The sequence below is a fragment of the Trichosurus vulpecula genome, chromosome 6, assembly GCF_011100635.1.
Source record: "Trichosurus vulpecula isolate mTriVul1 chromosome 6, mTriVul1.pri, whole genome shotgun sequence".
NCBI classification, from domain to species: Eukaryota; Metazoa; Chordata; class Mammalia; order Diprotodontia; family Phalangeridae; genus Trichosurus; species Trichosurus vulpecula.
The window spans coordinates 187,372,265-187,444,353 of NC_050578.1; the positions used below are offsets into that span (position 1 = coordinate 187,372,265).

Sequence of the window (72,089 nt, forward strand, 5' to 3'; positions counted from 1 at the left end):
TGATAATGTGAGGCTTGTGGCCTTAGGGGAAGGCCAGATCCAGTTGGAATATTCAAGGACAGTTCAAGGGGGCTCTCAGAGACTGTATTCCAGATTCAAGGGGGTTCCCAGAGACTGGGCCCTCATCAACTCTACTGCCCCTTTTATCTGATTTTTTTTCCCATTTGAACAAATATATGTCTACCCTTTTATTATTTGATCCCAGCCATGATTTCTATGACACTGGGTGTTGGTGACAACTATGAGGTTATACTTAACTCCTTGCATTAATATGTCAAGTTCACTTAACTTCTGATACATTAAATGGCTGTTCTTTGGGTCATTCAACTAGTTCCAAATCTACTTAAATATTTTTCTGTTTAGTCCACATCTCTCTATCTTGTCCACAAGAATAACCTGAAAAAACCTATCAGATTTCTCTCCTAAAAGTAAGCTCATTCAGGATGGAGACTTTGATTTTTGTCTTTATATTCCCAGCGCTAAGCACAATCCTTGCATATAAAGTTCATGTAATATATATTTGTTGATGACTGCTTTGCTACAATCTAGGTGAACCGCAAACTAGGTAAACATTATTCCCCTGATCTATCCCGTCTACTAACTGCCTCTTGGCTTCTCTGGCTTCCTTCAAGTCCTGGCTAAAATTCCACATTCTATGCAAATCCTTTCTTAATACCCCTCAATTCTAGTGTCTTCCATTTCAAAGTTATCCTGTACAAAGATTTGTTTTGTGCATAGTTGTTTGCATGTTTTCTTCCCCATTTGCCTGTGACTCCTTGAGAACAGGGGCATTTGCATTTCTTCAGGGCACATAGTAGGCACTTAGTAAATGTTTATTTACTGACTGACAGGCAAAAGGGAATGAGGTTAGTCTGGTATGATCTATTCTTTTCTTTTTTAATTAGATCTCCTATTTTTAGTCCACAACACTCAGCTTTACATGTTCCTGAGTTTCAAATTTTCTTCCCTTCCCTCCCCTCCTCCCTCCCCCCCAAGATGTCATGCAGTCTGATATAGATTCTACATAAACCTTCGAACCAAACCCACTCACACAACAGAGAAGTTACAAAGAAGATGCAGTCCATTTTGGCTCTTTGTGTGATTGTTTCCTATTTTAGATATTTAGATATTTATCACCTTTTCCTACTAGCTTAAAATTGCACCATTTTTCTTACTTCATCCCATTAAAACTAGCTTTTATCAATCATGGGTGACATGGGCACAGATAAAATTCATAGCTTCATATATATCTAGAGCTGGAAGGGAACTCAGAGGCAATCTTGCCTAACTCACTCATTTTACAGATGAGGAAACTAAGTCCTATTGATGGGGTACAGGCCCCAAACAGAGACCTTTTTTCCTAACCCAAAAAGGCCCATTTGTCTACAGGCCCTGGAAGAAACCCCTACCTTGAATTCTCCTTGAATCTTCCCTGCTTGATCTGGTCTTGGCCTGAGGCTATAGCCTTACATTATCATTAAGCCCAGATCTCTACCTGAGCCTTGATATCCATGCCTTCAGCTACTTCCCACCCTTAATCCCATTCTCTTGGTTCCTGGACTCTGACCTCATCTTGTCTTTCTTAGACTCCTCCTCAGGACCCTCCCTAAAGCCCTCCTCTAGTCACCCCAGACCACCCCTCAATCTCTCCCACAATCTTTTCTGTATTTAAATCTCATCTGGCTTCCAAAAAGGTGCTCAGATTCCTTAGGAGTCTAGCCTATGGCATGGCTTCTGGAGGATCTGGCCAACATAGCTCATCCCTAATAAACTTTGTCTTTCTTTCTTTGGCTAAGAAGGCTTGAGTTGAATTCTTTCGGCAGGACCCGGCGTGTCCGTATTTTGGGGATGGTTCCCTTACCTATCATCATTTTGCTTTAAACCTCTTCACCATTAAGGTAAATTCATCTGCTCAAATTCATACAACTACAAAGCATCAAAGGTTGGATTTGAACCTAGATCCTGTGATGCCAGAATCAATGCTTTTTCTAACTGAGCTACTGCAGTAGCAGAAGAAATGCTTTAATGGCTCATGGAAACACAACTTTAATTGACCTTCTGTATCTATGGATTTTGTTACACTCCAGTGACCAGTGGAACAACCTGGCATGTATTAATTAGTCACCAGATGGCTCTACATGAGCAAAGGTCCAAGGGAAAAATAGGAATCTAAGCAGCCACAGATAGCATGAGGCTGAAAATAGAGGCTGCCATTACAGACTCAAGAGTAATCTTCATTTGGGGGAAGCAAAGTGAGACTAAAAAAAATAAAGCAGGGGAGGAAATCAAATGTAGATTGGCTTCAGAATGGCTTCACAAATTCAGAAAATATGGGATTAAACTAAAGCCCTCCAAAAAACAGCTAAATAGTGGCTCACCATATTCCATCCCATCTAGAATTCTGTATTTCCATAAATGTGTGGATGTGTGTTTATATGGACATTGATGGGATGTGTACACTATATGTGTTCAATATGCATTATTCTTTACCACTTACAAATAAACAACTATTTGTATGACTTTTAGATAAGTAAAATGCCAAAATCTTTTTCTGTAAGTTTTCAGAATTGATACCAAGATATTTTTCCCCCATTACTTTGGAAACACCCACACAGTTTCTTTAAATGCAATGTTTTTCTGTTTTTTGGTTTTTTCACCTCTGGGTGTTGAGTCCCAATTAGTGTTCTCTGGAATGAGCATCAAGGTAAGTTCTGCTAAACTCCATGTTCTCTGAGTATTGGACTTTTTCCTACATCAACACACTGGGTGACATTAATTACTGGAGAGAAATTTCTCGGCAAAAGAAGTTCCCAGTACGATGGCATTAAACATCTGTGCATTTTGAAGAAGCAAGCTTCCAAAGAGAAAGTGACCTCTCTCCACCTGAGAGGTAGCACCATTTCAGGCCTGAATGTCTTTCCTAAATACGAGAGAAGGCATTGGAGGTTTCTCTCTGGGCATTGTGCAAGCACAAAAAACTTTAGATTTTTGGGTGTGTATTATGTTAGTGGAAAATGTGAGTAGGCCAATCATTTCCCAAGTGCATAGCCCAGCTCTAAAAATTAAGCAGTAGTGTCTTAATGGACAATGGCTCTGGTAGGCATAAGGAGGCAGCAGTGAAACACCAGTGGTGTCTTGTATGTGAAAAGAGGAGCAAAAGACATCATCTAATACACATTTATCTAATACATACTTTTCATTTCTTAATTTCTCACCCTACTGCTCTCTTGGACTTCTGGCTCTCTGGAAGCTCATCATTATGCAAGATGACATCATACCTCTTCAGCATACCCCGCCCCTAGACCTCTTTTCTTTCAATTGGAAAGGGTGAAGGGTAAGCATCTGAGAACTCCTCCCAGATCCTCCACTATTTGTTAATCCTGGATGTTCACCTCATTTCCCACACTGGCTATATTCATCATGCCTTTGCATCCTTATCCACATTTTAGCTTCTTTTTATATGTTATCTTCCCCCATTCAATTGTGAGCTCCTTGAGAGCAGCTTATCTTATGCTTTTTCTTTGTATCCTCAATATTTAGCACAGTACTAGATGTGGCAGGTAGTTAATAAATGTTTATTCACTCTGATGTGTGGCTAAAAAAGGAGGTGAGTTTGTCATACTAAGAGTGAGAAATACCAAGTGGACAAATTCAAGGGCTGTCGTTTTATCCATGAAATATTAAAGACCCAGACAAAATGCTCTAGTGTATTGAATAGATTTTCTATGGAGGATGTATAGAAGGTCATGGACAAGAGGATCATTAACTGAAGAAGTAGAGGGAATACCCATATGAATAAAATCACAGATTCATACAAATAGGTTATTCAATGATGAGTAAAATATTAGCCAGCAGATTGAAGTATGTCATAATCTCAATTTGCTATTAAGACCAATGAAAACCAGGGAGCTGGCCATTTTTGAGTCTGATGTTGTTTCACAAAGAAGAAGACTCTCACAAACATCTTAGTACATTTTAAAAAGGCACCAGTGAAAAAAAGGAAGAAAGAAATAGAGAATTATCTGTAGTCTCCTCCAGCCAGTAGGGTGCTTAGGAGAACTGCTGTAATTTCATAGAAACTGAAGTAGGCAAGCCAGGGTAGGCAGAAAATGGGGTACAAAGAAGATCAGTGGTAAAAGGACAGGGGTTCCAAGAGACATCCTGGACACATTGTTTCTCTAAGAGTAGTCTAAGAATGCATTAGGGGTTTTTTTTTGGCTCCCATATCACATCGTTGATTCACACTGAGCTTACAGATTACTTCGACCTCGAGATCTTCATTTAAACTGCTTTCTAGACCGCTTCTCCTACATGGTTATTTTATGCTTTTTCTCAATCCAAGGTAATCTCTATTATATTTCATCTTATTGGAATCAGACCAATGCTATAACCTTTCTGGATCCTGACTCTGACTCTGTCATACAATATGACAATTATCTTTCCTGTGTCACTTGAAAATATGCTTAGCGTGTCAATTTGAACTAAGCTCAGAGCACAGCTTTTCAGGGGCGGTGGTCACACATCATATCAGGAATCCAGCGGCAGGGGGTAAAGGGATTCAGGGAGAGATGAATTCAGGGGGTAAAGAGTAAAGCTTGGAGCCTTGTGTGTCTTAGGCAGAATCTCCCTCTTAAGTAGCTCCCAAGTCCCTTGAAGGAGGAGCCCGGTTTTGGCTACAATATTTAGGACCAAGCATAGGTATTACCATTGCCATTCAGGAGTACAAGTGAAACCTGAAACAAGAACCACCTCCACACCTCCCCAGTGTAGACACTGAGGCTGCTGAGATGAGCAATCCAAGGAAAGTACTGAGTATTCTGAAGAAATACCTCGAACTGAGAGACATACAAGAGGGTAAATCTCAAGGAAGAGTATGGCCCTATAACAAATCAAAGTAAAGGCCCGGTAGGGGGAAAAAAAACATCCTGTTCACAAGAATTACAAGAATGCCTGGAAGAAATTAAATGAGAGACATAAAATGGAATAAAAGAATGGCAAAGAGAACTGATACCTTAGAACAGATAGTGGAAATCTTCACCCAAGAACGTAATTCCATGAAAGTTAGAATAGACCAAATGGAAAACAGCTCAATGAGACAACAAGAAATAGTAAAAACAAAATGAAATGATTGAAAAACAGAAAAAAATGTGAGAAATGTAATCTAAAAAAGCAACCAACCTAGAAAACAGGTGAAAGAGAATCTAAGAATTATTGGAGTATGAAAATCAGTACCAGAAAAGCCTCAGTATCAGGAAATTGTGAATGAAAACTTCCCAGAGTTCGTAGAACCAAAGGTAAAGTGAAAATAGAAAAATGCACCAGTCACTTCCTGAAAGAAATCCCCAAATAAAAACTTGGAAAAGGATCATAACTAAAGTCCTGGGCTTCCAGGTCAAAGAAAAAATACTAAAAGCAGCCAAAAATAAAGAGTTTGAGGACCACAGTAAGGATTACATAAGACTTGGCAGCTGCCACAATAAAGAAAGGGAGTTGGAATATGATGTTGCAAAATGCAAAAGATAAAGGCTAAGAATAACCTATCTGGAAAACTACAGATAATTCTACCTGGGGAAAAATGAATCTTTAATGAAATAGAGAATTTTCAAGCATTCCTAATGAAAAAAGCCATAACTGAGTAGACATTATGAAATGGATATGAAAGAACTAAGAGAAATGAAGAGAGGCACACACATTTATTTAAATGGAAAGAAATATGTGGAGATGAATTATTTCTATGCTAATAGAAGGTTAAGGAACACATATTTTTTAAGAACTCTAGTAGTTTTTAGGGTCATAGGATATGCCAATCACTGTGGTTGATGCTGGATATTTAAAAAAGAAAAAAACCAATCCATGATCTCATTGAGCATTTTATTGGTGGAATCTCCTCACAGATAAATGTAAATATAAAATATGTAGTAAAATGTAAAGTGAGCAGCTAGGTGACACAGTGGATAGAGTGCTGGGCCTGAAGTCAAGGAGACTTATCTTCCTGAGTTCCATCTGGACTGAGACACTTCCTAGGTATATGACCCTGGGCAAGTCACTTAACTCCATTTGCTTCAGTTTCCTCATCTGTCAAATGAGCTGGAGAAGGAAATGGCAAACCTCTCTAATATCTTTGCCAAGGAAACCCCAAATGGGGCTGTGGAGAGTCAGACACAACTGAAAAATGACAACACCAACAAACGTATTTTTTGTTAGGAGATAGCACTGACAACTTAGGGGAATCGGGAAAGGCCTTCTGTAGAAGGTAGCACCTGAGCTACTCCTCAAATAAAATCTGCAGATTTAATAAGGTGGCTGTGATAAGGAGACTATTACAATTAGGAGGGGCAGCCTGTGCCTTTGCACAAGAGTGACAGGTGAGGTGCTGTGTATAGGGAATCACAAGCAGTTAAGTTTGACTAGAATCTACAATACCTGTGGGCAAGACAAATATCCTGTCAGTCTGGGAAGACAGGTTGGAGATATCAAGAGGACTAGAGGGGTCCCTAGCATATTGAGTGACCTCCTATAGAAGACTTTACAGGAAGACATAGAAAGGAGTTGCCTAGGGGCAGCTAGGTGGGGCTGCAGTGGATAGAGTCAGGAAGACCTGAGTTCAAATCTAGCTTCAGATACTTACTAGCTGTGTGACCCTGGGGGATTGCCTCCTCCAAAAAACAAAACAGAAAAGAAAGGAGTCACCTAAAATGAAAACACAATGATGGGTTATGACATGTATCTTTGGAGTGGAGGATCCACATTGATGATATCAGAGATCCCAAAGTTTGTATCATTAAACAGCCTAAATTTATCTTTCTCTATTTCTGATGGAAAATCAGTAGATTCATTTGTCTTATACCAAAGAATCAAGAACCTCAATTCAAATATGATATCTAATTTTATGTCTGAAAATCACTTTTCTCTGGGGTTTCTCATCACCATTTGTTTATCAGCTGCCCTACAACTGAAGCAGCTGGCCTTGCTTACAAGGGGAAAATTTTTTCTTGATGAAATGCAGTTGACTGCTTTTCCTCCCCAAAGTAACCTGTATCTGCTCTGCTTTGTAGATGGAAGTTCCAAGACAACCCCTTTTTGTAATAATAAAGCTATATTTGATAACAAGCAGGGCATCTATATGAAAAGGTGAAGGTGAATTAAAAGTATACCTATTAAGTCCCAGGGAAGACATAAGAAAAAAATATAGCAGTAAATGATACCTAGTATTTTTTTTGCCATAATATTAATATGTGTGTGTGTGTGTGTGTGTGTGTGTGTGTGTGTGTGTGGAACATCTCATGAGATGGTGATTCAGGATAGGAACTCACTAATTAGAGGAAACTGTGGGAATTCATTTTGGTATTTATTTTCTTATAAAATTATTTTCCCCTTAATATGTAATTTTTTTTAAAGTGTGCTACATTTGTCTGATTTTTGTACTTTCTTACATCTAATGTATTTTTCCCTGTGAGAATGTCTTCTTACTATGAAAATCTGAATCTTTGGGTAATTCTATATAATAACTATCCCTATTATGTTCTAGTATTTTTATACCTTAAAAAAAGTTTCCTTGGGAAAAAAATAGGATAAAGTTTAACTGTTATGGACACCTTCATACTTATTTGATTCTTCAGAAAGATTCCTAAAGTTGCTATAGAAGCCTAAGTAGCATTTTGGGATAGGTTTTTATATGAGCTAATTATCTGCTTTACTGTTAACTTAGTTTCCCTAGCTTTAGAGTGATCATAATTTGCATAGTATATTTTATCTTTAAATCTCAAAATATATTGCAAGAATCATGTCACATATTAGCAATTCCAGCACTCGGAGCTGTCCAGACATACGAGGTGCTGCCTAGAAAGGTAATAGTAGGTTTCCCATAGTTAGGACGACAATTTGTCATTTTAGAGAGACTTAGTAGAAAGCATTCCTGTTTGGAATAGGCGGTAACCTACTTGGCCTCTTAAGTCTCTTTCTACTCTGAGATTCTGTTATACCTTTAATCACCTGTGTAAGCTTCTAGTACATGGACTAAGTGCTTAATAATTACAAGTGCATGTTAATATTAATCTCCCTAAGAGATTAGGGTAGTAGGTTTTCCCCTTGCTATTTTAGAAATGTCCAGACTACATTAGTGACCCAGTGCTCAGTCAGACTTCACACTCAAAACTAGGATTTATCACTTGTACCACTGAATCTATGGATTTAGTCCCTTGGTGTTGTGGTCCTACTACTACAGTGGTGTCTCGCTCCTCGGGCTGATGGAAGAAAGAATTCTACCAGAAGTCCTCTGGGTAGCATTGTGCTGATGTGGATCATTTACAGAGAATAAATCCTATAGAAAAATTCAACTTGGGATGAGCAAGAGTAGCAGGAAACAAGTGATTGGAATTTAACTGCAAGGTGGTTTTGGTTATGACATGTAGAAAGGTAGAATTCAGTTTCTGTGGTATCTGCGCTGGCTTTTTCAAAGATCAAAATAGAGGCCTGTTGTGTGAGTTCCTATTGTTATCATAGAGGCTTATCTATATGGTGAGGAGCAAGACCTCTGGTTGTTACATTTTCAATCATCTTTTTTAAATTTCATTATCCCATTGACACATTCAGAAATTTGAATTGTAAAGGGATGATGAATTTCTCTACTAGGGATTGCTTTTTATAAGACTGTTCATTTTAGAAAGTCATTCATATTCCTGGGACAACTCACTTCCCCTCGCCCCATGAAAAGCATTGTTGGGACTGTATTTAATAAGTTGGCATCAGCTAAGCTCTACTGATCTGACTGCTTGTCAGTCATTTTCTTTGGCAGTCCTAGACATTAACTTGGTGATAGTAAGACTTCAGTTCAACAAGTATTTATCAAGTGTCTACTCTGTGCCAGACACAAAGCTAGGCATTGAATATACAGTCTCTGCCCTCATGGGGAAATCAGAAAAGGCCTCACATGTGTCAGAGGTGACACCTGAGCTGAATTTTGAAGGGACCTAGGGATTTTGGGAAGCAAGAAGGGAGAGCATTTAAGGGATGGCAGAGACCGTGTTCAAAGGCATGGAGATGGGAGATTGCCATATACTGGGAACATCAAGTAGTGAGGCAATATAGGAGAGGGATTAATTCAGTCACAACATCTGAACTCTGGTCTCAGTTCCACCTTTTATTAGCTGTGTGATGTTGGACGACATATTTAAGTTCTCTGATCCTTGGTCTCTTCATCTATACAATCTAAGAAACATATAACAAAATGGGAAGAAAGGCAAGAACAGAAATAATATGTCAGGCTTGTAATCAGGCAATCACTTTATAAACTAGTAAGCGCTATATAAATGAGAGCACTATAAAAATAATTTTTGGTGCTGAGATACTCCTACAATATATAGTCAATACAATACCAAACCATTTATTAAGCACCAAATTTGTGCAAGGCACTGAGCTAGGCCCTGGATATACAAAGATAAAGATGACATAATATCTGTCCCAAAGCAGTTAACATTCTCTTCCAAGGGTGGATGGAAAATGGAGGTTGATGAGGAATCAACTTTCAATAGCCAACATTTTCCCAAATCAAGACTTTCTAAATTGAGAGTTCCACTGCAAAATCTTAGAACCAATCTCTGGAGCTTTGAAATGCTCTGACTTTCTCACTGTGACCTTGTGTGGTGTGCCTAGATTTTCCATCAATGGTTAAGATAAATTTGGTTATAAAAACCATTTTTCTGTTTTGTTTAAACTAGGTCCCTTCCTTTGCTGTGATTCTGTGGTCATATGAGTAAATGCTACTTGAAGCCCTCATAGGGACCATAGATATGCAAACTGGAAGGATCTAGTCCAATCCTTTCTCACTTGTTATGAGTTAAATGACTTGCCCAGTATTACAGTAAGAGTCAAAATTTTCACCTAAGATTTTTAATTCAAAATCCAATGTTCATTGTTGACTCTTGATTTAGCTCCATGAAATCCAGTGTTTTGAGACATTTAGAAGATGAACATGAAAATACTTTTTAAAATGATGAGTTGGAAAAGCTCCATGTAATGCTTTCATTTTTGGCCTGGAAAGCTGGTTTTCCTTCTGTGCAATGCCTCTATCTTTCACATACCAAAATACTGCAGGAGGGCAGGAGGATTTAAGTCGTTTTTCCACTAGTGGGGATGATTCACAGTGCTTTCTTCCCTCTGTGAGCAAGGGCCCAGATTTGCAAAGTTGCCTGGCCCAGGGCTAAGTGTGCAGTCTGTGGGCCATTGAACTCAGTGTGATTAGCTGGCTGAACCTATGAACTTGGCCTCATTAGTATCCTGCTCTAACTGACAAAGCTAACCAGCTACTTCCTTCCCAGAAACAGAATCAAAACCACTCAGAGCTGAAAAGCATGAGGGAGATCATCTAGTCAATTCTTTCATTTTATACATTAAGGGATGATAGCTTGGGAAGGCGAGGAGACTTATCTATGTTTAGGGAGTGAAGGAAAGAGTCGATCAATCAATCAACATTTATTAAGCACCTACTATGCGGCAGTAGTGATTTTGAATGTAGTACTCTGTTTAGGCTACCACCCTGTGTGAATGAGAACAATTTGTTCCAAGGGCCATGAAGGTGGCTGAAGCAGATGCTGTGAGGTGATTAGAGCTTTGTCAGACGTCAAAGACACTGAGGTCATCTGCTGCATTCCAGGCCATAGCCAGTCATCCCAACTTTTGTCTTGCCACTGGACTTTGAGGACTCTGGAAGAGAGAGTGATCCTGATGACCTTGTGCAACTCTGCTCAAACCTAATTCATGTACAAATCAAGACCACCCCATGATGTCATTGATGCACTTTGAAAATGAAGGACAACAAACAATTACAACTACTATTACTACTCAGTTTAGGCATGTGTTTCTAACTAAGCCCTCTCTAGTCCAGCACTCTAGGAGTCAATGTGGAATCTGTTTCTCTGAACTCTAAAACTAGACAACAGACCAGGGCAACTACCCTTTCTGTCTTTGTCCCTGCATTCTGTGATTCCTTTCTGGCCACAGCTGTGTTGATGTTAGACTGAGGTTTGATATTTTGTCATAGTTCTATGGAATAAAAATAAAAGGTAGAATTCATAAGAAGATAATACTAAGGGAGAGGGCCCCTATATTGATGATGCTATGCTGACAATCCAGAATAGGATCTTTTGGGTACAAAAATTCTCATTCCTTACCTGGCGTACCTGACAGCTGGTTTGCTTAGCTGGAAGCAGTTGTCAAAGAGTAACACAGCCTATGAAGAATCCTGACATGGGGCCCTGTATAGAGCCCTGTCAATGCTTTGTGTCAAGTTAATGAAAAATGATTTTGAAATATTCATAGAATCTATATCTGTGAGCATTTTGGTGAAGAATTTCAGATTTGAATCTTTGAATGAGTCTCACATTAGGGTAACTCAGGATAAAACTAGAAAATTGTGTTTTGGTATCCCATATTCTGCTGAATAGCAGATACGTGAAATGCATCACACACAAAGAAGAAGGTTTATTTAGAGATATAAAATACAAACATAGTTCAATTCAGTTCAACAAATAATTGTTAAGCTCCTATCATCTCGCCAGTACTTAGCACAACATCTGGCAAATATTAAGTGCCTAGAAATGTCCATTTATTCATTCATTCACTGTGCTAAGTTCTAGAGATACAATAATCCATCACTTAATCAATCAATACTTATTAAATGCCTACCATGTGTCAGAAACCATGCTAGACTCTAGGAATACAAGTATAAAGAATGACTAATTTAGAATAAATTACAGAAAAGAATATTCTGTCATTGCTTTTAGTCAGATGGTGAGGCCTGGATGGAGGTGACTAGGAGCATGGCAGCAGCTGAGTAAAAAGGTAATTTGGTGTCTTAAATCTATGGAGATGATGATCTGTCTGACCTTGAAGGAAATAAAGACATTTATAAGGAAGAAACTAAAGAAAACAGCAGACAATTGGAATTTTCAGACATGGAATAGAGATATCTTTTGGAGGTGGTGGCCTCTTTCAGGAAGAGAGTCAGGAATATTTCTCCCGATGAGATGAAAATTCCCTTAGAGCCCTCTGGCACATGCTCAGATCATCTCCAAGATCTGGGTTCTAGAAACTGCATGAATGAAAAACAATGGAGAAAATAGATATGCACTATGTTATCCTGAGGAAGAAGGGGTTTTGTAATCCTGGTATCTATCAGAAGCTAATACAGTTCTGTTCAGTTGATGAGCTTGGCAACAGTTATCTTAAGGATATGTTTAACCCACATGGGTGATCTGATGACTCATACTATGTGGCACCAGCGAAAGGAGAGAAGATTGAAAGGGACCAATTGGAAAAGACCAAAAAAGAGCAAACAAAAATTTAGTTTATAACAAAAACCAAGAAGGGCACTACAACCAATGTTGCTGCTGTCAATGCCAACATAACCAGCACAACTGTTATAGATGCTGAAGAAATTGAAAGTAAGGGGTATTTTGCCATCCCATTCACCATGATAGCCCAGCCTACCATCTTCTACCATGGCTCTCCTAGCAGCAGCTGTCCCAGTGATGACTCACTTATATCTAGCTATCTAGCTAGAGCAACATATTTAAGTGTTGAAGAGGTGTAGGAAGTGACCTTAGCCAGGTATTTGATAACTTGGAGAGTCTTACCAAGGTCATAACAAGAGAGGTAGGGCTAGATTGGATTAGGAAAGGGATACAAAGGACATTGTTGATGGAGGACTCAAAAGTCTCACCAGTTCCTCAAGATGCCAGATTGATAGCAGAGACTGTTTTATTGGTGTCTTTGTATCCCTAGCACTTAGTATGATCCCAACAACTGCTTATGGATTGATTAGTTCTGCTTGTGACAAACAACTATACCTAGGCTATCCAGGTTAACCAAGACTTCTGACTGCTTAACTTTGACCCCATACCTTTTCTCTAAGTGTATGAAATTTTTAGTTTTAAAGCAGTTCAATAATCATTCATTGTAAAAGGCACTGTGCTCAGTGGTGGCATAAAGTGGAAAAAAAAATGCTAGTATGCATCAACAAAAAAGATTAGAGGCTAGTGGGAAGAGATAATAGATATACAACATGGGAGAATGTGATGAGAACAAAGCCAAAGTCTAGAGTGTTTTAGGAAAATATGAGGAAGGAGAAATGACTTTCATCTGTCTTTATGGAAGACATGGTATCTGGATTGGATCTTAACAGAAAGTTCAGCCATTAGGGATGAGGAAAGAGGACATTTCAGACCTGTGTAAATGCATGAGGCAGGAGAGTTCTGGTTGAGGAATGGCTGAACAGTTTAGCTCAAGTAAGCTTGCAAAGGTGGCTTGGAGCTCAACTGTAGAGGGCCCTAAATTCCAGGCTAAGGAATTTGGGAACCATCAAAGGTTTTATGTGGGAGATTGGCATGATCCCTTATTTCAGCAGCTGTGTGAAGCATGGGTCAGAGAGAGGAGCATCTGGACGGATCTCTTGTAGTGGAGGACCTACGGGTGTGTGGTGTGTGTGTGTGTGTGTGTGTGTGTGTGTGTGTGTGTGTGTATGATTGATATATACAGGATATGGTGGACCCAAGATTCCGTCCCAGTACTGCCTCACCTGATAAGAAGACATCATACCATCATCACTGCCTTTGTAAAAGGACTGTGGAATATATCTTTACTGGAAAGAAAATGAATAGAATAATGGCAGATGTGGGCCAGACCTACCAGAGATGGCAGCTAGGTATGAACATGGCTGGCATGAATAATTCCACAAATTAGGAATCAGGAAAATCTAGGTTTGAATTCTGTGTGATAAACTTAATAGCTGTGGGACCCTGGGTAAATGCCTAACTTGTCTCAGCTTCAGTTCTGTCATCTGTAAAATTGAGATAATAGCACCTACTTCACAGGGTCGTCGTCAAGAGGGACAAATGAGATAATCGGTGTCAAGTGCTTTACAGATTTTCAATCGAGATAAGTTGTAGTCATTATTATTATTGTTGAAGGTATGTAGATTCCCTGACAATCAAAAAGTGAGGGCAAAGGAATTGTGGGAAGGGTGGAGAATGTTGTGGAAGTGGAGCAAAAGTGGACTAAGTGATGATTTTCCTTTGAGATTCCTAAATCAAGTGAAAGGGAAGCAAGGAGGCTTGGAAAAGGGAAGAGACAGCAAAGCATCAGAGATGAAAGTCAAAATTCCTGCAGTAAAAGTTGTGTATACCCCCCAAAAATATCAAACTTGCAAAAAGTTAAGGAGGAGAAAGCAAAAACTGGAACCCAATGCTTAAGCCTAAGTAACCTTGAGATTTATTAATCTGATTCCATTGTTACCCTAGAAAGCACGCCCAAATGACAATCTTAGTGAGAGGACAGATCTTCAGATAAAACTATTTCCCCTTCCTTTGCTTTCATGAGGGAAGTTCAAGCCACAGTGTGCAGGCTGACAAAGCAATGAGCTCAATTAGAAGGCAGTCGAGACACTTGACAGGCCATTTCTAAAAGAAGAGACAATGTTTGAGCTCCGGTAGCTCCCATCAGCGTTGCATGGCAACCACAGACAAAGATGCTTCTAGGACCAGCAGTCAGTGTTTCTCACCTGCAAAAGTATAGAGTTCAGTGAAGGGCAGGCAGGGAACAAAGAAGCCCGAGCAAACCTTTGCTTCAGCTGCTTCAGCAGCGTTAGAAGTGCCAAGAGCCAAGCGGAACTGGGAACACTTAGAAGCTGGAAGGACTCAAGGCAGTCAAAACTCCTCCTGGAACTTGAGATCTAATCTCTGAACTAATCAGGCATTTAGAATTATTTTTAGTATTTGAGTACCGTTACTATTTAAAGGGCAAGCCAGTATAACATGGAGTAATGAACTCAGAGTTGGGAAGGCTCGGATTCAGATGCCACCCATGACACTTATTTGCTGTATAACCCTCTCCAAGCTTTGGAAAACTCTCCAAGCTTTTAAGCCATAGACTGGATGTAATGTACAAAAATTGTTTCCCACAGCAAGGAAAGTTGCTGCCTCCAATATCTATCTTGTCAGCCCTTATGTATGAAGTTCACCTATTTTCCTAGCCACCTGCCCATTCAACGGTTAATCCTCGCCTATTCCATCCCCTCCCCCACCTCTTTACCCTCAACCTTTCATTTGTGAAATTACTCATACCAGCCATGCTCATTTGTAACCTTATTTCAGACTCAGATCCTCTCTCTCTGGACTACTTTTCCACCTTTGGGAGAGGGAGGGGAACTGGAGTGGAGTCCCGCTCCCTCTCTCTCTCTCCCCTCCTTTCTGCCTCCTTTTATTCCTTTTCTTCCCCCATTGGAATGTAAGCCCCTTGAGGACAGGGACTGTTTCTTTTTGTTTCCATTTGATTCCCAGTGTTTAGCACAGTGCCTGACACATAGTAGGCATGTGCCTTATCTAATCTAAAACATAATTTTAAAATGTATAAACAAATTGAACACTGATAATAATAAAATATATTTATAAAGCACTTTAAGTTTTTACAAAGTGTTTTTCATATACTATTTCACTGGATCCTTAGAACATCCCTGTGGGAAAGTCATGAAAGGGAGAAGAGGACAAACATTTATAAAGCATGTGCCAGGCATTCTGCTGAGCACTTTACAAATATTATCTCATTTGATCCTTCGAACATGACAGGTATTATTACTTTCTCTTTTATGCATTTATTTATTCATTCATTCATTCGTTTCTTTACTTACCTATTTATTTGTTACACATGAGGAAACAGACTCAAAAGGATGAAGTGACTTGCCCATGACCAAATTACTGGAAGTGCTGAAAGTGGGATTCTAACAATCATTTCTTTACTTATTTCAAGTCTAGCAGTGTCCAGTCCAACAGATTAAGGAAGCAATCAAGCCTGAAAAGCCATGTCCTGAAAAGATAATAGACCTATAATTACTGTCAGAATAACAAATGGCTGCCTCAGTACCCCTTAGTAACAGGGAATTACCAAATAGGACCATAGAACCAGAGCTAGGAGGGACCTCGAAGGCCATCCAGTTTAACTCCCACATTTTACAAATGAGGAAACTGAGGCTCAGGGCAGTTTAATGACTTGTCCAAAGTTGCTCAGTTAAGTGCCAGTAAAGGAATCTGAACCCAGTTCTCCTTACTCCAGAGTCAGTACTTTTCCCATTGTACAGCATGCCTCCCTACTTCTCTCTTCTTCTTCTAACCATTCTCAGATGATCCATCTGTCTAACCTAATGGTACCTGTAGATTCACAACCTCATTGATCTTTGGAGGACAAGCAGGCCTTTTTTTTGCCCATCCAGATTTCTCACTTCTGGAAAGAATTTTGTTTTTATTTCTTAGTTCTCATCACTCAGTTATTTTTCTCTTTGTTTTCAGCATCACATTCTTCCACCTTTCAAACTCCTGACATAGGTCAGGATTGTCCTTTGCCTTTAGAGGTGGCAGGAGAAGCAGTGAATAGAGTACTAGGTCTGGGGTCAGGAAGATCTAAGTTTAAATCTGACCTCAGCCACTTACTAGGTATGAGATCCTGGACGAGTCCCTAAACCTGTCTGCCTCGGTTTCCTCAACAGTAAAACTGGGATAATAGCAGCTCCCTTCCAGATCTGTTGTGAGGATTCAATGAGGTAATTTTTGCAAAGCACTTGGCACAGTGTCTGGCACATAGTAGGCACTTAAATGCTTATTCTCTTCCCCTTTCCTTCTGCCTCTTGAGAGCTTTCTCCTTTGTTTATATACAAGGAATAGGGACCAGATCTGTGATTTTGCTGAAACAGTGAACTCCAGATAAGGAAACTCCTTCAGCACCATATTTGCAATTTAAGGAATATGATCTGCATGGACAATATGGTGTTAGAAGTTCCTCTTGAAAAGGAAGTGAGGAAGTGTAGTTCAGGGGATGCTTAATTATCCCTATTATACAACAGTAGTAGATTCAGTGAATATGGGTATGGAGTTGGGAAAGAGGATGGAAAGTGATGATGATGATGGGCTGGGTCAAGGGATCAGGGAGATCAAACCAATAGGGAGAAGGTAACGACAACCTTACAGTCCTTTGGCCTAGAGCAGTAGGAGGTTAGTGACTTTCCCAGGATCACGCAACCCATGTCTCAGAGTCAGGGCATGAGGTCTTTCCTGCTCTGAGGCCAGCTCTCTCTCCACTACACCAGGACTACTTCTGGAATAACACTTTTATATTAAAGTTTTTTTTTCTTTTTACTTTTCAGAACTACTCCATTCTCCCTGATAGCCTAGAAAAGGAAAAAAAAAACATTCTTTTCTCCCTTCTCCCTTCTATTCTGGGAGGGAGGCCTGCCTACACATAGATAACAATTATGTGACCATGTCTGAAAAGCAAACATCTAACACTCTATGCAGGTCACTGCGAAATTCTCCCTGATCTCCATTCTTGCTAGAAGACATCTCCCATCAACCTGTTAATTTACTGTCTGTGGTCCTAGACTAGCCTACAGGATAAAGCAAATGCAGATATTCATCTTCCCCTTTATACTGTTTTCAATCTAAAATAGCACTTTGTCAAAGTGAGTACTTTGAACTTGGACTGTGAAGCTTCTCTCCAACTGACTCTAGGCATTCCTGCTTTTCAATACCCATCCTGCGCTTTTTTTTCCCTGGAGATTGGAAAGTGAAAGATCCTTTAATACACTATCTGGACTAACCAGCTGGGTGTAAGGAAAATCTCCCTAAAAATGAGAGGTTCTCCAAAAGTGGCATGGGCTACCTCCAAAGGCAGTGGATTCTCTGCCACAAAATTTCCTCAAGCCAAGGCTGGATGACCAACTGCTCTTGTATGCTGGGGGACTGGAGTAGATGTTTTCTGAATTCTCTTCCAACTCTGAGCTCCTGAGAAGATGATGACTTTATCAGCCTCCATAACCCATCTCTACCCTGTTCTCAGCAATACCCCATTTTCAGGCCCTCAGCCCTAGGGTCATTCTCTCATGTTTCCTTCATCTCCAGCTCTTATAGTTCATCAGTAGTGATCACATAATAAATTCTTGTTGACTGGGTGAATGACTGACACAGCTACTAACCTTTCATTCTCCTTCTCAAGGGGTCCCCTATAATGCACTAAGATGATTATCACAAAGTACCAGTTCACATCTGGCCTCAGACGCTAGCTGTATCACCTTGGGCGAGCCACTTAGCCCTGTTTGCCTCAGTTTCCTCATCTGTAAAATGAACTGGAGAAGGAAATGGCAAACTACTTTGGCATCTTTCCCAAGAAAATCCCAAATGGGGTCATGAAGAGTTGGATACAACTGAAATGACTCAAGAACAAACAACACCAGTTTCAAATACACTCCCTACCTTACTCCAGTCTGGATATTTTAACCTCAGCTCTGTATACCATGTCTTGTTCTCTTCTCCTCATTGGTTTGATCTTCTTGGTCCCTTGATCCAGCCCATCATCATCATCATAACTTCCTATCCCTAGTGCTAACTTCGCATTCATTTTCCATGAATCTACTACTATTGTATAGTAGAAATAATTAAATATTCTTGAATGACACCTCTTAGCTCACTTTTCAAGAGGAATGTTTATTTTTTTTTCTAATTTATTTATTTACTTTAGTTTTCATTCATTTCCGCAGGATTTTGAGTTCCAAATTTTCTCTCCATCTCTCCACTCCCACTTCCCCATGACAGCATGCATTCTGATTATCCCTTCCTCCAATATACCCTCCCTTCTATCACATCCCCCCTCTCTTATCCCTTTCCCCTTCTATTTTCCTTTAGGGTAAACTAGATTTCTATACCCTGTTGCCCATGTATCTTATTTCCCAGTTGCATGTAAAAACAGTTTTTAACAGTCATTTTTAAAAAAAACTTTGAGTTCCAAATTCTCTCCCTTCCTCTCTCCCCACGTACCCTCATTGAGAGGGCAAGCAATTCGATATAGGTTGTATATGTATAGTCATGCAAAACACTCCCATAATAATCATGTTGTGAAAGACTAACTATATTTTCCCCCATCCTCTCTCACCCTCCCTGTTTATTCTATTCTCTCCTTTGACCCTGTCCCTACTCAAAAGTTTTTGCTTCTGATTTCCCCTTCCCCCAATCTGTCCTCCCTTCTATTACCACCCCCCCATCCCCTTTCCCCCTGTTTTCCTATAGGGTAAGAAAGATTTCCATACCCAATTGAGTGTGTATATTATTCCCTCCTTAAGCCAAATCCAATGAGAGTAAGGTTCATTCATTCCTTCTCACCTCCCCCCTTTTCCCCTCCGTTGTAAAAGCTTTTTCTTAACAAGAGGAACTTTTAATCTAACTAATCCAGGTTATATTTCCTAAATAACCCTGTGACAGGGACTTCTTTGGTGGCCAGGATGCTTCCCTAATTCTCTGCCAGGGAAGAAAGGATTTGATAAACTAATTCTCACTAAGGTATATGACCTTGTACTATCTCTCCCAAAAACCTTTGCATCTTTTTAAAGGGAATTGGGCAATACTTAACACAAAGTCATGGTTCTCAGTTTTCATTTATGATATGAAGGCTTTGGACTGGTGGCCTCTGGGGTCCTTTCCAGCTCCAGAGCTATGATTATAACTAGATAGCCTTTCACATCCTTTTGGTTCCATATCCCAATGATGCTATAGGGTGCCCTACATTTCTACAGCATGTCAAGGCTCCACAGTGATTTTCAGTTATATTAGAAGCTCATTATAGTACAGTTGCTCATTACACAGATTCAGAGAAACCACAGGTCAAAATGGAACCTTTGAAACAGGACTACTTACATTCAATAAAACCTGCTGAAAAATGACTTGTCTTAGGGCAGGTGCCTTTCCTGTCACCCAGCAGGAACCCTTAAAAAAAGAGTTTAATTTTCATTCATTACATACTTCTTAAGTCTCTCTCCCCTCTCCTATTTGACTGGAAAGAGTTCATTTACAACTGAGCAGCAATAATTTACATAAAATCATGATATTATTGTTTATGAACAGGACAAGAGAAGGTCAGCTTTTTGTACTTCTTTCTGAGAAATGTGAGAAGCAGGCTGAACAAAGTCAGATCCTGGAAAGGGAGGTAGTCTTAGGGAGTGGGAGGGGCTGCCTGCTGTGAACAGACTTAACTTATTCAGTGGCCTGAATAATTCCTCAATTATAATATCCCAGGGTTTGAATACCACCTGATTATTACTTGCATCTAATTGAGCACCAGCATCCTGGAGCAGCCCATAGTGAAAAAATATTCTAATAGCACAGCAGCATGGCCAGCCTGTGTGTTTTATACTCCGTGAAGCTGGTGAAGGTTTTTTTCTTTTTTAAATGCTTGTGCTTCATGTTCAGTTCTAGAGTTAAGTCATTATCCTAACAGCATTATCAAATATTTCAGCACCTCAGCCTCTTTTTCCTTCCCTCAGAGAACACTGGACCTGCACAGCAAGTAGAGCACTGTATGGTAGAAATTATAGTAGAAAGACCATGGACTTAAAGACTGGCCTTCAAATCATCGCTCTCACTTGCTAGCCACGTGGCAATGGATGACCTAAAGTCTCTTTGAGAGTAAGTCTCCATATCTGAAAAGTGGGTATAACAATATTTTCAATACCTAGCTTACTAGATTGGTATGAGAAAAGCTCCTTATAAAAGCTTAAAATGCTATGAAGATGTCAACTGTTTGTATAAACATTGGTTTATTCATTTTCAGATGGTAGCTTATGGTGTGGTCTTTCCTTAGAACCTTGCCTTCCCTGCCCCCATCCTAATTCTAGAGCTTCTGGATATCTAAGGGTTTAAATCATATAAGGTAGGAGTTCTTCACATTTCCGGTGTGTTGGTCCCCTGTGGAAGGTCTGATGAAGCCTCCTGACCCCTTCTAATAATAATGTTTTTAAATGTATAAAATAAAATACATAGGGTTGGAAACTAAATATATTGAAATGCAGTTAACAAAATATTATATTTTTTAAAAAGTTCATGGATCTGAGTTAAGAACCCTTGACCTAAGGGGATGTGTATTGGGTTTGGAGGCTCCCTGAGTAGGCATCTTAGAACCTATACTGGTCCAGAAGATTCTCTTATTGAAGGAGCCATTTTTAGACCTCTTTCAGTGTGACTTCCAATTCTTTCAGAAAAGCTGCAAGTAGATCCCTCATACTTTGGAATACTGAATTAGTACTTATACCCTATTTGTAAAGACCATAAACATCTAGATAGCCCTAGAATACCTCTGGTTTGGGTGGGTTATCCTCCATCTCTAAGTCTATAATCTCCTATCGACTTTCATGATGCAGGCGAAAGCCTGATGGAATACAAAAGCTTACTTCAATCCTTTCTATATTTCTTGTTAATTTTAAGAATAACGAGTAACATTGTCAAAATGGTGGTCCCCAGGATTGGCATTTCAACAATCAGAGATCAGGACCAATACTTAGGTGCTAGCTTGAGGTAATTGCCGATAAGCTACCTTGGCCCTTTGTTGACAAAATGAGATTTTCAAAGATGGCATCATTGGCATGGACCATTAGGCCTTCTCAGTGTAGTGGGAGGAATAACTTCAATCAAGTGGGTAGTAAATGTGAGTATCTCCAGGGTATCTCACAGGCATAAGGGAAGCAGACGAAATTCACAGGAGGTGTTGACAGGCTAAGATATTGCACAAAAATCTGCATTTGTATGATCTGATCTTTCAGCTCTCCTGGTGCTACTTTCCTGGTGCTATGATATACTGTAAAGGTTATTAGCATGCAGTTTTTGTCACTTCTCTCTGTTGTTCACTGGGTACTGTTTGAATGGAAATCATTTGCATAACTAAATTTCCCCTTTTTCTATGCCTTGCAGCCTGGCTTCTTGTTGGGAATTGCTGTGTAAGGTAAATTATCCTAATGAAGTCAATATGTATGAAAAATTAACAGATGTTTGTGAAAGTCTAAACCTATTTTGCATTGTTTAAAGTTGTGATTTAAGCTCATCTGTCTTCGAATGGCTCTAAATGATTCAGATAAATAACTAGTCATCCACAGAGTGTGTTACTAGGGGAATACTCTACCCAGAGAAAGTGTGCTATGCCAAATTATATTTTAATTTTTCAGGAATATAGATTATTTTTGTTATTTGAGTTTGAGTCATTTATGATTTATAAGCTAAGCTTTTCAGTGGTTTCTAGAATAGGTAGAGAATGAATATGCCAGAGAATATTTTTTTTGTAAGGTGCTGAGAAATTTGCACATTGTCAGACGAGATCCTCTGTCTTAGTGCTCACATATGAAGAAATATTTAATACCATTTTCCTGGGACTCAGTTTCCTCATTTCTAAAATTAGGTGGGAGTTAAATAGATGACCTCTAAGGTCCTTTCCAGTTCTAAATTTATGGTCCTAACTGAATTTAAATATCAAATTAGCTCTGATTTGAGTTAATAGAATAATGAAACAATGACCCAATTAACAGTGCTTATGAGAATTAGATAGTTTTTTTGAGACTAGGAGTTATTTTCTACTTAGAAAAATGTAAAGGTGGGGATTAATTGAGTCAATGCATCCTAAACTTACATTTGTGAGTTTATAGAGCCAATTAATGCACCTTTACAATGTGATTTGTTTACTCTACATGCCTCAAGTCAGAGAAAATTTGACAGCTTTATTAATTGACCTTATAAGAAATGGGGGGAGGAGTTTTGTTTCCACAGAGTTTAAGGTGGCTGTCTCCCCCTCCCCCACCCCAGCTTTAGCAGAAACCAGGCCTCAGGTTGGTCTGGTGAAAGTTTAGAGGCTTGTATGCATGATTAAACCAGCCATTTGAGGAGGGCATGACATAGGCAGTCAGGGGGTTGTATCTGGCTCATGAAGACCCTGGCGGGAGATTCAAGGTGAGGATTGGCATTCATCTGAGTCCTTTGTACTTTCTCCTGTACTCTGTTCAGGGGATGTACACATTTATTCAGGGGGAATAAATGTAAATTATAATTAAAACATTCCTGGCTTCCCAACGAGTATTGTTTATTCCTAGACAATGTAAGTATGTTTCTAACAACCTCTTTCAAAGAATGATGATTTTTCAGTTGGTTTTGAAACATTTTGGACTTGGGCAAAATCTATCTGGTCGTTGCATTTATTCATAGATGGACAGATATCTGAATGTGTGTGTATTTTGCATGAGTTAGATCCAAGCTCCAGGTGCTGTTACCAATATTATCTTAATAACCTTAATATTGGCAGCTAGGTGGTGCTGTGGATAGAGTGCTGGCGCCGGAGTCAGAAAGACCTGAATTCAAATGTGACCTCAGATCCCTCCTAGCTGTGTGACCCTGGGCAAGTCATTTATCATCTGCCTGTTTCAATTTCTTCAACTGCAAAAAGTGAACAATGATAGCAGCTATCTCCCATGAGCAAATGAGATAATATTTGCAAAGTGCAATAATATTTGCGCAGGGCCTGGCACATAGTAGGAACTTCATAAATGCTTATTACCTCCCCATCCAAGTCACAAGCATTATGTGTAATATGTTATTATAATATTATATATAATATAACTTATTCTAGTATATAATATACCATAGTATACATTATACACAATATCATTATATTGATATTATTAATAATTATGTATATGTATATATATATTAAATATGATGTGATGTAATAACAGGGCAGCTATGTGATGCAGTAGGTAAAGCACTGGGCTTAGAATCAGGAAGACTTTTTCCTGAGTTCAAATCCAGCCTCAGACACATACTAGTTGTGTGACTCTGGGCAAGTTACCTCACCCTGTTTTCCTGATCTGTAAAATGAACTGGAGAAGGAAATGGCAAACCACTTTAGTATCTCTGCCCAGAAAATCCCAAATGTAGTTACAAAGAGTAAGACACAACTGAAAACTGAACAACAACAAAGTGAATGAGGAGGCATAAATGGATTGATTGTGATTTAGATAGTAGATATCATCATACAAAAACCTTCCCATCTTCCAAACTTTTCTATGACTGCCAAGGATCCCAACATCTGTCCAATCACCCAGTTTTTTCCTTGGACTCCCTCTTCCTAATCCCACAGACATAATCAGTTGGCAGATCTTAGAGATTCTACCTCCGCATTTCTCACATTTACATCCTATATACCATCTATATAACACCCTACTTCAGGCCTTCATCACCCATACCCTAGATTTTTGCGATGTCCTCCTAATTGGTCTCCTTGCCTCTTCTCTCCCTACTCTGATGCATTCTCCATAATCTGCCAACATCATTTCCCAAAAGTACTGATCTAGTCGTGTCATACCCTGCTCATAAACTCCAATGGTTCCCTATTGACTTGGGGTTATTCAATATTATTTTATTTCAATCCTGCACTTTTAAATTTCTATTTTGCACAAGCTCATTAAGGTACATCATTGTTATCTATAATAATAAATAATAATAAAATAAATCCTTAATAATGCCAATAAACAATAAAGCATATACGTGTATATGCTTTATAGATAAATAAATATACATGTATTAGGGGGCATGCACTCAAGCATTTTTTTTAGAAATAGGGGTACACAATCAGAAAAGTTTAGAGACCACTGGTCTGGACAAGTCTCTGAAACTAGTTGTGGAATAATTGCTGATCTGCTCATCAGGGGCTACGTACAAAAATGAAATAATAGATATAGATCACATCCCCTCAACCTCCAAAGTGTGTGTGTGTGTGTGTGTGTGTGTGTGTATGTACGAAGTGGCAGAGCTGGGATTTGAACTCTCATCTTCTGACACTAAGACAAATCATCTCTCCATGAAAACACAAGGAGAGGAAGTTTGATATGATGCACATATCACTGGATTTGGAGTCAGGGGACCTGAGTTTGAATTCTAGCTCTGCTACATATTATCCCTGGTGTCCTTGAGCAAATTTTATCCCCTCTTGGAGACTCAGTTTCTTCACCTGTAAAAGGAGCATAATCACAACATTCACTCTTACCTATTTCATAGGATTGCTGTAAGAATCCAATTCAGAGGAGAGAATGTACGTAGGGAGGCGGTTTGGTGATACAGTGGCTAGTCAAGTCAAGAAGCTCTCATTAAGAACTTACTACATGTCAACCACTGTGCTGAACTAAAGGAGATAGATACACAGAAAGGCAGAAAACAGTTTTGTGTTCTCAAGGTTCTCACAGTCTCATGGAGGGGATAATGTTCAAATAATTAAGCGCAGACAAAATATACACAGGATAAGTTGGAGTTAATCAGTGGAAGGAAGCCACTGGCACTCAGGATGACTGGGAAAGGCTTCTCCTAGAACGTGGGAGACTCGAACTGAGGCTTAATGGAAGCCAGGGAAGCCAGGAGGCAGAGATGAGGAGGGAAGACATTCCAGGCATGTGGGACAGCCAGAGAAAAGGTAGTGAGCCAAGACAAGGAGTGTTCAAGGAACAGTTAGGCTGACTGTGCTGGAGTGTGTGGAAGGGAATAGTGTGTAAGAAGAATGGAAAGGTAGGAAGGCAGTGGTTATGAAAGGCTTTAAAAGTCAAACAGAGGATTTCACAGTTGATCCTGAGGGATATTAGGGAGCCCCTGAAGTGTACTGAATGGTGGAGGGAAGAGACTGACATTGTTAGACATGTGCTTTAGGAAGATCAATTTGACAGCTGAGTGAAAGATGGAATGGAGTGGGCAGAGAAGTTAAGCAGAGAGGCCAAACAGAATGAAAACATGTAGGACTTGGAGTCAGGAAGATATGAGTTCAAATGTGGCCGCAGATACTTAATAACAGAATGACCTCGCATTAGTCACTTAATCTATATGGAACTCAGTTTCCCAATCTATAAAATCAGGATAATAATAGCACCCATTTTATAGAGTTATTGTGAGGGTCAAATGAGATAGCACACATAAAGAACTTCGTAATCTTTAAAGCACTACATAAATGTTAACTTATTATATAAAGCATTTTGAAAACCTTAAAAGACTACACAGTCACCTATTCTATTTGGGCATGTATAAAGTTATATATGTGTATGCAAGAGGTAGTCTCTTGTTCAAAATACAAACCATAATTTTACCCTCAACACACCTGACTTGTATAAAACCTAAATGTGGCCAATAAACATTTTTCTTTTGCAATGCCTACTCTTAAAAAAAATCAAGGTGTCTTATTTTAGAAGTGCAGCCTATATTCAGGAATGGCCCATGTTTGTTACAGTGTGTTATACTATAAGTTGTCTTAAACATCAAATAACCGCAATGTGGCAGGTACTATTCAAAGACAGTCTTGTGGAATCTGGTGACACCCTAATGCAAGGTGATCCACATTACATGGTCAATATTATGTCACATGACACTCACTTTTCAGATGTAGGCACAACGTATTTGGATCACCCTGGCAACTGGAAATTCCACTAGTAAATTCAGTACATTCTTCTCTGTTAGATACATTGTCTAATATGGAGCTTATCATGGGTTCATTGATTTAGATTTCCTTTCCCCTAGAAGGAACTTAAGAGGCCATCAATCCAACCATCTTATTTTCCAGATAACAGGAGACAGGACCAGACCCTTCCACTCCATGGCATTATGCATTTCCAGAAGAAGAATCACCGACTCCACGTGCCCTCATTGGTCAATTCACTGTTATATGGAAATGAGGAAACTGAGATGGAGAGGGTAGCTTGCTCAGAGTCACATAGCTGGTGTCTGAGGCAGGATTTAACTCAGCTCTCCCTGCCTTCATGCCCAGTGATCTATCTGCTGGATTATATGGCTTAAAATAACAGTTAAATTTCATTTATTTTTTTTGTTTCTAAATTTAGTATTCTATTTTTCTCCAATTACATGTAAAAACAATTTTCAACATTTGTTTTTAAAACTGAGTTCCAGATTCATTTTCATTTTAAAAATGAAATTTTTACCTTTACTATGTTGTTGTTCTTCAGTGGTTTTCAGTCATGTCTGACTCTCTGTGACCTCCTTTTGGTTTTCTGAGAAGAGATACTGGAGTGGTTTGCCATTTCCTCCCCCAGCTCATTTTACAGATGAGGAAACTGAGGCAAACAGGAAGAAATGACTTGCCCAGGGTCACACAGCTAGGAAGTGTCTGAGGCTAGATATTAATTCAGGAAGATGAGTCTTCCTTACCCCAGGTCCAACACTCTATCCACTGTGCCATTTAACTGCCCATTGCTCTAAACAACTAAATTCTATTTTTTTTCCAGTAGCAATGGTGATATCTCTAGAAGTTATACCTTGAACCTCCTGAGAAACAACAGTTGGATAACTAGGAGATCCATGTTTAATCAAATCCCCCCCCAAAGAAGGCAATGTTTTCTAAGTCATCCAAGTTTCATTTTAGGAAAACATGCATTAAAGCTGATTCTTATGTAGTTAAAGTGGGGTATAAACCAAGAGCTAGGTCATACAATGATAAGGCCCTTACTTGGGTAAAATCCTTTCTAAAAAAGGAAGTTCCTTATTAATATTTCAAGCCATTCATTAGTTCTTTTTACCATATGATTCTATTTGCCCCAGTATTCTTAAATCCATCACTTTGTATATCCTCAGGGTGAAGAGGTACATGGTTGAACCCAACACAAGTGCTGTAGGTAGCAGTGTTTCATTATTTCTTGTGACATCCACATCTATATTGAAAGGTAGGTTGGTGTTTTGTTGTTGCTGTCATTTTGGGTAGGCTTGAGCACTGCATGTTGAGGGGTCCAGAGAGGCATGATAGAGATCTGAAATGTTTTTATTCCTCCTGCTTCTGAACTACTGGACCAACCCCAGACCTGTTTGTCCCTTTATCCCCTGGGACCCCAGGAGAGAGAGGAACAGGAGAGAATAAAAGAACATGGCAACATGCTTAGAAAAATCATTCCGAAGTTCACTTCCCCTACTGGGAAGCAGTGGAATCAAACTGAAGTCTTATAAAGAGAGAACTAGCATGTTTACTTTCTTACTCTCTCCCACTCGTGGAGAATACTTTCATACCTAGGATGTTTCCCTTATCATTCTCCCGAATACCATGCCTAATTAAGTGCCTAAGTATCCGTAGTGACATCTTAAGAGTCAGCCAGTGGCCTTTTTCAGATCTCATCCTGGATAACTTTTCCTAAGCATTTGGCACTCTTGGCCAACTCTTCTTACTGAAAACTCTCTCATGTTCACTCTAGAGACACCATCTCCTCAAGCTTTCCTGCCACTTCTCTGACAGCAACTTTCTTGTCTCCTATACCTCCTTATTTCCTTAATCTCAGATACTTCTTCCTAAGGTCTCATCCTTGGCTCTCTTCTTTTATGTCTTTGCAATCAGTCCCTTAGCAATCTTATTAGCTCACAAAATTCACCTACCATTTCTTTGCAAAAGACTTCCAGATCTAGGTGGCAACCAGGTGACTAAGTAGCTTTGAATCAATAAACATTTATTAAGTACCCACTATGTGCCCAGCACTGTGCTAAGTCCTGGAGTCTCAAAAAGAGGCAAAAGACCGGTCCCTGCCCTCAAGGAACTTAGAGTCTAATTAGAGAATAGAGAGAGTACTGGACTTCAAGTCAGGAAAACTTGAGTTCAATTCTTGCTTCAGACTCTATCTAGCTGTGAGACCCTGGGTAAGTCAACCTCTTTCAGTTTTCTCATCTGTACAATGGAGTTCATAGGGCAGCTAAGTGGTACAATGGTTAGAGTGCCCTGGTCTGGAGTCAGGAAGACCTGAGTTCAAATCTTCCCCTGGACACTTTCTAGCTGCATGACCCCAGGCAAGTCACTTAACCTTATTTTCCTCAGTTTCTCATCTGCAAAATGAGCTGGAGAAGGAAATGGCAAATCATTTCAGTATCTTTGCTAAGAAAACCTTAAATGAAACCATGAAGAGTCAGATGCAACTGAACAACAATATGTTATTTAGACTGCTGCTAGGTAGTTAAGTAGATAGAGTGCCGGTGCTGGAGTCACGAAGACTCATTTTTGTGAGTTCAAATCTGGCTTCAGACACTTTCTAACTGTGTGACCCTGGGCAAATCACTTAACCCTGTTTGCCTCAGTTTCCTCATCTATAAAATGAGCTGGAGAAGGAAATGAGAAACCACTTTAGCATCTTTGACAAAAAACCCAAATGGGGTCATGAAAAGTCAGACACAACTCCTCCTCAACAACAACAAAAACAACAACGACACACAACCACATTAGAGTTGTTGTGAGGATAAAATGAAATAAAACATAAAGTATTTTACAAACTTTAAAGCACTATCTAAACACTAATCATTATTGTTAAATATACCTCTCCAGTCCTGATGTCTTTAAAGAACTCCAGCCATGCAACTCCAAGGCCCACAGGACATTAATTAGTCAATAAAAGCATTTACTGTTTATTGACATTTATTATCAAGCACCTACAATGTACCAGGCACTGTGCTGGGCACTGGGGATACAAACACAAAGATTGAAACAATCCCTACTAGACCGGCCCCTAATATCCAGCTTGTCAAAAGCAGAGCTGATGATTTCCTCCAAAACCAATTCTCTCTCTTCCATTGGTGCCATCATCATTTACTCATATAAAACCCACTTTAGGATTTACCCACTTTAGAAAAGTTGTTGGTATTTTTGAGCCTTCTCTGTCCTTTTCATATTCAGTCTGTAATCGAGATCTATTGATTCTACCTTTGAAACATATTTCACATTTGCTCTCTCCTCTCTGCTCCCAAAGCCACCTCTCTTGTCTGTTGAAATTGCTTCCAGTCTCCAGTCTCTTCCATCTACCATAAAACTATTAGGCTAATTTTCCTTATGCTAATCTAGGTCTAGTCGTGTAATTCCTCTGCTCAAAGTTTACAACGGTTCCCTCTTTTTAACTAAGTAAAGTTAAAACTGTTTTTCTTGATATTCAAGGCTCTTTGCATTTTGGCACCGTCTCGATAATTCAGCATATATTAAGCCCCTTCTATGTGCTGGGTAGGACAGTGGATGGCGTGCTGGACCCGGAGTCAGAAAGACCTGAGTTAAAAATCCGGCCTCAGACACTTACTAGCTATGTGACCGTGGGCAAGTCACTTAACCTCTGTTTGCCTTAATTCACTGGAGAAGGAAATAGCAAACTACTCCAGTATCTTTGCAAGAAACCCCATGGAGAGCATAGGGTCAGGAAGAGTCAGATGTGACTTGAACAACTCAACAACAACAACAACAAAGTGTTAGGTACTGAATAAAGATAAAAAACACATTTCCTGCCCTGAAGGAGCTTCCATTCTATAAGGGGGTTACTGTATATACTTCTACGAATATATTTCTAGGTAAAATGTGATAGGAACAGAGAGAGATATGGGAAAGACACTATGAGAAAATTTGAAGACTTATCACATATTACTCCCACCCAGTGTTTCAGCTCTAGCCAAATTGGAGGTCATTTATCACTGTGCTTACTAGGCTCCATACCTTTGTCATGTTGTTTCTATTCTAGACTATTTTCCCATCCCCTTTCATTTCTTGAATTCTTATTCATCCTACAAAAAAATCAATGCTCCTCCATGAAACCTTTTCTGATGCCTCTTCTGAGTGATGACCTTGGAACTCATGTAACATTTTGTTGGGTACCTTTCCTATTCATGCTTTTAGTATGTGTCAGAGCTTCCTATGTTCATGCCTTATCTCCCTACTGGACTGTAAACTTTATAAGGACAGGAGCCATGTTTTATCTCCCCCATGCCTAACACAGTGATGGACATCCAGGAGTCCTTAAGCAATATTTTGTGGAGGTATCTAAGCTGATCCTAATGACAACCTGGTGAGCAGATAGTAGGAGTATTGTGATTCCCTTTACAAATGGGGCTTGGGTAACTGATTTGACCAAGGCCATAGTAGAAGTAAATAATACTGATTAGAGAAATGCAAATCAAAACAACTCTTAGGTACCACATCTCTCCTGTCTGATTGGCTAACATGACAAAACAGGAAAATGATAAATGCTGGAGAGGATGTGGGAAAATTGGAACATCGTTACATTGTTGGTGGAGTTGTGAACTGATCCAGCCATTCTGGAGAGCAATTTGAAACCATGCCCAAAGGGCTATAAAAATGTGCATACCCTTTGACCCAGCAGTACCGCTTCTAGGGCTGTATCCCAAAGAGATCACACAAGTGGGGAAAATACCCATACGTACAAAAATATTTATAGCAGCTCTTTTTGTGGTGGCAAAGAATTGGAAATCAAGGGGATGCCCATCAATTAGGGAATGGCTAAACAAATTGTGGCATATGAACATAACGGAATACTACTGTGCTATAAGAAATGAGGAGCAGATAGACTTCATTACAACCTGGAAAGACTTATGTGAACTGATGCTGAGTGAGGCGAGCAGAACCAGGAGAATATTATATACAATTACAGACACATGGTATCTGTAAGGACTAACTTTGATAGACTTGACTCCTCTCACCAATGCAAGGTTTTAAGACAGCTCCAAAAGACTCATGATTGAAAAGGCTATGCACATCCAGAGAAAGAATTAGGGAGTCTGAATGCAGATTGAGGCAAACAATTTGCTCTCTTTTTTCCCCTTCTTTTTTGGTTTTGTTTCTTCTTTCTCATGATTCATTCCATTGGTTGTGCTTCTTTACAATGGGACTATTGTGTAAGTGGGTTCGATGTGAAGGTATATGTAGAACCTATTTTGGATTGTATGCTGTCTTAGGGGAGGAGGGGGGAGGAGAGGGAGGGAGAGAAAATTTGGAACCTGAGAACTTGTGAGACTGAGTGTTGTAAACTAAAAATAAAAATAAATTTATTTAAAAAATTTTTTTTAAAACGATATAAAATTGAGGGAAAAAATAAAATACTGTTAAAAAAAGAAGTAGTAGAGCCAACACTTGAGGCCAGGTCTTTTAATTCTAATTCTAGTGCCCTTGCTGAAACAGTGTAACCTAGAACTCTCATTCGTAGAACTTGACTCCAAAAAATGTGGGGAAATTTCCAGAACCCTCATCTGTCCTTATAAGATGACACTGCTGAGGTCATTCCAGAGGATACACTGTAGATTCTTAAAGTTAGATATATGAGGTATACCGTATATTAAATTCTTTCTTGTGTCCTTTTCCCATGTTTGGCCTCTCTACATTATAGTAAAAAGGCCATATTTAGAGTGGGGTGACTGGGCTTTTGCTCCCGGACTTCATCATCTGGTTGAATTCCTTGATTTTTTTCCTGTCCCATCATCCCATGCTTCATGGTTCTCTGGTGGTTCCCCAGAACAAAGGCCCTCTCCTAATCCCCTCCTATCATATTAGTATAACTACTATTTATTTCTACATGTTCCTACCTCTCTACCTCCAGCTCCCTTTTGGGGATTGCCTGGTAAAGCTTTACCCAATTCTCCAATTCTCTCCAATTCTCCTCTTTACCCCAAGCAAACATGAGAATTCCCACAGATAGCCCTTATCATCCATCCCTTTGTGTAGAGCGCATTTCTTTTTGCACTGAGGATATATAAGAATAACAAAATACCCCCTGTTTTCTAGTCCCTTCCACCTTAAAGAGATCTATGCTGTTAAGCAGAAACCAAGACATTGTAGATGCACTATTTGTATCTAGAGCACGTCGGGGAAGCTTGCTGCTAATTTTTCTCCCCCCTCACATCACACCATATACTTATCTACACAGGGCACAGTAATAATTTAATGTGTATAAAGCACTTGGAGATCCTGTGATGAAAGGTTTGATAACATGGGCTCTCGTTATTTTGTGCAGCCTTGTCACTGAGCTTTCATGATTTTTCTTCCAGTTACTCTGCTCTTTTCAGCCCAGGCCCTGGTGGGAACAGAAACCTAGGTGAGTTAACCCTTCCCCACACCAGCTATCACCTAAAAGATGGCACACCCAAGATTGCCAGATTTTGAATCTGACAATGATTTCTTCCAGGCCACCTGCTACATTTCTGATGAAAATCCATGCACATCATGAGATGAGTGTTCTGCCCTTTTGAACTTCCCTTTAGAAACTCGAATAGTTCATAAGCATAATGACATTAAATCCTTTAATTTCCTTCCTTGGTAAAATCAGGTTTCCTTCAAAATTATGAATTTTCAGCAGAATTTTTTGTATTAACTTTGAATATTAATAGAACTGGTTTCTGAGTGAATGTTTAAGAAAATCCTTTTTTAAAAATAAAAAGACTGCCAGGAACTTCTAGATTTTAGAATTTGTTTTTTATTATTATCAGTAAATGTGAATAGGTGAGGTAGATTAAAAATATAGAAAAGTTACCCCCTATTTTAAAGGAACCAAATATGAAAATATCCTAATATTTCTATACCTCTTATCTGGACTGGCTGATTTTTATACCAATGAGATATTATATTTAATAGGTTAGTAATCTTTCTTTCGTGTAGTTTAAAGTGCTAAAAATGAATTATAATTTCACAGAGTTGGAAGGGACCTTATAGGCCATATATAGTCCAACTTGTACTTGGCCAAGGTGAATGGGCATTGAGCTTTTGAGTGAAGACCAGTAGTAAGGGAGAAAACCATTACCTCAAGATGAAATCTAATCTATTTCTGCAGAGCTCTAACTAGTTGCAAAGTTCTTCCTTAACATCAAAGCTAAATTGGTTTCTTCACAACTTTCAGCCATTGTTCCTAGTTGTGCCTACTGGGCCCAAGCAAAATAAATAAATAAATAAATGATCCCGCCTCCACATGACAGCTGTTCAAATACTTGAAGATATTTATCATGTTCCCTTTGGAATCTTCTTTTCTTTTGACTAAAAATTCCTGGAACCTTTAACTGAGTCTCACAGGACATGATGTTGAGATGATTCACCACTCTAGTTGCTCTCTTCTGGATGCTCTCCAAGTTATCAATGTCTTTCTTAATAAATAGCTCACAGAAAAGAATAATATTCCCAGTGTAGTTGACCAAGGCATAGCAGTAGAGAAAATTGTTGACTCCTTAGTCTTGGAAACCATGCGTCTCTAAATTTAGCCTATGTTATCATTAGCTTTTTGGTTGTTATATTGGGTTTGTAATCACATATTGCATTTGTAATCCACTAAAGTCCCCATATTTTTTCTCAGAGAAACTCTTGTCTGGTAAATACTTTCCCATCTTGTACTTCTGAACCTGATTTTTTTTAAGCCAAGTGTAAGACTTTGCATATGCCACACTTGAATTGAGTTTGCTCAGATTTCACTGAATATTATAATTCACTGAACTATTTTTGGATCCTGAGTGTGTTTCCAATATGTTAGCCACCAAGCCAAATTTGTGTCATCTCTAAATTTGATAAGCATCATCATCTATGCCTTTCTCTAATAATTTGACAAAAATGTTCAAGACAGGACCAAGGATAGATCCTTGAGCACCCTACTAGAGACAATTCAAGTTGGCATCAAATCATTAATGATTTCTCTTTGGGTCCAGACTGGTAATCCATTCTGAATCCACTTAATTGTTTAGCCCACATCTCTCCATCTTTTCTTCAAGAATGTCATGAGAGACTTTGTCAAATGTTTTGCTAAAATTTAGATCAACCATTTACAACATTCCTCCAATTGATTGGTCTATTAACCTTATTGAAAAAGAAAATGAGAAAATCTAGCATGACTTGCTGTTTATGAAGCCATGTTGGCTCATTCTGATGGTCCAGTTTCTGACACATACTGGCTATATCAGCCTAGTTGAGTCATTGAGCCTCTAAGGGATCTGGGGTATCCTTTTAAGACTATGCTGTAAGTTGTAAAGATAGTGCTGACATTGGTGGAGAGAGTTGCTTCCCATGGGAGTTCCCTATACTGGTGAAATCACAAGCCCAGTTCCTGTTAGGCCTGTAGTTCTATCATTCTACAACTGATGAAGCAGAGGCCATCTGTTTTATTTCTAATGCAGTAGACAAAGCACTGGGTATGGAGTCAAGGAGATTTGACCGTAGATACTTACTCAGATACATACTCCTATGTGACCATAGGCAAGTAACCTCTATCTGGCACACTTTCTTCTACAGTAAAATGTAAGTCATAATAGCATCTACCCAGGGTTGCTGTGAGGATCAAATGAGATAATATTTGTAAAGCACTCAGTGTAGTGCCTGGCATGTAGTAGGTGCTTAGTAAATGCTTATTCTCTCCTAGAGCCCTCCCCCCAATATTGCTCTGTATCCAAGCTTCATCAATAAATTCTGTTGACTGACTAAAGATCTTTAACAATCACCTTCTTAATCCATTAAATTTATCAAATAAGGAGTAAATAGTAAGAATTTCACCCTAGAAATAAGGTTGAATTCATTTCAATCAACATATATTAAGTTCCTGCTCTGCTCAAGGGGATGTATTCTAGAAACATGGGATGACATGTGCAGAGGAATAGAGAAAAGAGGTGGTGTGTCAGCTTGGAGAAACATCTTATTTGGTTTTTGATTAGAATATAAAGTTCAAGAGAAGTAGGGGGAGGTGGAGCCAAGATGGTGGAGGTAAAGCCAGGGCCTTACCTGAATTCTCCCCCAAACCCCTTCCAATACTTTAAAAATTACTCTAAACAAGTTTTAGAGCAGTAGAACCCACAAAAAAGATGGAACAAAACAAATTTCCAGCCCAAGAAAGCTTAGAAAGTCAGCAGGAAAGGTCTCTGGCACCACACTGTGAGAGGAACATGGTTCATCACAGGCCTCACCAGTGCAGACCTGGCCTCAGCAAAAATGGAGCATGCTTTGGGGCAACTGAGTCACTATAAGCAGTGGTGATTTCAAGATCTCTCAGCCCACAGATGCCAAAGGCAGCTTAGAAGGTCAGTAGGAAAGGTCCATTGCACCTGGGTAAGAGTGGAGCACAATCCAACGAAGGCCACATCAGCACAAACCTGGCACCAGCAAACAAGGACCAGGTCTTGGGGGTGACTGAATCAGCAATGCAGTACCTGTTTCTGGAGCTCTCAGCCCACAGATAATAAGGGGGTTGAACAACTGGTCACAAGGAGATTACAGGGGGCTTTTTGCTAGTACTAAGGTAGGACTTTGTTCCTTTGTCCATACTCAGATCTGTTTCCTGGGTGGCAGTCCTGGGGCAGGAAGGAGCACTAGCATAGCGGAACTTGGAGCCACAGTGGAGGGGTGACCCTTCTCACAGTTCCAGGGTAGAAAAGAGCCTTTGTGGTCTCCCACAGACCAGAGCACAGGCCAGAAGAGTAGTAAGCATGTCTCCTTAGATTGTACCACCTTGGAAGAACTGAAAACTTACAGGTCCCTAGAAGTATCTCTGAAAACACCTGCACAACCCCCCTGAAACATGGGATAGTTCACCCTCCACAATGGAAGCAGGACCTTACCTTAACAAAAACTTAAAAGTCAACTACTAAGCTGGGAAAATGAGCAAAATAAAAGAAAACTAAAAAAAAAACTATGACTATTGAAAGTTACTATGGTGACAAGGAAGCTTAAAACACACACTCAGAAGAAGAGAAAAAAGTAAAAGATTCTACATCCAAAGCCTCTAAGAAAAATATGAATTGGTCTCAGTCCATGGAAGAGCTCACAAAGGATTTTGAAAATCAAGTAAGAGAAGTAGAGGAAAAAAATGGAAAGAGAAATGAGAGTGATGCAAGAAAATCATGAAAAATGAGTCAACAGGTCAGTAAAGGAGACGGAAAAAATACTAAAGAAAATAACTCCTTAAAAATACACTAGGTCAAATTATAAAAGAGATCCAAAAAGCCAATGAGGAGAAGAATGCCTTAAAAAACAGAATTGGCCAAATGGAAAAGGAGGTCCAAAAGCTCATTGAAGAAAATAATTCCTTGAAAATTAGAATGGGGCAAATGGAAGCTAATGAGTCTATGGGAAATCAAGAAATTATAAAACAAAACCAAAAGAATGAAAAAATAGAAGATAATGTGAAATATCTCACTGGAAAAACCACTAACCTGGAGAATAGAAGACAATCTGAAATATTTCATTGGAAAAATAACTGACCTGGAAGATAGATTTAGGAGAGAGAATTTAAAAATTATTTGACTACCTGAAAGCCATGATCAGAAAAAGAGCCTAGGTATCGTCTTTCAAGAAATTATCAAGGAAAACTGCCCTGATATTCTAGAACTAGAAGGTAAAATAGAAATCAAAAGAATCCATCAACTTCCTGAAAGAGATCCGCATATGAAAACTGCCAGGAATATTATAGCCAAATTCCAGAGTTCCCAAGTCAAGGAGGAAATACTGCAAGCAGCCAGAAAGAAACAATTCAAGTCTGGTGGAAAGCACAGTCAGGATAGCAGAAGATTTGGCAGCTTTACATTAAAGGATGAGATGACTTGGAAGGTGATATTCTGAAGGGAAAAAGAGCTACCCAGCAAAATGACGTATAATTCTTCAGGAGGAGAAATGATATTCAATGAGACAGAGGATTTTCAAGCATTCTTGATGAAAAGACCAGAGCTCAATCGAAAATTTGACTTTCAAATACAAGACTCAAGAGAAGCATAAAAAGGTAAACAGGAAAGGGAAATCATAAAGGACTTAATAAGTTTAAGCTATTTACATTCCTACAGAGGAACATGATAAGACTTTTCTCATTATTAGGGTAGTTAGAAGGAGCGTATATAGACAGAGGGCACAGGAATGAGTTGAATATGAAAGGATGATATCTAAAAAATAAAATTAAGGGGTGAGAGGGGAATATGTTGGGAGAAAGGGAGAGGTAGAGTGGGGTAAATTATTTCACATAAAAGAGGCAAGAAAATCTTTTACAGTGGAGGGGAACAACGGGGAGGCAAGGGGAAAGGAGTGAACCTCACTTTCATCAGAATTGGCTCAAAGATGGAATAACATGCACACTAAGTTGGATATAGAAGTGTATCTTATTTACCCTACAGGAAAGTAGGAGTGGAAGGAGATGAGGGAAGGGCAAAGGAGGGAGGTGATAGAAGGAAGGGTAAATTGGGGGAGAGGGTAATCAGAAGCAAAACACTTTTGAGGAGGGACAGGGTGAAAGGAGAGAGAATGGAATAAACAGGGTAGGGAATATGATGGAGGGAAATACAATTAGCAATAGTAACTGAAAAAAATTTGAAGCAAGTTTCTCTGATAAAGACCTCATTTCTCAAACATATAGAGAACTGAGTCAAATTTGTAATAAACAAGGGTCATTCCCCAATTGATAAATGATCAAAAGTTATGGTCAGTTTTCAGATGAAGTAATCAAAGCTATCTATAGCCATATGAAAAAATAGCTCATTATTGATTAGAAATATGTAATTTAAAACAATTCTGAGGTACTACCTCATACCTATTAGATTGGCTAATAGGACAGAAAAGCTAAATGACAAATGTCAGAGGGGACTTGGGAAAAATGAGACTTTCACGCACTGTTGGTGGAGTTGTGAACTGATTCAACCATTCTGTAGAGCAATTTGGAACCATGCTCTAAGGACTATAAAACCATGCAAAAGCTTTGACCTAGCAGTACCACTACTAGATCTGTATCCCAAAAGAGATATAAAACAAAAAGGAAAAGGACCTATACATAAAAAAAACATTTACGGCATCTGTTTTCTGGATGTAAAAAATTAGAAGTTGGAGGGATGCCCATCAAATAGGGAATGGCTGAACAAGTTGTGGTATGTGATTATGATAGAATACTATTATCACTATAAGAAATGATGAGCAGGATGCTCTCAGAAAAACCTGGAAAGTCCTGCATGAACTAATGCAAAGTGAAATGTACTGTGTACAAAGTAACAGCAGTATTGTAAGATGATCAGCCTTGAATGACTTAGCTATTCTCAGCAATACAATGATCCAAGACATCTCTGAAGGACTTATGATGAAAAATGCAATCCATTCCCATAGAAATGTTCTGAATACAGATTGAAGCATACTTTTTTTAATATTTTTTTTATTTTTAGTTTACAACACACGGTTCTACATAATTTTGAGATCCAGATTTTCTCCCCTCTCTCCCCCTCCCTCCCCAAGATGGCATGGAATCTCATATAACTACCATGTATTACTTCGCATTGAATTAATTTATACACTAGTCAAGTTGTGGAGAAGAATTATAACCAATGGAGTGAATCATGAGAAAGAAGAGACAGAACCAAAAAAAAAACAAAAAACCCAAAAACAGAAACAAAAGAGAAGAAAAAAGGCGAGCATGAAGTGTGCCTTAATCTGTATTCAAACTTCACAGGTCTTTCTCTGGATGAAGACAGCATTCTCCATCGTGAGTCCCCTGGAGTTGTCCTTGCACCTTACGTTGCTGAGAAGAGCAAAGTATGTCAGGGTTGGTCCTCACAGAATCCATATATCTGTGGTTGTGTACAATGTTCTCCTGGCTCTGCTCCGCTCACTCAGCATTATATCGTGTAGGTTTTTCCAGATTGTTACGAAGTCTGTATCATCCCCATTTCTTATGGCACAATAGTATTCCATTACCTTCATATACCACAGCTTGTTCAGCCATTCCCCAATTGATGGGCATCCCTTTGATTTCCAATTCTTGGCTACCACAAAAAGAGCCGCTATAAATATCCTTGTACATACGGGTCCTTTTCCCGCCTGTATGATTTCTTTGGGATACAACCCTAGAAGTGGTATTGCTGGGTCAAAGGGTATGAACATTTTTATAGCCCTTTAGGCATAGTTCCAAATTGCACTCCAAAATGGCTGGATCAGCTCACAACTCCACCAGCAATGTAGCAATGTTCCAATTTTCCCACATCCTCTCCAGCATTTGTCATCCTCCTGTTTTGTTATTTTAGCCAATCTGACAGGAGAGATGTGGTATCTAAGAGTTGTTTTGATTTGCATTTCTCTAATCAGTAGTGATCCAGAGCATTTTTTCATATGCCTATAGATAGCTTTAATTTCTTCCTCTGAAAACTGCCTGTTCATATCCTTTGACCATTTCTCAATTGGGGAATGGCTTGTATTCCTATATATTTGGCTCAGTTCCCTGTATATTTTAGAAATGAGGCCTTTATCAGAGATACTAGTTGTAAAGATTTTCTCCCAATTTTCTGCTTCCCTCCTAATTCTTGTTGCATTGGCTTTTTTTGTACAAAAACCTTTCAATTTAACATAATCAAAATTATCTATTTTGCATTTTGTAATGCTCTCTATCTCTTGTTGGGTCATGAATTCTTTACTTTTCCATAAATCTGATAAGTAAGCTATTCCTTGCTTTCCCAAATTACTTATAGTATCAGCTTTTACTCCTAAATAATGAACCCATTTTGACTTTATTTTGGTGTGTGGTGTGAGATATTGGTCTATGCCCAGTTTCTGCCCTACCATTTTCCAATTTTCCCAACAGTTTTTGTGAAATAGTGAATTATTAGCCCAGAAGCTGGCCTCTTTGGGTTTATCAAAGAGTAGATTGCTAAACTTGTTGATTTCTCCTACTTGTGTACCTATCCTATTCCACTGATCCACATCCCTATTTCTTAACCAGTACCAGGCAGTTTTGATGACTGCTGCTCTGTAGTACAGTTTAATATCTGGTATGGCAAGGCCACCTTCTCTAGCATTTCTTTTCATTAATACTCTAGATATTCTAGACCTCTTGTTTTTCCAGATGAATTTTGTTATTATTTTGTCCAGCTCAGTAAAATAATTTTTTGGTAGTTTGATTGGTATGGCACTGAATAGATAGATTAATTTAGGTAAAATTGTCATTTTTATTATATTAGCTCAGCCTAACCATGAGCAACTGATATTTTTCCATTTATTTAGATCTGATTTTATTCGTGTGAAAAGTGTGTCATAGTTATGCTCATATAGGCCCTGGGTTTGTCTTGGGAAATAGACTCCCAAATATTTTATAGTGTCTATAGTAACTTTGAATGGAATTTCTCTTTCTGTCTCTTGTTGTTGGACTTTGTCAGTAATGTATAGGAATGCTGAGGATGTATGTGGGTTTATTTTATATCCTGCAACTTTGCTGAAGTTGTTTATTATTTCAAGTAGTTTTTTACTTGATTCTCTAGGATTCTCTAAATAAATCATCATATCATCTGCAAAATGTGATAATTTAGTTTCTTCTTTTCCTATTCTAATTCCTTCAATTTCTTTTTCTCCTCTTATTGCTACAGCTAAAGTTTCTAGTAGGTAGATACTATTTATAATTTTAAGGAAGGTTCCACTTATTCCTATGCTTTCTAGTGTTTTTAATAGGAATGGGTGTTGTACTTTGTCAAAGGCTTTTTCTGCATCTATTGAGATGATCATATGGTTTCTGCTAGTTTTGTTGTTGATATGGTCAATTATGCTAATAGTTTTCCTAATATTGAACCAGCCTTGCATTCCTGGAATAAATCCTACCTGGTCATAGTGTATTATTCTCATGATGATTTGCTGCAATCTTTTTGCTAATATTTTATTTAAAATTTTTGCATCAATATTCATTAGAGAAATTGGTCTATAATTTTCTTTCTCTGTTTTGACTCTACCTGGTTTGGGTATTAGTACAATATTTGTGTCATAAAAAGAATTTGGTAGGACTCCTTCTTCACCTGTTTTCCCAAATAGTCTACAAAGTATAGGAATTAGTTGGTCTTCAAATGTTTGATAGAATTCACCTGTAAAACCATCTGGCCCTGGAGGTTTTTTCCTAGGGAGTTCATTAATGGCATGCTCAATTTCTTTTTCTGAGATGGGGTTATTAAGAAATTTTACTTCCTTTTCTGTTAACCTGGGCAGTTTATGTTTTTGTAGATAGTCATCCATATCTCTAAGGTTGTCAAATTTATGGGCATACAGTTGGGCAAAATAATTCCTAATTGTTGTTTTGATTTCCTCTTCATTAGAGGTGACCTCACACTTTTCATTTTTGATACTGGTAATTTGATTTTCTTCTTTCTTTTTTTTAATCAAATTGGCCAAAGGTTTATCAATTTTATTGGTTTTTTCATAAAACCAGCTCTTTGTTTTATTTATTAATTCAATAGTTTTCTTGGTTTCAATTTTATTAATCTCTCCTTTGATTTTCAGTATTTCTAATTTGGTATTTAATTGGGGGTTTTCAATTTGCTCTTTTTCTAGCGTTTTCAGCTGTATGCCCAGATCATTGATCTCCTTTTTCCCTATTTTATTCATGTAGGCATTTAGGGATATAAAACTTCCCCTAAGAACTGCTTTTGCTGCATCCCATAAGTTTTGGTATGTTGTTTCATTATTGTCATTCTCTTGAATGAAGTTATTAATTGTGTCTCTGATTTGTTCTTTGGCCCACTCATTCTTTAGAATTAAATTATTTAGTTTCCAATTAGTTTTTAGCTTATTTTTCCATGGTTCTTTATTAAAAATGATTCTGATTGCATCATGATCTGAAAAGGATGCTTCGACTACTTCTGCTTTTCTGCACTGGATTGTGAGGTTTTTATGCCCTAGTACATGGTCAATTTTTGAGTATGTGCCATGTACTTTTGCGAAGAAAGTATATTCCTTCTTATCCCCATTCAGTTTTCTCCAGAGGTCTATCATATGTGCCTTTTCTAAAATTCTGTTTACCTCCTTAACTTTTTTCTTATTTATTTTGAGGTTAGATTTATCAAGTTCAGAAAGGGGGAGGTTGAGGTCTCCCAATATTATAGTTTTGCTGTCTATTTCTTCCTGTAACTCCCTTAACCTCTCCTCTAAGAATCTGTATGCCTTACCACTTGGTGCATATATGTTAAGCAATGATATTGCTTCATTGTTTATGGTGCCTTTTAGGAGGATGTAGTGTCCTTCCTTATCTCTTTTAATTAAATCTATCTTTACTTTTGCTTTGTCTGAGATTAGGATTGCTACACCTGCTTTTTTTACTTTAGCTGAGGCACAATATATTTTACTCCAGCCTTTTACCTTTACCCTATGTGTATCCCCCCATTTCAAATGCGTTTCTTGTAAACGGCATATTGTAGGATTATGGTTTTTAATCCATTCTGCTATCTGCTTCTGTTTTATGAGAATGTTCATCCCCTGCACATTCAGAGTTATGATTTCTATCTGTGTCTTTTTCTCCATCCTATTTCCCCCTGTTTATGCTTTTATTTCTCCCTTTCCCCTTCTCCTCCTCAACAAAGTTTTGCTTTTGACCGCCGCCTTCCTCAGTTTACCCTCCCTCTTTATTCCCCTCCCTTATCTTACCGTTTCCCACTTGCTACTTCTCCTCTCCCTTCTGACCACCCCGCCCTTTTCCCCCCTTCCCCTCCTACTTCCCGTAGGACAAGTTAGATTTCTAAACTTATCAGGGTATGTTATTCCCTTCTTGAACTAGATCAGATGACAGTAAAGCACAAATACTGCTCTTCTCCCTCCCTTCTTTCCCTCTACTATAATATGTTTTTGTGCCACTTCATTTGGTGTAATTTACCCTTTTCTACTACCTCCTTACCTCTCCTCTCATAGCCCTCCCTTTATATCTCTTACTTATATTTTATATGTTTACATCAGTTAGTTTATACAAGCATTCACAACCTATGTATATCTCTTTCAATTGTCAAAATAGCTGTACCATTCTCAAGACTGACTTATATATGTGTATGTATATAAAACATGCATAAGATGATATAATCCCACATAAAGATGTAAACAATATGCCCTTATTGTTTAATAAGGTTTGTGGGGTTTTTCCCCCAGGTTACCTTTTTGTGTCTCACTTGAGTTTTGTATTTGGAGATCAAATTTTCCATTGAGTTCTGGCCTTTTCATCAGGAAGGTCTGGAATTGCCTTATTTCATTGAATGTCCATCGCCTTGCCTGGAAAATTATGCTTAGTTTTGCTGGGTAGTTGATCCTTGGTTGTAGTCCCAGCTCCTTTGCCCTTCGGAATATCATATTCCAATTTCTCCTGTCTTTTGATGTGGAAGCTGAGAGATCCTGTGTGATCCTGACTGTAGTTCCACGATATTTGAATTGCTTCTTTTTGGCTGCTTGCAGTATTTTCTCCTTGAGTTTATAGTTCTGAAATTTGGCTATAATATTTCTTGGTGTTTTCATTTTGGGATCTCTTTCAGGGGGTGATCGGTGAATTCTTTCAATGACTATTTTGCCCTCTGGTTCTAGGACCTCTGGGCAGTTGTCTTTGATAATTTCTTCGAAGATACTGTCAAGGCTCCTTTTTTCATCATGGATTTCCGGTAGACCAATAACTCTCAAATTGTCTCTCCTGGATCTATTTTCCAGGTCAGTTGTTTTGCCAATCAGATATTTCACATTATTTTCTATTTTTTCATTCTTTACATTTTGTTTTACTACTTCCTGGTGCCTCATAGATTCATTAGCTTCCACTTGCTCAACTCTAATTTTTAATGAGTTAGTGTTTTCATTTTGCTTTTCAGTCTCCTTTTCCATTTGGTTGATTTTACCTCTCAGGGTGTCATTTTCTCTCTTTAGTTTCTGTATCTCCTTAGCCATTTCACCAATCTTATTCTTTAGGGACTTGATTTCATCTTCTTTTAGCTCCCTAATTTGGTTTTTAAAATCCTCCTTTAGCTCTTCCAGCCATGCTTTTTGGGCTGGAGACCAGTTCATATTACTTTTTGAGGTATCAGACACGTCTATAGTGTCATTGTCGTCCACTTCCATATTGATATTTTGATCCTGCCTGTCTCCATAAAAAGAATCTATTGTCCTCGTTTCTTTTGTATTCTTCTTCATGTTTGTTGTTTTGCCTTTTCCTGGTGTTACAATGAATTTCTATCTTTGGTCCTCAGGGCTTTCTGTCCCAGCTTTCTTATTCTGGGGGTTGTGAGTCTAGAATTATAACCTTCAGTTTCCTGAGGTGTGGGGAGGGGTCTGGCTCCCTGGCGTCTTACTCCCTATGGGTGCTCTCCAGCACTTGCTTTTCAGCAATGGTCTCAGCTGTTTGTTGTTTGAGCTGATGACTGGCACTTCCCCTGGGGGAGCAAGATTACATCTGGGCTTCCGGTGTTGACCCCTGCCGACTCTGCCCCTCTGGGACTAATGAGCTTCTACTATTTGTCCTGTGAGGCCCCACTACTCTCTCCTCTGTTTCAGTTCTCTTTTTTTTTTTTCCCGAGGAATTCTCTGGGTGACAGGGGGAGGGATTAGAGCCTTTTACCTGGCCATTGAGTCTTCCAGAAGTTCAAGAAGCCAAGTTCCTGGGTTTTGCAAGCGTCAGGAGTGGGTATTTTCACGGCCGGTGGCGTTGTGCTGCCTCTCGTCGCTCCCACAGACTGCCGTCCTGTGTTGGGAGTCCTGGGGATCTCTGCCGGTTTTGGGCGCCCAGCTTTCTCCCAGCTCGTCTCCCACGTGGATTTCCCGGCCGGCCGCTTCCGCTTTGGTCTGGAGCAGCTCCGCAGCCGAGCACTCTCTGAGCCTACAGGATCGTGTCTTCAGCCTTTCAGACTCTTCCAGCTCGGAAATTGGCCCCACGCAGACTGCTCACGGTTTCTGACTCTCTCAAATCTGTTCAAATTCACTTTTTTGCGGGAATCTGACAGACCTTGTGAGAGAGCTCCGGTAAGACGCTGCCTTCATGCGGCCATCTTGGCTCTGCCTCGAAGCATACTTTTTTAACTTTATTTTTCTTCAGTTTTTTTCTTGTCTATGTTTTCTTTCATAACACAACTATTATGAATATGTTTTTCATGACTACACATGTATAACCTATATGGAATTTCTTGCCTTCTCAATGGGAAGGGGGTAATGGGGAGGGAGGAAGGGAGAGAATTTGGAGCGCAAAGTTTGAAAAACAAATGTTAAAAATTGTTTTTACATGTAACTGGGGAAAAATAAAATACTAAATAAAAGATTTTTTTTGATAAAAAGAGAAGTAGTAAATAAGACTGGAAATGAGCCAGACTATAGAGAGCCTTATGTGTCATGCTGAGGGAAGTATAGGCGATGGGGAGTTCCAGAAAGTTTTTGAGGAGGGGAGTAATGTGAAATGATCAGATTGTATAGTAATACCTAAAGAAGTAGGCAGATTTGAGCTGACATATAGGCTCAAACAACTAAAGTAATTGTCTTCTTGGTCTATTCAACCTCATTGTTAGGTAAGGGGTGAATACTATTCCTTCACCCTAGACAAGAAGTTATATCTTGCTTAGGCAAGAGTTCCCCCTGCCCCAACCAGAAAAAAAAAACCAGAAAGATATAATCAATCTGTTGCCTTCTTCTCTTGGTGTCAAACATTCACAGAGGCTGAGATTTTAGCTAGTGAATTGTAATCTACCCAGTGGTCCTCCATTAAAAAATCTTTCACTTTTTCTGTTTTCACAGAGAATCTAAGAGTTGAGTCTTTAACCACCTCCATGCCTTCTATTACTTCTATTATTCAGAAGGGATGAAAGATAGATGGTAGAAACTGTGGAACTCTTTGTCACAAAGGGAAGAGATAGGAGAAACCACCACCTTCAATGACTACTACCAATCTACCTCCCTAAATGTACACTGCCTAACCACCAACAGCCTTGGTGAAATACTTGAGTCATTTGACCTTTTGGGGAATAATGGAGAGGAAAATGATAAATATGCTTAAAACTTGTCCAACACTAACATTAAAATTTTTGATATACTCTGTAGTGCACACTGTCCCTTTAAATCTCTCTGGAATCTAGTGCTATTATTTCTGAATCTGATTGGAGCTGACTATAAAAAGAACTATTACACACACACACACACACACACACACACACACACACGTGGATATAGCAAAGTTCCACTGGCCAAAATATAGCATCAAAGCAATGGAATTTTTGCTATGAAATGTGCATGATAAAGCAGGAATATAGGTTAGACAGGGAGAGAATAATGACCTCTCATCCTTCAATTACCTTCTGTACTGGCTCAAATTAATTTATATGCCAATCCAGAAAAGATCTGGAGAATTTCTAACCCTAAATCTGGATAGCTGTCTGGGACAAAGGACTATAATCTCAGCCTTAGACCTAGGAGTTAAGAAAAGACTTAAAACAAGCTTGGGGACACTCAGTCTTGCCTTTGATGGTTCTGGGTTTGGTGATTATAACTAGAAAGTTGTCCTTCTGCCCTTCTCAAGGAGAGATTACCTAATTTAAATGAGATAATAATTGTACAACACTTAGCACAGTGCCTGGCACATAATAAGGGCTATTTTGATGTTAGCTATAATTATTACCTCTTATTACCTACCGCATCTTAGCAGACTGTAATTGAGATGGCAAGCAGATGGCCATGATTATATTAGATCTGGAAGCCAGTATCCAGGAGTACTTATGGCCCAGCCGAGGCTATGAGGCCTCTAAAGTGATGTGCTAAACAGGGAACAGAGAAGTCTACAAGAGAGTTGTGGTGTGCAGCAGAGATAAGCATCACCATGGGAGAACAGCAGATATAGGACGTCATATTCAGGTTCAGGCCCAGAAAGAAAGGAATACAATGACATGACCAGAAGTGATAGAGACCCTGCAGCAAAGGAAGGAATTATTTGTCCCTCTGTGTGTGATCTTGCTGCATATTCACGGATTGGTATGAGAGTATGTCCCAGGTCTATTGGGGGATATTCCATCATTTCTCTTATGATACTATTTGCTTTGATCCATTTGTGACCTCTGGCTGACTAGTAAAATCAAACACTTCAGTAGAGCCTCATCTGCTGTAGTATAGGGTGGATGCAGGTACACAGAGAACCTTGAACATGGGATAGCTTTACTGAGCACCCTGTGCACAAGCTGGGAGATGCCGCAGATGTTTCGTGTAGTATTTGGGGACTGAGAGTTGAAAGGTACCTTACGGATCATTTAATCCCAACTCCTAACTTTACAGATGAAACTGAGGCCTAAGACAAAATTCCTGGGGAGGACCAGTGAGACAGGGCCAATGAAATGTTGTATTCTGTAATATCTGTTTTTTGTACTTCTAAACTCTTCCAATCTATCTATTTAATAATAAATTCTATATGTCTATCTATCCATCTATCTATCTATCTATCTATCTATCTATCTATCTATCTATCTACCTATTTATCTATCTATAGGCAGTTTTGCTTCTTGGAACTCTATTAATTCAAGTGTTGTCCTTTCTCAGTCTGAGGAAGGCATATTAATCAGTATTTCTTGCTATTGAATATATACATGAATGCCTATATTTATATATAGCTATATTAATAAGAAAGACATTTATCTCTTTGTTAGGATCACTGAGCATTGGAAGGTTATTCCCCTCTCCTCTGGAATCTGTCAGCATTCATATTTGGAATTCCAAGAAGGAGGAAAAGGCTATAAGCACTTTTATGAGACTTTTGATTCCTTACTGGAGATAACAACTCAAGGTCAGACTGCTGGCACCTTCCAGATAATTGGCATGTATCCTTCAAGTGTTAATTGTCTCTCTCTCTCTTTTAGATGTTTGCTTATTTGCTTTGCTTTTACCCCTAAAACAAATTCCTTCCTTTCCCAAAAGTGCCCATTTGGGTCCATATAGCTTCACAGAAGCCAGAGCCCTCCAGTTGATGGAGACAGAGCCAGTCCAATTGTTGCAATTTTCAATGAGTTGCCCTAATTTAGTTAGTATCAGGAATGGTGTGATTTTAGGGTATTATTCCCCTTAGAGGTAGAAAAGGGCAAGTCCTGGTTCAGCCTCAGAGATTCCTCTTCCTTGACTTTTGGCTAGCATTTTTGTCTGTGGCCTTGTTCTAAACTCATTGTTACACATTATGATTAAATGTTGAGATGAACAGAAGTGGATTTCTGGGTAACGACTCAGTACCCAGTAGAAATCAAAGGAGAGACTAAAATCGGGAACTCAGAAATCTGACCTAGATCAGGACTATAACATTCCCTTTCCCCTGCTTTGTTTTCCGAGCAGCTTCCACTCTGCACATGACTTCCTATTATGAGATAGTCTTCACTGTAGTGGAAACAATCCGTCAATTCTCAGATTTTATGAGTTCAGAGGATCCTTGACCCAAACTCCTTACACATGGTCAGAGATTGTGACCTCCTAGAAACTTTCTCAGAGGACTTGAAGGGAGTGCGCCGTAAGCTATGTAAGTGTTCCTTATATTGACCTGAACTTAGCACAAAATGTTAGAGGACAGGAATTTACTTTTGAATGCTGCCAAATGTGTAAAATTGAGCATTCTGTTTAGAGAACAAAGAAACTCTCTAGGAAGTTAGTTTTATCAGCCAATATTAATTTAAACAAAGCTATCCTGGCAAAGGATCTTGGTACTTAACTTCCACCCTTCGACAGGAATTTAATATTCTTTGTTGTTAATATTCGGTCTTTTCAGTTATGTCTGGCTCTTTGTGACCCCATTTGGGATTTCTTGAGAAACACACTGGAGTGGTTTGCCATTTCCTTCTCCATCTCATTTTACAGATGAGGAAACTGATACAAACAGGGTTAAGTGACTTGTATAGGGTCACTCAGCTAAGTAAGTGTCTGAAGCAAGATTTGAACTCTTCCTGATTCCAGGCCCAGCACTCTTTCTACTGCTCCACCTAGGGACCCCATAGATGGTCACGGGGGGAGTATTAGACTTTGCAGAAAGTCACATTTCCAAAAACTAGTCAGTCAGTATTGATACATGTTGCCAGGTAGTTACTTTTATCAATTAAGAAACCCAGGGACGGCACAGGTCAATGTAAGCAGTCTTGTCTGCTGTGCCTTCTGTAACAGAGGTTTAGACCAAATGTGAACCAAATGTGTATTGACTGGGGGCATATCTGGAGCAAACATTCATTTCCAAATATTCACATTTTTCTTCTCAGTTTCTGAGCCTGGGGGAGAGAAAAAGTTAATCTTAGATACTGCAGAAGAAAAAAAAATGCAATCTTCCCCAATTCGCTTAAAACGAATCTTAACTCCATACAATTGAAATAGTTGGAACAACCCTAAATTTATTGCTTTGATACCACCGAAATAAAAGCTGGAATGTTGAACAAACACAAAGGATAATCATCATTCCCCACCTCCTCTCTCAGAAGGAAGAGAAAATGAATCTCAGCAAAGTTAGTTTTATGAGTGAAACAATTGAAATGAGGGTTCCTTGAGCGTCATGAGTTTAAACACAAGGAGGAAATTCAAATAGTTTCTCCTGATAATCTATCAGTTAATCAATAAGCATTTATTAAGTACCTACTATGTGCTAGGCACAGTTGTAAACACCGGGGATACAAGGAAAAGTAAAAGACAGTCTGTGCTCCCAAGGAGCTCACAGTCGAATAAGGGGAGACAACGTGTAAACAATATATATAAACAATCTACGGCCAAGATAAATAATCATCCGAGAGAAGGGAATCTAAGTAAGAGAAATTTGAAAAGCCTCCCAATAGGAAATGGGATTTTTATCTGGGACTCAGAGAAAGCCAGAAGGTGTAGAAGAAGGGAGAGCATTTCAGGCATGGAGGGTCAGCTGGTGAAAATACCCAGAGTCAGAAGATGGAGTATATTCATTTGGGTGGCAAATGAGTCTCCAGGTGATGGAGAATATAACAATCTAAGTGGCCATACACAGGAAGGGAAAAGGAAGTCCATGCATGAAACTTATAAGTCCAAAGGAGGTTTGTTAAAGGATATTCTTTACAGCCAGCTGGAGATGGAAATGGAATTCTGCTACAGGCTTCCAAATCCTTGTCCAGAGCAGGGTGATGGAGCGGCTGTTTGGAATGGGATGGTGGGTCTGCCAAATATGGCTTCCCAGACTTACATTTTTGTATAGGGAAATACTATCTATGGCATGCTAGGGATTTTTCCTGCTTCTGAGGGGTTGCAAGATAGTGATTGGTGGGGAGCAAAGTATTATCTGGGCAGCTAGGTGGCACAGTGGTTAGAGTACCTGGCCTGGAGTCAAGAAGTCTCTTCTTCCTGAGTTCAAATTCAGCTTCAGATATTTACTAGCTGTGTCACCCTGGGCAAAGTCATTTAACCCTGTTTGCCTCAGCTCCCTCATCTATAAAATGAGCTAGAGAAGGAAATGGTGAACTACTCCAGGATTTTTGCTAAGGAAATGCCACATGAGATCATAAAAAGTTGGATATGACTAAAAAACAACTGAATATACTGAAAGGTATGCTCTGGTACCTTCATTTCAATATCTATACTTTGAGATCTTTTAGCACAATAACTGCTTGAGAGAAAGTATGAAAGTGGAGTGTTTCCTGATTTACTCAAGGTTAATTAACAAAGTGAATATGGAGTTCCTTATCTGTGATGCCAGGTGCTATGGGGCCATTTGGGCTCAGATGTATACTTTAGCTTTAAGATTACAGAGTAAAGAAGAATATCACTTGCAATTGCAAAAATTTAAGAAGCAAAACCACATTCTTACACACATAATAAGAAAACTTACAGAATTATAAAGAGCAGGCATTATGGAAAGCAATCTAGCAGTTAAGATTTTGCTAGTTCTGCCCCAGTCAATGAGGTGAAAATAGAATTTTTCTTCTTGAGGAGTATTCTCCAATGCCATTTTGGAGGGTCAGGGAGAAGGCATCTTACAGGAATCCAAAGGATGCATTAGGATGAAACAGGGTTGAATGCAGCTTTTCCTGATGAGGGAGCACCTTCATCATCAATACAGGAGAATTAGAACCAAGGAGTCAGACAGAGGTAACACTTACATAGGTGTAATATGTATGTGTCCATGTAGGTTATGTAAAATTTGGCCAGAATGCAGCACCTGTAGAATCCCTCTAGTTCAATTCTGAAGAGAGTTCACCCGTAGTACTCATGGCACTCCAATACATTGGGGGTTGGGGAGTGGCGTAGGAGTGGGCGGTGAGGAATGGCAGAAATAGGCAGGCCCTAGAAGCACTGAGAAGCTGGGTGGTTGTTTTTTTCTCCCGTTTCTGAAAGGCATAATCAATTAAATTATATCTGTCTGTCCTCCTGAATATTTCTGGCCCAGGAGTGTGATTTTGTTCAGAATAAAAGCCACTTTCCTGGTCTTTCTTGATGGTAAGGGAAGTATAAGATAGTCCTTATTCTATACCTGCAAGCTCGGCCCCTTCCTACCAAACACTGGTTACACAAGAGATTACCTCAAATAGTGAATAATGAGGAAATCCATTTATCTAAGCAAGACAGGAAATGGAAATTGGAAAAGTTTTACAAATTATAACATACCAGAAAAGAGACAAATGAAGAAGTTTTCTAATGGGGAGTAGTATAACTCATTTTAAACCAAGAGAGAGGCCCTGATTTTACCCAAAGGAAAATTCTTTGAAGTTTCTGAAGAACCAGCTTCCATTGCATGTCTATAACTTCCAAAGTCTCTTTCTCATCTCTGTAGTTAGTCCCTAAGAGAGTCTGCAATCATGTATGTCTCTCTCCAAGCTCTCACACCAATTCTGCCCCCATGGAAGCACATAATATTGTTAGCATTCTCACCACCTGTTTGGAGTCTCCTGCACGGTCTCCTTGCAGAGGCAAGCAAAGCAATATAATCACTTCACAGATAAAACTAACCTCTCTATAGCATTGGAAATCTGCCTTATACAGCCATTGGGTGGTAAGCACTTATGGCTGTTAGAAAGAATCTGTGTACTCGGTGCCCTTTGGCCAATGGCCTCTTCTTATGTGCAGTTTCTGCCCTGCATATTTCTGTCAAGCCCAGGCCATTGTGCAGGAGAGGAGACTGAAAACCTCCATAGGGAAAAGTATTTAGCAATTTTTATTTGCTTACTGCACACAAATAGATTTTTCATGGGGTTTTCATCAACCTTGTAAAAAGGTTCATCCTACTTGGGCAACCCCCACTAATACACTGCAGAAGCAATCCAAGTATGACTATCCTCAACAATGAAATATGGCAAAATAGCATCTTAAGCATCTTTTTAGTTTCTGCATAATTTGTTATTGATACACAGTCAAGGCTAGTAGGAAAGAGAAGTTTGGGCAAAATAAAATCCACCTGAAACTAACAAAGCCACTTTAATATTTTTACAAAGAGAGGAAATAAAGTTGCCTTTTGGGTTCTAAATAAAACTTAGATGCTATAGAGAGAAAGACTGTTTTTACCTACAAGATGATAGGATTATTTGTAACAATCCAATGATCTTGGCAAGCTTTTAGGCTTACTAAAAGGATTATGGAGAGGCTTCTTTCCTACTTGCTTTTTGGCGAAGTACGGATTAAGTGACTCAGGAATGTGTGTCCCACACACTAATCTTACCCAAGATACAATTAAAACTCTTCTTTTTTTTTTTTAATTTTCTCTGAGAAGTCTTGGAAACCATTTGCCAAAGGAGTCAGTCTTACGAAAGAGTCTATATTACCCACTACACACACACACACACACACACAAGCACACACAATTTGTGTGTGTTTAAATAAGATAGAATCCCTAGCTTTTTGACACTTCCAGTCTGGCAAGGCAGATTAGATACTTACCCCCAATACAATATATAACATATTAGAAGAGCCATATAAGAGAGTCCTATAGCAAATGCCATAACAATTTATGAGGGAGATATTACTACCAGCTGGGCAAAACCTGGATGTCAGTAGCCTTTTTGAAAGAGAATGTGTTTCATCTGGTGGGAAGAAGGGAAGTAGACTGTTGGGACCAGAGGGAACGTGAGCAAAAAGGTTGTGGGAGGTGGGAAGTCATTTCACTGGAAGAGTGTTTTAAAGTGTCAGGATCTGGAGAACGATAAGATGTCTATCTTCATGGGTACATGAAGATAAAGCTTACCTGGATAGCTTGTGGAATCTCAAACTCATTTCCCAAAGTCGTATTGATTATCTTCTCTCCCCCTAACTCTCACTCAAACAAGTTCCTCCTTTGCATTTATCTAATTCTGGCCATGGTACTTAGTCACTAAGACTCGAAATTTTGTAGTTATCTTTAAATTTGTTTGTTCTCTTCTTTTTTCACACATTTAGCCAGTTCCTAGTTCCTATAAGTCTTCAATATCCATCTCTTCCTTTCTATTACCACTGTTTCCTGGGGCCCAGCCCTTATGACCTTCTACCTGTACTGTTACAATATACTTGGGGTTAGTCTTCTCTCTTCCCATTCTACGTCCCATCCAACCCATTCTACACATTCCTTCCTGTCTTAATCTTCATCAAGACCCAACTTACTTTCTACCTTGCCTACACAAGTCCCCAACTTTCAACACTGGTCCCTTCTCTGACTTCCCCTAGCACTGCTCATCCATAACTTTTTGAATTTAACATGTGATTCCTTCTACTACCTAGATAGAAAATATGATAATTATATAATAGACATATACTAATATAATATATTAATATATTTAATATATAGATATAATAGATAGGATACTGGACTTGGAGTCAGGGAAAGCTGAATTTAGTTCTTCACCTGATACTTATAACCATGTAACCATGCTTGTATAACCATGGGCAAGTCGCTTAATCTTTCTGAGCTTCAGGTAATATTATCCACACCAAAAGGTCCTTGCTAGACCTTGTATTATTATTTACATTTTGATGTACATCACCAATCTAATACATATTTGTTAACTACCTACTATCTGCCGGGCAGCTATGTGAGGCAGCTAGGTGGCACATTTCAAGTGTGGCCTCAGATACTTCCTAGCTGTGTGACCCTGGGCAAGTCGCTTAACACTGTTTACCTCAATTTCCTCATCTGCAAAATGAGCTGGAGAAGGAAACAATAAACCACTCTAGTATCTTTGCCAAGAAAACCCCAAATTGAGTCATTAATAGTCAGACATGACTGAAAAATGACAGAAAAAAAAACAACATATGCCAGGAACTGTGCACTCAGGAAATGGCTGTTGTCTTCCAGTTGGGTCTTCTTCATATGTAAAAGTATGTACACATCTCATGGACCAGACCCTCATTAGAGTCCATGGGAATCTGGTTTCTCAAACTGGATGGGAGGATGCATTTGTTGATTCATTTGTTCTTTATCTTTGCTTCTGTTTCCTTTGATGCTTTGAGGTGTGTTTCTCAGTACTCTTTTGTAGATGGGTCCTAAAACAGAAGGATCATAGGATTATGGATTTAGAATGAGAAGGGACCTCCAAGGTCCTTGAGTCCAACCTCTCATTTTACAGGGGAGGAAACTGAGGCACACAAAGGTTTTAAGACTTGCCTAGGATCATTAAATAAGAAAATATCTGAGTTAAGATAAGGGTTTTTTCCTGTTAGTCATCAACTTGCTTATTAGTAGTCGTATTTCACCTACTTATAGTGATAGGTGTCTAAAAACAACTAGCTGCTAGAAATCTGTCTCTACATGTCACATTCAATACGCCAGACCCAAATTAGACAACTTTATGTGCTCTGCACAAACTCTTTTTCCTTTCACTAATATTTTTTTAGAAATCTAATTTAAGTTAAATGCAACATAAGAATTGACTTAGAGAGTAATGAGAGGAAATAATACATTACATGGGATTAGAAATCAAATTAAAAGACTATAAGCAGATAATTTTTTGATCTGCTGAAAGAAATTTATTTAGAAAGGAGATGATTTTTTTATTTTTTTTAATTTCGATTTCCTTAACAGATGTTATAATTACAAAATAATGTACATATATACACATTTAGCAACCTTAAAGTCTTACTTCATTTGGTTAGTTAATTTGAAAGTCATACCAGCGAGTCACATCACATTCAAATCCTGACTCTGCTAATTTCTTCCTGCGTGAGTCACAACTTAATCTGGGTTTTGTTTTATTTCTCTATAAAATGAATGTGTTGGATTAGATGATCTCAAAGGTCCCTTCTAATTTTAAACCCAGTTATTTCATTGAATCTTGTCCTCTGTCAGGTCAGAATACTTTTAAAAGAGAGTGTCTGTAAATGTGGTGCCCACCGGTAATCCCTGCTGCCTGGGAGGCTGAGGCTGGAAAATCATTTGGGCCTGGGGGTTCTGAGAAGCAATAGGGCTAAACTGATGATTCTGGTTCTAAGTACAGCACCGGTATGGTGAGTTCTGCCAGGTGAGGTACCAGCAAGCTGCCTAAGGAGAAGCAACTGGTCCATGTTGGAAATGGAGTAGGTCAAAGTTCCTGAGGCAATCAGTATTGGGATTAGGCCTATGAATTAATGCTGTACTTCTTGCCTGGATGAGATAGGGAGAATCAGTCTCAAAAAAAAGGGGAAGAAGAAGAGGAGGAGGAGGAAGAAGAAGAAAAAGAACAAGAACAAGAAGGAGGAGGAGGAGGAGGAGAAGGAAAAAGAGGAGAAGGAGGAGCAGAAGGAGGATAAGGAGGAGGAGGAGAAGGAGAAGGAGGAAGAGGAGGAGGAGGAAAGAAAGAAAAAAAGGAAGATGACTACAAAATATCTGTGCATTATACTTGAGAGAGAAGGACCTCTTATCCTGAAGTTAGCCAATGAGGAAATGCTTCCTCTAATGGATAGGAGTTGGAATCAATTTCACATAACACATATGCTCAGCCTGGCACATGAGAAATGTGAAGCTGTCAAAGACATAACAAACTGGAAGAAATGAGGCTTGAAGATAGAAGTTAGAAAAATGGATGGAGTGAGCTAGCAGAAGAGTTGCTTAGCTAAAGCAAAGGGATCTGGACGATGAGTCTGAGGGCATTTAGGCACAGACAGTGAATTGCAAAAGGCAGCAAGCCAAAGATGAGCAAGAGAAGCTATGGCAGGAGTCACTCTTGGAAGCCTTGGTTAGTAAGCCATCCTTGAGGAGTTCTTTCTGGTCTGGTCACAGTTCATGTGGGTAGCGAAGAGGTCTGGCAAAACAAGGAAGGAGAAATGGTGGCTAGCTGCCTGGGATTTGTTGGAGACTTCGGTGAAGGTATATTTTGGTGAAGCAATAACAACAGAAAGAGTTGAGAAATTTGAATAATAGGTAAAGTGCACAATAGGTTTTGCTAGACAACAAAAGTCCTGTATGGGGAAGAGTCAACAGGAGAAGAGAATGTTTGGGGGCAGGGTGGTGGGGGCATGCCAGCTCTCTTCAAGTATTTGAAAGGCTGTCATATGGAAGAGGGCTGATCCAGGAGAAATAGGTGGGAGCAGCAGAGAAAAATATTGCTATTCAATGTAAAAAAAAATATTTAACAATTAGAGCAACAGAGGCAGCTAGGTAAAGCAGCAGACAGAGGTCTGGGCCTAGAGTCAGGAAGGCCTGAGCTCAAATTTAGCCTCAGACACTTAGTAACTGTATAATCTTGGGTAAATCACTTAATCTCTATTTGCCTCAATCTCTTCATCTGTACAATGGGGATCCTAATAATAGCACATATGTCCCAGGACTTGTTTTGAGGATCAGATGTGATAACACTTGTAAAGAGCTTGGCATACTATCTAGCATGTCGTAGGTGCTGTATAAATGCTATCATCATCAGATTATCAGCATTATTATTAATTATCATTATCAATCTAAAAACAGAATGAGCTATTTTGGAAGGCAGTCAGTTCCCCATCCCTAGAGTTCTTCAAGTATAACCCGAATGACTTATGTTACTCACGAATTTATAGGAAAAATCTCTTGGTTAAGTTGGGGTGACGCCGAAAAGCCTCAGAGGTCCTTTCCAACCCAGTGATTCTGTGATCTAAGTATAAAAAGGTAGCTTGAGGGAGAGGCTGACATTTTTTTAATTAAAGAATTATAAAGAACCTGGTGGGGGTGGTTGCAAACCTTATAGTATAGAATTAGGTCACCCTACTCACAAAAAGTGCCTAACCTCAGTGAAAACTACAAAGAGCCATGAGCAAAAAGGAGAGTGTTGTGTGCTGGGGGCGGATTCCAGATAGAGAAAGAGGGGAAGGCGGAGGAGGGGGTGGGGAGGAAGAAGATGCCTTGTCCTGGATTACTGTTTTGTTTTCTCTTACTTTTATCGAGACAGGAGAACATTCTTTCTCCCTGCCCTCCCTGTGTCTTTTCTAGGCTTCATTCTTTCACACGTTATTATAATGCACTGCTTCCTCGGTATTCATCTCAGAACCTTTCCTGGGGTTTCTTTCCCTGTTCAATATTTTACTGGAGACAGTTAACGTCCAACACAAAAGCAACAAATGGATGAGCAAAAGCAAGCGTGGCCTACTGCCACCCACTCCCTGTGGAAACACATTGAGGCTGGGGCCCAGCTAGGTTTCTTTATAAATAGAGAGGTGTGACTGCCATCCAAAATCAAAGATATTTTTAAAAAAAGAATTCCCTCTTGTGGTTCTGAATGCCTCCACCAACTCCCTCCCCCACCCCCCCACCCCCAGCTCAAGATCCCACTGTTCTCCTGCCTTCACAATGGGAGGGCCCCTTGTCTTTTCCTGCTCTGACTGGCAGGGATGTTCCACTCACACTAGCCAGCTCTGCCTGCTGCTCCAAAGTTGGCCAGGTCAGTGGCCCGATACCTGCAGTCCTGCCTTTCTGCTTCACTCTCAGAGCTGGAATGGCTGAAGCCCCCCCCCACCAAGTGGAATTTCATTTTAAATTAGCACTTGATAAAAGAGCCAGCCTCGACACAGAATAACGTGGAGAGATGCTGAACCCAAGTACCCTTTGCAGAAGTGCAATTTTATTTTGGTGACCTCTTAGATTAATGCTTACTTATAATATTTTACATTTAAATGTCTCTATTAAATAAGAAAACTGAATCACTCTCTGGGATGTGTGAGATGAATGCCTTTCCTCATCCTTCTTCCCAACTGGCTGCCAAGACTTGTTTGTTCTCCCTTGACATCGTTCACATCTGTCAAATGGCCACCGTGTAGGTCAGGCCCTCATCGCCTATCACTTGGATTATTGAAATAAAATCTTAATTGGTTTTCCCCCTCATCAATCTACCCTCTAGCCACCTGTTAAATTAATATTTCTAAGATATAGGTCTGAACATGGAAACATTCAGGGTTCTGCTATTGCTTCTAAGATAGAAAGCGAACTCCTCCACCTGGAATTTAAAGCCCTCCACAATCAGCATCCAATTCAATTAAATTCAATTCAACCAATACTTAATTAGTAGTTAGCATGTACAAGGTACTGTGCCAGCTGCTGAGAATATAAAAACAAAGATATCATAAACTAAAACCTGCCCTCACAGGGCTTACATTCTTTACCTCTTTCCAGATTGACTTCCTATCACTTTCATTCATGAACTCTATATTCCTACCCAACTGGCTTACTAGCTTACTCCCTGAATGTGACATGACATCTCAAAAGCTCTTTACCTTTGGATAGACTGTCCCTCATCTCTGGAATATACTCCTTCACCTTTCAGAATAGCTTTCAGAATTCACAAAATAATCTGGATAATCCACTTTGGGATTCTCATTTGAGTAAAATCATGAAAGAAGAGACACAAAAGAGATAACCATGGCTGTGTGTTCATAGACACATGGCAACTGGGTAGTGGATGGAGTCAGCTGTCCCTCTACCACCCAACTCTCCAGAGGTAACTCAAAGCAGTTACTCATACTACAAAGGTAAAAGGAAGAACAAGCGGGAGAGGGCTTCCCTTTTTATATCCTCAGTGTATCACATAATAGCCAGTTAAAGAACCCATCACTCCCCATTATGATCTGCTCCCTCATTAGTTCTTCTGGCTTAGTGTCAATAGTGATTGTAAGCCCTCATGACTAGAAGTAGGCTTCCATCAACTTTCCATACGGTGGAGAGGAGCCAGGTAGAATATGTCTGTTTAAGCTCTCCATAATTGGTCAGTAACAGTGAATTTGGGCATGTTCCACCCTGTTACAACTGTGTGACCTTGGGCAAGTGTCTTAGCATTCCTGAGTCTCAGTTTCTGATCTAAAGATAAAGGAGGTTGGACTAGACAACTTTTAAGGTCTCTATTAACTCTAAATCTATGACTGAATGATCCTGTGAAAGCCTTCCCTAACACCCTTAGGTATTAGTACTTTCTGCACCCTGAAAGAACTTAATGTTTACTTATCTGTAAACTTAAGGACAAGCAGCTATGTGGCTCAATGGATAGAGTGTTTGGCTTGGAGTGAGGAAAAACTGAGTTCAAATCCAGCCTCAGACACTTATTAGTTGTGTTACCCCAGGCAAGTCACTTAACCCTATTTGCCTCCATTTCCTCATCTGTAAAATGAGCTGAAGAAGGAAATGGCAAACCCCAAGTGGGGTCATGAAGAGTCGGACATCAGTGAAATGAATCAGCAACAACAACAAAAAAAAACTTGGGGTCAGTTTTAGATGTAGGAGTGAACTCAGATATCAACTGTCCAACATCTTCATTTTACAGATGAAGAAACTGATGCCAAAAGAGGCTTAGTGACTTGCCTATGGCCACACAGGTGGTAAATAACAGAGCTGGGATTTGGGCCCCAGCCTCCTGAATCTGAATTGAGCAATCTTTCATCTATATTCTACTATTGGGAGCTGAAAAAGACATTGGATGCCAAATTATAGCACTAACACTAAACCTCATTTATAGTCCCTGTCCTTAACTCTCCAATGGACAGATAGAGGAAAAATATTATCCTGGGAATCCAATTTTGATGCAAAGAAAGGGGCAAATACTTAAAGGAGGCTTTTCAGATTTTTTTTTTCAGCATTGGGTAAGCATCTGCCTGAATCTCCATTTTGAGTGAGTGCTCAGGCCATCCATCATTCATTTCCCAGCTCATTTCCTCACTCCAGACTTTGCTGCCATGTCCCCTGTAAATGCTCCCCACTTTATACCTTATCTCTTACGTTAGAATGTAAACTCATGGAGGTCAGTGACTGACTTTCTTTTTGCTTGTACTTGTATTCCAAGTACTTAGCACAGTGCCTGGCACATATAGGTCCTTGACTTAACTTGCTTAAGACAAGCTCAAACCCTAGAGAATAAAAGTTCCCTCTGAGGAGACTCCAAAGGAGAAAACAATCAGTCTTTGAATATGTTAAAATGGCTGGCCATTAGGTTTACAAAGAGGAACCTTAAAATAGATTTAGTTATGTATGTAAATCCAATTCAAAATGGGTCTCCAATGTCTTCTAGCTTAAAAGATTCCACTGAGAGGAAGGAGGGGGATGTGGGACAAGAAGCCAAAGCAGATGGCATGATGAACATTAGATGAGCACTTCAGGCAGCATGAAGAAAGGGAGTCTTAATTACAAGGAAAAAAAATCTGGTTATCTGCCATTATTATTATATCAGGATTTACTATACATTGGGCACTGACATACACATCCTGGATGATGCAGTTCTCTAGCTTACAGTTTTCCCTCTCTACATATTTATTTGTATGTAAATATGTAGCCATGGGCCCACCCCTGGTCATTTCCTAAGATTTCAAGAAAGGCTAATGTTCCAGCAAAGGAATAATTACAGCTATTTTATTCTAACTGTCCAAGCAGTATCTCAGATGGTTAATTGCCTCTGTTTTTCTGCCTGTTTTCCTGTTGCTTTCTTTCATATGTCTTTCTACTCCCACTGCCCCAGAATTGAGGTTTTTCACAGTTCAATGCTCCACAATTCATCAATGCTACCACTAGGAGTATTGCTATAATCAGCCAATAATTCATGTTTAAGGCTCCAGAGTTACTCATTTGGTTCTTCTGTCTTTCAAACTAAAGACGGCTCCTTTTCATTAGCATCCAGAACTTTTACATTAGCATTTATGGGGAGAATCTAAAAAAAATTTAAAAGTACCACCACAACCAACAGAATTAATAATCTTGTATGTCGCTGGAGTGGGACAGAGTAGAATTCTATGTGGGCTCCCAACATTATTTCCCTACTTTCCTAATTGAATTAGAACAGGATGGAGACATTGATATCGTGGGATTTGCTAGCCAGGAAGGTATTTAAACAGCTCTGAAAAGTAGCCTCCATTCATATTACAGAATCAGGGAAAAGCTCTGTCCAAGGTTTTCATGGTCTCTGTTCACCTCCTTTTTTGACTACAAAATTAAACAGCAGGATCTTTGGTGCTGTCTTCAGGGACTTTATGACAGTTGGCACTAGGGTCTAGTCCCAACATTGCCATGAACTAAGTATAAGAGGCTGGGGAAGCCCCTGTGCCTTCCTAGACCTCAGTTTCCCTTCTGCTTACTCAATGACTGGGTTGAGCTCAGAGACTTTTAAAAGGTGGTTCTTCAATTCTACAGTATAATCTGATGGCATGTAGCCATCAGAGACGCGACATAAAACTATGCCTCAGGACCCTCCAAACACCTAAAAAAAAATGGCTCTGAACAAATTCTAGAACTGCAGAATCCACAAAATAGCAGAGGGAATCAGGGCTTCATCCCAGGACAGCCTGGATGGTCACGGGGTAAGGTCTGTCACACGGACCTGGGGGCGGAGCAGAGCAGAGCGCAGCATGAGCCGCGCCTAGACCAACCAAACTGGGAGCCAGGTGGAACAGGCCCTAGCACCCTGAATCAGTGAGCTGTGGCAGTTACCAGACTTCTCAACCCACAAACACCAAAGACAACAGAGAAGGTTAGTGGGAAAAGCTGCTGGGGACAGGGTGATAGAGTTTGCAGTTCAGCCACCGCCCTGGGGGCAGCAGAACTACAGCTGCAGTTGCTTCCTACCCCAGGCCCACCTGGTGGGAGGAATTAAGTGGCAGATCAGAGCAGGAGCGCACAGCCTGCTTAAGATCTGAGTCCGGTGTGGGTTGGCAGTTCTTGGGGGAGGAGGAGCACTGGTATGTCAGAGCATGGTGTATAGAAAAAGCTCTGAAAACAACAGCACATCCCCTCAGGTTTGGAACAAAGTACTCTTTACTCTACAAGCAGTCATACCCTGACATCATAATACATATATATATATATATATATGTAAACAGAGGGCACAGGGTGAGTTGAATATGAAGGGATAATATCTAAAATAAAATCAAATTAAGGGATGAGAGAGGAATATATTGAGAGAGGGAGAAAGGAAATTATCTTGCATAAAAGTGGCAAGAAAAATCAGTTCTGTTGGGAGGGAAGAGGGGGCAGGTGAGGGGGAATGAGTGAACCTTGCTCTCATCAGATTTGACATGAGGAGGGAATACCATACACACTCAATTGGGTACCTTACCCCACAGGAAAAAAGGAGGAAGGGGATAAAAAAGGGGGGATGATAGAAGGGAGGGCAGCTAGGGGGAGGAGGTAATCAAAAGCAAACACTTTCAAAAAGGGACAGGGTCAAGGGAGAAAATTGGATAAAGGGGGATAGGATAGGAAGGAGCAAAATATAGTTAGTCTTTCACAACATAAATATTGTGGAAGGGTTTTGCATAATGATACACATGTGGCCTATGTTGAACTGCTTGCCTTCTTAGGGAGGGAGGGTGGGTGGGGAGGGAAGAGGGGAGAGAATTTGGAACTCAAAGTTTTAAAAGAAGATGTTAAAAAAAGTTTTTGCATGCAATTAGGAAACGAGATATACAGGCAATGGGGTATAAACATCTATCTTGCCCTATAAGAAAGTAAGGGAAAAGCAGATGGGGGGAGTGGAGTGACAGAAGGGAGGGCTGACTGGGGAATGGGGTAATCAGAATATGTGCCATCTTGGAGTGGGGGGAGGGTAGAAATGGGGAGAAAATTTGTAATTCAAACTCTTGTGAAAATTAATGCTGAAAACTAAAAATATTAAATAAATAATGATTTAAAAATATTAAATAAATAAATAAACAGTGATTCAAAATATCGGTGGTGATATTAGAAATGGATTGGAGAAGCTAGAAGCAAGGAGACCAGTTAGGAGGGTATTTCAGTAGTCCAAGCAAGAAATCACGGAGTTTGAACTAGGATAGTGATTTGATAGATGGCAGAAGGAGACAGAGATGGGAGATAATGGAGGTAGAATTAATAGGACTTAGCAATAAGATATGGAGGGGTTGGAGAGAAGAGAAAGGAAAGAGTCAAGAAAGACTTTAATATTGCAAACCCGAATGAAGAATGGTGGTACCTTTAACAGTGTAGGTTGAAGGAGGGAAAAGTTGGGGAGGAAATAAACTGAGTTCCTGCAGTGCCTACAGGAGATCCAGGGAGAAGATGGCTGTTGCTAAGACTAGAGTTCTGGAGAGTGACTACTGTTTGATATCTAAAATTGGAAGTAACTTACATAAAGGTTATAACAGAACCCACGAGAGCTGATTAGATCACCAAAGGAGAGAGAATAGAGAAAGCAGAATCGAGGTCCCAAGGAAGAGCCTTGGGGAATATCTATGCTCAGCAGGCAGGAAATGGATAATGATCCAGTGGAAGATACTGAGAAGGAATGGCCTGACATGTGGGAAGAGAAAGCCAATTACAATGGAAAGAGCACTGACTCTGCAGTCAGAGGCTTGGGTTCAAATCCTGGCTGCCTGACTTACTACCTGTGGTTGGACAAGTCATTTAACTTTTCCTAGGCCTTCGTTTCCTCATCTGTAAAATAAGGGGTAGGTCTAGAAATGACCTCTGAAGTTCCTTTCAGCTCTAAAGATGTAATTCTATAGTCACAAGATTCTGCCAAGTTGGGAAGGTTTCAAATATGAGTCTGGTTATATGTCATCAAAAGAGCAGCCTAGTTAAATTAGAAGGGGTATATCACAGGAGGTTCATTCACCAGCTGACATTTTTTTTCTTTTACACCTGGCAATGAATCTGTAAAGGTGGGGTCAGTGCCTACATAGCTGAAATCACAGATGCTTACAGACCTAAAGAATATACCTTATGTTAAATAAATCAGAAGCATGGTGTGGCTGATCAGCCACTTCGCAGAACAGCTTATACAACACTGTGAATTAACAAAGCTCTGAGGTTATGTGATTTATGAGCTTTCAAACTTACATCCTCTGTTTGGTGCATCCAGGACATTTGCAAAAATGAGAGCGATGTTGTGTGGCTGCGATGCAGTTATTTATATCTTATCTCTGCCAAACCATCCACCAATATACAGCTTAATTTCTGGTTTACCTTAAAATGTCTTTGCTCAAAGGTAAAGACTGGATAACAAGACAGCTGATAAAAATAAACAGGACAAAGGGAAAAAAACTCCACTGCCGCTGCCTAGACGAAGCGAAGCAAGGCAAAGGGAAAACTACAAGAAAACTGAGTCATTCTTGCTGCTTGTAAATTTTAAGATAGCTCAGGACTTTTACCTCAGGTTAGTAGTTGGATAAATCACAGAACAGAACAGCAGAGCTGCAAAAGACCGGAGAATATAAATCATTAGAGCTGGAAAGGACCTTCAGGATGCTTTAGGGCCAAGCCTTCTCATTCCACACATGGCCATACTTACAGTATGCCCGGAGATGTGGTGACTTGACCATCGTCAAACAGGTAAAAAATAACAACCTGAGATTTGAACCCAGGTCCTCCAATTCTAAACCCTGTGTTTTATCCACTGTACCCTGCTGCTTCATGTTTATAACATCCATAGCTCCCAACCTATGACTTTTTACTATGTATAAATATATATGCAAGTATATTCCAAAAAATAATGTATATATTATAGTTTTTGTTGTTGAGTTGTTTATCAGTCGTGTCTGACTCTTCATGGCCTTTAGGTCTTGTTGGCAAAGGCAGTAGAGTAGTTTGCCATTTTCTTCTTTAGCTCATTGTACAGATGAGGCAACTGAGGCAAACAAGATTAAGTGACTTACCCAGAGTTATACAAGTAATGAGTATCTGAAGTCAGATTTGAACTCACTAAGATGAGTCTTCCAGACTTCAGGGGCGCTCTATCCACTGTGCCACCTAGATGCCCCATATATTATAATACAGGGCTGTCCAACTGTAGGTTTTTATTGAAACAATAGACAATATATTTCGATTTGGCATTTTAGTGAGAGCTCTGCGGTAGCTCAGCTTCATTAACTAAAGCATTTATGTAAATTTCTATGCTTGTAGGCAGGGCCACATAAATCACACTGCAGGCTGCATTTTGGACAGCCCTGTTAATAATATACACAAATATGTGTTTATGGAAGTATATGTGTATATTTTTTTACACAATGTATTCCAGGAATTTAGTATGTCTTTTAAAATCAACTAAAAACTTTTAGTTCAGTTATTTCTACATGGCAGATGTGCTGAAACTTAGTGGTTAAACTGGGATCGGGGCCTAGGTCTTTTAAGTCCCATCCCAAGGCATGTTCTTATAGCTCATGGTCTCTTGAAACAGTAGTCCTTTTGCAAATGATCCAACTTTGACACCTAATCTTCCATCACCATTCAAGTAAACCACAGAGGAATGTGTACATTTGGCCTCCCTGCTGAAGATGAAGACCTTCTGAGTGTTTCTGCAAGTAACTTCTTCAGTTGTCGGGTTCTAACCTTCAGGACTTCTACCTTAATGGTGCCCGTGGGGAATCTTCCAGCCCAGAAAGTCTTTGACAATATTTCATCTTTTTTAAAGGAGCTATAGTCTTTTTTGGAAGATTCATGTATATTTCCATTGTAGTTATTATTTTTCAGAAACCTGAAGTTTGCTAAAATTTTATTATTTTATGGAAGGGATGAAGAATTTGAGGAGAGATGGACAAATAGAAAGAAGCTGAGCCTAGGAATCAGGATGACTTAATTGTCACCCTGACCTGATCATTAACTAGCTGTGTGGCTTCGCATAAGTCCCCTCAACTTTCTGTGCCTCAATTTCTTATAGAGAAAATAGAGATAAGATTACTTGTTCTACCTACCTAACAGGATTCTTGCAGGATTAAATAGGAACATTTATAGATCTCTGGGCAATTTCATCCTCTTCCTTGGTTTTAGTCATCACCGTTGTGCAGGTTAATCTCAAATCTATACATCCGGGTCTAGTTTCTCCCTTGGACTTCAGTACTCTGTTTATTTACATAAACCAGAACCTTAGACTCAATATTTCTAAAATTGAACTCATCAACCTCTCCCTAAAACTTGGTCCTTCTCCTAACTTCACTATTTCTATTATTGGTACATCCATCCTTCCAGCCTCCCATGTTCATAACCTCAGTCATTTTGACTCTTCCCAAGCACTCTTTGTACTCCCCATCCTCCTCCAAGTTCTGTTAATTCTGTGTCCATAGTGTCTCTCCCATCTCCCTCCTGCTCTCCAGTCACACAGCTATTACCTTAGTTGAGGTTTTCATGACCTCTCACCTGGCCTTCAGCAAATATAACCAAGTTGGTCTATATTCTACTAGCCTTTCCCCTCTGAACCATCCCTATAACTAAATAACAGAAATAATCTGAAGACACAGGTTTGACTACATCACTGCCCTATTCAAAAACCTTCAAGATTAAAAAAAAAGAGTCTTTAACCTAGGATGTAAAACGTTCCAAATTTGTATCCAACCTACTTTCTCATTGCTATATTTACATTGTTTCTACTCACCGATTCCATGTTCCAGCCACAATGGCCTTCTAGCTATTCCTTGGCCAAAAATCCTAACAGCATTGTTTACATCCTGACCATCTCCTTTGGCAGGATTTTTCTTTAAAGATAGCTCCATGCCACCTCATGTGAGAAGCTTCCTTCATACCATCAACTAAAAGTGATCTTTCCCTTCATAACTTTTTAGGGGAGGGCTTTTCCTAAATCTTTCCATTGTCCTTGTCATATTCTATCATGTATCTTCTTTTTTGGTATATATTTCTTATCCTTCTCTCACTAAAATGTAAAATCTTTGAATGAGTTGTCATTTAATATATTAATAATATTTATATCATATAATAATGTTTACATTATATAAAAATTATTAGTACTACATGAATAATTTAATATGTAATTATTTATTGTTAATTTCTAGTGCCTAATTCAGATAATAAGTGTTTAACTGCGTCATAGATACTTTGTTGAATGGAATGGAACATGTTAAGTACTTTTAAGAGTTCAGAAATAGTACCCTTCCATATTTCTCATATCCTCTATGAGAATAGGCATTAGTGATTGAGGGAACTTGGAATTTTGGGTGCTAATAAATAAAAACTCAGAAAATAAAAAAAAATTCAAAACAGAATCCTGGGGAGAGAGGATTCTGGGAAGATGGCAGACTAGTTAAGAAAATTCCAAGCTCTCAAGGTTTTCCCCCATAAAAGAGATAAAATAGCATCTTAGGGTGAACAAAGTGCTGGTGAAAATAAATAAAAATAGGGGCACAACGAGGGTCTTCCTGGGACAATTTGAGAAGATCAGAAGAAAAATCCCAGGACTAAGTTTGGTCCCTGTGAAGAGTAAACACCTCCAGGATAGGGTCTGCTTTAAGGACAAGCATCAAGCCCTGGGGTTAGTTGGTTTGAGAGGCTGCCTTGGCCCCTGCCACCAGGCACTTTTATCCCTGGGATAGTGAGGGGAGTTGGGGGTCTGAGCCCAGGAAGATTGGGGGAACCGACAAGGAATGCCAAACCCAGCTGTGCTATGAAGAGCAGCAGGGGCAAGAAACAACCAGTATACGCACAATGAGTACAGAAGCAGTGGGGCAGAAAGCCCCTGGGTGTTGACACTTACCGGAGGTTGGAGATTTGGCTTTGGTTCCAGGCTAGAGCAGAGAACTAGAAATCTGGGGCAAGTAACATCATTTCCCATACCCCAGGGCTAGAGGTGATTACAAAAATTAAGCTATTACCACAAAAATTGCACGGGTGAAGGAGAAAGAATCCAACCATAGAAAGCTATTATGGGATAGAGAAAACCAGGGTTCATCTTCAGAGGAGGATATTGAAGTAAAGAAACCACCAAAAAGTAAGGTCACCTGCCCAAAAAGAAATCACGGAAGATATTAAAAAAAAAAAAAACTTAAAAAATAAATGACAGAGATGGAGGGAAAACAAAAAAAATTAGAATAATCTAAGAAAAACAAGAAGAATATGAAAGGAAAGTCAACCAATTAGAAAAGGAGATCCAGAATCTAAGGAAGAACATGACACCTTGAAAATTACAATTGGGCAAAGGGAAGCCAGTGAAATTATAAGAGATTAAGGAATAATTAAACAAGATATTAATAATGAAAAAATAGAAGAGAAAGTGAAACATAAGAAAAACAACAGATTTGGATAATAGATCAAGAAAAGAAATCATAAAAATAATTGGGCTGAGAGTTATGATCAAAACAATCTTGATACAATAATACAAGAAATAACTTTTAAAAATTGTCCCGAAGCATTAGAACAAGGGGGCAAAGTAGATATAGAAAGAAAATCCACTGATCACAACTTAAAAGTGATCCTAGGAGGAAAACTCATAGGAATACTATAGTCAAATTCTGAAATCTCCAGCTAAAGGATAAAGTATTAAAAGCAACAAGAATAAAACAATTTAAATGTGACGGTGCCACAATTATAATCACACAAGACCTAGCAGCAGAAGCATTAAAGGACTGCGAGTCTTGGAACACTATATGTGGAAGAGCAAAAGAACTGGGCTCTGGCCAAAAACATCATACCCTGCAAAGTTAAGCATAATCCTGAATGAAAAAAAATGAACATTTGGTCATCTGTCAGACTTCCAAGACTTGTTTTAAAAAAAAAAAACAACGTGAACTTAATAGAAGATTTGACATACAAGAGCCAAGAGAAATATAAGGTACATACCAAAGACTCATTATAAGAGATTCAATGAGGACAGACCATTTACTGTTCATATATGTAAAATGTAAAACATATGTCTAAGGTTCTTAATAATTGGGTAGAAAAATTGGGGGTAAACCTGAATATGATATGAATTTAAAAAGTAAAACCATTTAGGAGCAGCTAAAAAGAGTAATTATACAAATGAGGTGCAAGAAGAAGAATCAATACAGATGAATTAGATACAGATGAATTTGGTAGTTCTGATAACCTACTTTCATCGGGAATGGGTTTAAGAGGGAACAATATGTAAGTATTTAAAAGAATATAAAAGTCCAAATCCAGAAGAAATGAAATGGTAGGGGCATATGCAGAGGGGAGAGGGCAAGGGAGGGATCTTTAGAGGGGAGGGTAAGGGAACAGGTAAAAGGGGGGTATTGAAGGGTGTTTAGATTCACGGGAATGGGAGGATAGGGATCCTTGGAGGGGAATAGGCAAGTAATAGGAATACAAGGTAGCAGCTAGAAGTAAAGTACAGGAGGCAGAAGGGATAGGAAACCAGAGATATGCACAAACAGAAAGATCAGGAGTAGAATTTGTTTGGGAAAGTACATATCTTTATATGTATTACATATGTATGTATATATCTATAGCTTTAGAGAAACATATCGAACTTAATTTTAGCTGTCTTGGTGGAGGGGGAAGGAAGGGGAAGGGAAAAAAAAGAACAAAGTAAAGAAGTACACAACAGAGAACAAAAGAAAACTTAAAAGGAAGCAAAAAGATGGACAGTTCTCAACACAAAGTGTATTATTTATCACACAGGCTTTCTTGAAATGAAAATTTATTGTTACATATTTTGAATCCTCTCTTATGTTCTGCTATGCACATAACATGCTTTTTTCCTTTCTTACTTTGTATTTAAATTCCAATATTTAAGTTTATGATATGCTTTTGTTTCTTTTCTGTATTCTGTATTTGTGTTCTGGTGTATGAGTTAAAAAAAAGAATTCTTTATTTCCATCAATTCGATGTTCAAATGCAGGGAAATTCTTTTTTGTTCCCCTTCCGTTCTTCTGCACTAGAAGAGGCTTATACTTCTCTTTGTTTTCTCCCTTTCACAGGAATGTATTTTAAATGAATACATTGGTACTTCTCATGGACATGTCACTTAGACTGGTCTCAAATTTAAGTCCACTGTATAAAAGGTACGTGAATTATGATCAAATAATTTTTCTTATGTTGTTCTGATGGCGTGCTGTACAGGAAGCCAGATCTTACTCTCTACAAAATTATTATATGGGCAAAGTTTGTCATTAATACTTTCAGCTTTTTCTTTTCTCTTTTTTGTCCCCTCCTGCCAAACCCTACAGACATATGTTGATTACATATTCCTACCAAAATCTGTTCTAGGAGAGGACTCTGAAGGAATCAATTATGTCTTAGTGTGAATTTAAGTCTAATTATTCTCTTTGTTTGGGAAAGTGTGCATTTTAAGCATTAGCTTTGCAATCAGATGATCTGGGTTCAAATTCTGACTGTGCTATTTTTTTTTTACCTGTGTGACCTTGTATATTTACTTAAACTCTTTGTTCCTCAGTTTTCTCATAAATAAAGTGGAGTAGATGATGCCTATGGTCCCTTCTAGCCCTCTACTGCTTATCGTAGAACAAATTGTTTTGTCTTATGTTAAAGGCATTCAGGCAGCAGAAAAGTATTATAACATTTTCCTTCCAAATCCCATAGTATTTCTTCCATTTTTTAGTCTTTTTTAAACTTATTTTTCCTATTTGATAAGCATTTATTTATTTTTTCTCCTTCCCTACCTCTAAGGAAAAAAAAAAAACCCTGTAACAGATAAGTATAGTAAAAAAAACCCCATATTAGCTATGTTCAAAATGTGTCTCATCTATCTCAGGAACTGAATAGTATTCATTCTCATAGGTTCTCTGGTAAGTTGATCACTGCTTTGAGTAGAGTTCTTAAGGCTTTTAAAATTGTTCATTTTTATATTGTTGGTGTTATAATATAAATTGTTCTTCTCATCCTACTTGATTCACTTTGCATTAGTTCATGCACAATTTATTCAATTATTCCCCAATTAACGTGTACCCCTTACTTTCCATTCTTTGCCACTACAAAAATATCTTCTATAATTATTTTTTGTACATAGCTTTAGTATCTTTTGAGGCATAGTCCTAAATTGTTTTCCAGTGGTGACAATCCACAGCTCTGCTACCAGTAAGCATAACAACATGCCTGTTTTTTTTTTTCAGTTCCTCTAGCATTTGTCATTTTACTTATTTTTTGGTCAGTTTTTTCTATTTGATGGATGTGATGTAGAACTTCAGAGTTACTTTAATTTGCATTTATCTAATTATTAATAATTTAGAGCATTTTAAAAATATAACTATAGATAGCTGAATTTCTTCCCTTGTGAACTGCCTTTTCATAACCTTTGACCATTAATCAGTTGGCAAATGATTCTTATTCTTATGCATTTCAATTAGTACTTTATTGGAAATGAGACCCTTATCAGATAAATTGATGTAAAGATTTTTCTCTCCCCAGGAAGTTGTTTCCCTTCTAATCTTAGCCAGTCCAATTTTAGCTGCACTGGATTTGCTTGTGCAAAAACTTTAAAATTTTATATCATCTGTCTAATGGCCACCTTTATTTTCTGTGATCTTCTCTATCCCTTTTTTGGTCATGCGTTATTTCCCTATCCACACATCTATGAAGTAATTTGTCCTTTGTCCCACTAATTTGTATGTGATGTCACCTTTTACATCTAGCTTCTGTATCCATTTGGAGCTTATATTGATGTCAGGTGTCGATTTTCCACAGTTTTTCAAAGGTCGCTTATGATGGCTCAGGAGCCACATCTTTCTTTTAG

At 39.1% G+C, this 72,089-nt stretch overlaps 1 pseudogene; it reads left to right on the forward strand.

The window, feature by feature from the left end:
• The first annotated feature begins 11,816 nt into the window (after positions 1 to 11,816).
• LOC118854865 lies at positions 11,817 to 12,589 on the forward strand (annotated as a pseudogene).
• The last annotated feature ends 59,500 nt before the right edge of the window (positions 12,590 to 72,089 follow it).